A 71559-nucleotide genomic window follows, 5' to 3' on the forward strand; every position below is an offset into this window, starting at 1 on the left:
GCTTCTTGCTTCGTATCTGTCAATGAAGCCTGAGCTGGCCCAAGGGACAATATAAATAAACCTTCTGCAGGGACTTTGAGACCTTTCAGTGTCGAGATGGTTCTTCTTGGTTGTAGAGTGGAAACGGCTAATCTCTGCAAATGAAATGGCTTGGGGCCCAGAGTTTAGCTTTTTTATTATTATATTTTAATAATAAGCCACACTTCCAGGAGACTTATGTCACAGGTTGAGACTTATGCCCTATCCTGGTGGGTTGTGTTTGGCTTCCTGACCACAGATTGTGTTCAGAATGCCCATGTATGCTAAAAGACTTAGAAGTGCAGGAGTGTTCACACACCAGGTAGTTGGGAATGTGCAGAGCAAGAGAGACAACAGTGGACACTAAGTAACTTGAACTCCAAGATCTCAAGTGTCAAAACCTCGAAGGGTTTCCGGTGGTCCTAGTGAAGTTCTTGATGTAATTTCATGAGGCAAAACTCATATCTTAAGAATCAAAATGGCCCTAAAGTCCAGCAAGAACACACAGCTCTTTCACTTAAGCCAGAGGTCTGCTGGCAGGATTTGATACAAAGACCCTTTGGTTGGACACCAGCTCACATCAACAGGGGCCAGGCTAGGAGTGCAGATTCTAGAGTTGGATTATTGGGGCAGGCACTACCCCAGGGGAGCAGTTGTCCACCGAGGCCTGGCTGCATTAGGGAAACCCTGAGGCGTATGCCCCACTTTCTCCTGGTGTCCGTGGTCAGGAGGCAATGGCTGTTGGCCATGGCTTCTTCCCCTCATTGCTTCTCCACTGCCCTTTCATTGCCTCCTGCCCTCCAATCCTTATCTTATGGTTTGTTCCTGAAGGAAATCAAACTAACGCTTTCTTTTCTGACTACATAGTCAGGCCCCAAGCTAGGCACAAGATATCAGGAGGGGAAGAATACCATTTCTAAGGTCAGCCCTAGGGCTTCAGGCAGCCGGAGACCTCGGCTCCAGTTTCCAGGCAGATGCAATAAAGCATGTGGCCTCTGGTGGCTGGGCTGTGACCTTTGTGTTTTGCAGGTTCCCATGTTCTGGGCTGATCTCATTCCTCCAGTGTGAATCCCAGCATCTGTACCCCTGTTAGGATGAATAAGATGAGCTTGGTTCTGGAAAGAGTATGTGGGTTCCAGTTCTGGTTCTGCCACCATGTGGCTTTAGGCAAATTACCATCCTCCCCTGGGTTTTAATCTACCCGTCTAACAAACAAGGGGATTGGGTTGGATGACCTGTCACTTCCCACCCACACTCCACATTTATATTTGTTGAATAAGCGAAGGCAGGACTAGTTCCTGGGGAGGTATTAGCTGGGTTAAGTTCCTCTCAGTGATTTGGTCTCCATGGAGAAAGTACTGTCGGGTACATGTTTCCTGGTCTCAACCACACAGGTGAGGACATCTGACATCCCCCTTCCACCTGGAGCTTCACCTGAGAGTTCACCTGAGAATCTCAACTTCCAAGTTAACCTTTCATTTTGCCTGTTTTAACCATCCTAGCTCAAAGCCTGGCTTCTGACCATGGCAGTGACCTCTGCTCAGCCCAAGCAGGAACTTCTCACCAGCAAATGAAGACATTTCCCTAAAGATGGAAAGTAAAGTAGGATGTGAAATAAGACAATCACCCATGAAAATCTGACATTTCTAAAGAGAAATGCTTGTGGCTGGAGAAGACCAGGCCAGCCACGTGCTCACTCATAATGGTGTGGAGACCCTGTGGCCTCTTACACTGGGGATCAGCAAACCTTTTCTGCAAAAGGTCAGATGTTCAATATTTCAGCCTGGGAACCATGAGGTCTCCATTGCAGCTAGTCAGCTTTGCCCCTCTGGGATGGAAGCAGCCACAGACCAGGGACGACAAGGGTCGAGGTGGGTGAGGCACTCATCTTGGATGCAGAATTTAAGGGTGCCCCATAATCTCAGTAATCAAGATAAATATTTTAATGCAGTATTTTTAAATTAAAAAAATTACTGCCCAAAATCCATGAACAACAAAATATCAAAATTTTAAATAAAGACAGGCTCACATAACATGTGAAGGAATGAATGTAGCCATGTTCCCGTTAAGCTCTTTGTCTTGGAGAATAGTTTGCTGACTCCTCTGATGTGCACAGACTCTCCTGGGATCGTCTTAAGAGAAGTGTTAAGCCTAATATTGGTGGTGTATAGATGCAATTGTGACATATTTCCTTGGGGGACGGGGTTTCCACCCTCCTCATTCGTTTTCCGTCCTCTTTGGTGCTATTTGCTGTGTGGGTCTCCCAGTTCCCTTTGCCCCACCCCCCACTTCCTACATTCTGGTAGCCTAAGTCTAAAATTGAGCCTCAAGCTTTCTCCCATAGAAACTTCAACCAGGCCTCTGCCCTTGCTCTGAGCCTTTTTTTTTTTTTAACACTAGACATTTTTAAAATGCTTAATGTGTTAAATGTGCTAATAACAATAATTATCAGTTTCTGAGTGTCTGTTTTATGGTAGGCACATACTTTATTCCTTATAAATAATTTCCTCAAAAGCCTTTTATCATATAGAGAAGACACCATCATTTCCCCATATTTGAGAAGGACAGCCTAATGCTTATGCAGGTAAAATAATTTGCCCAAATTCACTAGCTAATAAGTGACAGTCATGATTTGGACCCCAAACTACGTTCTTTCCATTATGCTGATTTAAACCTGGAATTCAAAATATCAAAAATACTTGCTATTTATCCTTCATATAGATGTTTTCTCACTGTAATTATATATTGAAGAAATGTTGCACTGTTATAATTCAACTGATTTCCACTAGATAGCCTAGGTCCACTTTGCACTATCCTATGGATACAAGGTGAGATTTTATTCTTTTTAAGCATTACCTTCTGCTAGAGTAGATAACACTGCCTACGCAGCATTTCTAAAGAATGAAATCCAGCCAAATCAATGCCATTGTTCCCACAGCTCCATTCATTCACACTGCAGCCATTTAAATTCAGCTCAGGGCGCACCTACTCCGATAAAACATTTTTACATCTTCCCCTCCACTGCACACCGTGTAATGGAACAGGTGTCCAGCGGAGTAGATTGTGTTTTCCAGCATTTGGTGACTATAGCCATCATCATGCTGGAAAATGTAGTTAGTTAGGTAGCAAGTGTTTGTTCTGTCTCTCTCTTCCGCATTAAAATAAGAATTCTTTAAAAGGAAGGATTGCGTCTTATTCATCTTTAGGCATCTGGAGTTAGGTGCAAAATGATTTCTTGGTTGAATAAATGAATGATGAAACAAATAAATGCAGGACCCAGGGCAAACATCATCATTTTACAGTTTGGCACTTCTACGTATGGCGGGAAATTTCATAATGTTACAAATGTATGACGGTAAATGCTTGGGTTTTATAGTGATACTGGGTTCAGTTTTTCTCTTTACACTTCACTGGCTAAAAAAACGATTTCCTCTTTTGAGTCCTCATTTTTTCTCCTTGGCATATTCTTTCCTTTGATTCTCATCACAAGTTCAAAGTTCTCTAAAATTTCTTGCTTTGTTAAGGTGTTTAATATAGAAATAGATTTTCAGAACTGTTTAAAGTGATATTACCATTTGTTTTGTTTTATCTGAAATGTCTGAACTTTTCTTCCTTTTATCAGGATGAGCTTAAGACTGAGGTCCTTCTTGTACTTTTGGAGACTTTTCCTGGAAGTTTCCATGTTTGAAAAATGAACATTCCGGAAGTAGATCCTGGGCCTCTATCTTTACTCTTCTCCACTAGCAGATAGTTACAGTGGTCTCCCTTTATCCAAGGGGGGATGCCTTTAAAGATGCCCCAGTGGATACCTGAAACTATGGATAGTATCCAGCCCTGTTTATAAGCACTGGATACATTGACAGTTGATTTGATAACTGAGATGACAACTAAGTGACTAATGAGTGGGTAGTATATACAGAGTGGATACATGGGACAAAGGAACGATTCCTGTCCCAGGCAGGACTTCATGAAATGTCATCATGGCGTGAAATGTTAAACTAGTGAATTATTTCTGGAATTTTTTATGTAATATTTTCAGACTGCAGTCGACTGTGGGTAACTCAGAAATTGAAACAGTGGATAAAGTGGGAATACTCTCAGTTGATGCTTTGAAGAGGATTTGAACAAACTGTTCTTGGCTCAGATACATTTCAATAGGAGTGTTTTAACCAAAAGGCCTTTCAGGGAAGTTACAAAGAACAAAACCAAAATTCTTTAACTCTATTGTCTATACATATTAATAATGAATGAAGTTAGAGCAAATGTTTTGACATAAGTATTATAGAGGGAGCAACTTCAGATGGGTGGTATCTTAGGCACCTGTGAGGTGTGGCTCAGGCAGGTGTTTCTGGGCAGCTGGTTCTCTCACATCTTATGGTTTTTGCACCTTTTATGCCTAGAGGAAAGGACCAGCCCTCATCAGAAGGTTTGGCATTGACTCCAAGATGTGCCTAGAAACCCACAGCATGGATGCCATGCATCACCATAGGGTTCTGAAATCACTTCCTGGTTACCAGTTTGTGTAGATTCTCCTCTCCCAGATCCCGCATCTTCAACCCTTCAAAAGACGGAACTTCATGATGCAGGGAGAAGTTAGCTAGCCCCAAGTGAATCAATCACTGTCAAAGACCAGGCAGATAAGACATAAATGAATGTAATCACACATGATGAATCTGTGTTCCAGTAAAACTTTATTTGGCCCATTCTGATCAAGTTCAATAATGTTTAACAGATTTTCTTAAAATATGAGTAGTTATAACAATTCCTCTGTAATAATAATTATATATGAACTCCTGGTCAAGGTCAGCAGCTTATTCCTTTTCCCAAAAAGTAAAGCCGCCCTCTGAGAACAAAATGGCACATGAGGAGAGGTGTACATTTTCTTTTCTTAAAAGAAAAAAAAAAAAGCAAAACCTAAATACTTCATATTTACATTTTTTCCATTTAAAAACTCATCAAACTCATCAGTGTGATTAATTTTATTTTTAAATATAATTTTCTAATGTGTTGCAAGTTTTAATTCACAAATCATAGTTTGCTGATTAGATTTAAGGTGCTGTGAAGGGAGGGGGAACACAGTCCAGGCCCAACACTGGGGGATCCTCTCCCTACAGACTGACTAGTCTTCCTGTAGGTATCTTTGGGGTATTGTGGGGAAGGGAAGAGATGGACACCAGTGGTAGAAATGGTAGAGTATTCCAGGGACCGGACTGGGGTAACTGTCCCCACCACATGCTTCTGTAGAGGGCCTGTGTGGTCCATCTTAGGCTAAGAGGAGGTATGAGGGCATGGCAGTGTTGAGTCCCTTTCTTTATTGTGGGGTCTCCATCCATGCTGATACATACCCCTGAGGGCCCTTGAAGTTGGCACCCTTCCTTATACATCTTCGTACCTTTCTGGGCTCCTTGCTCCAAGGTTGCTAGCCCTCCAGTGCACTTCTTCAGGGCTTTCTCTTAGCCAAAGCTAAATGGATGATCACAATCAAGACAATGTTAATGAAGGATGACAGGTCCCATGTGAACCTTCCATCCTAAACCCTCTGATCTATGGCAGGCACCTCACTGCTTTCCTCCAAAGGAGCAATTTGTGCCAAGAACATTTGGTCCCGAGGTAGGCTGGAGAGGGGCTGTGTGTATGTGGGCAGGGGTGGTGGGGGACTGTGGGGTGGATTGGAGGGATTCTTGGAATTGCTTTCTTCAAACTCACCCGTGTACGACATCCATTGGGGAATGAGGGCTGTGTCTTTGCGCATGTCAGGAAAGTGCATAGGGCTGCTGGAGGAGGCAGATGCACAGGCCTGGGAGAGTGACTGAGTCAGGCCTCAAACTGCTCTAATCTGAAACAAAGATTTCAGACCATGCAGGGAGGAGGCAAATGCAGCAGGGTGGCAGATGAGAACATTTAACTACTTGGAGAGCCAGAAAAAAAAAAAAAAATGCTTGGCGACTAGGAGAAAGAACTAGTTCCATTTCAAATTTCAGTATACAAGAAACAATGTTCTGAAAGAAAGAACATTGCATGGGTCAGATGGTGATGGACTGGGAAGAAACATCTTGGACTAAGTTTTCTTACCAAAAAGTCAGAGTGATCCCAGAAGAGGAAGACATGATATTGTGGACAGACACTGACCTGGGGGCCAGGAGACTGGGATTCAAGGCTCACCCTAAGACTGAGGAGGCCTGTGGTCCTAAGCAAGTAATTTTGCTTCTCTGGGCCTAAGTGTTGTCCTCAGTTATTGGTTGAGGCTAGGTGGACCAGATGGCTTCAAAACTAAGTCTGCAAGCTGCCTCTGCACCCTACCACCCATGTAGGGACTGCAGACTCCTGTCTAAGAGGTGCTTCTTCCCTGCCTCCACCACTTCTAAAACCAGGCCTCCCTCTCAGCCAGGCTCCTGATCAACCCTCTCCCAGAGGTTAAAGGCTAGTTATTAAGGCAGTTTAAGAAATAGACATTCCTCTCGCTCCTCGGATCCTTCATGTGTTCTGCTGACTCCAAGGCAGCAGAGAGGGGCGGAAAGGGTGGCAGAGGTGCCAGGGAGGTGGCCTCCTGCCATGCCGGCTTCTCTGGGGTGGCCTCCCTCTCCAGTGGCTGAGGCCTAGATCTTCCGCTCTGGCCTCACCACCTTTCTTTGGAGAAGGCCTCGGTCTGCACAAGGTCTCCTGGGTGCTCAGAGATGCATGCGCCGTTGAGATCGCCCAATTTATTGTCAGGCAGATCCTCGGGCTTGGTGCAGAGCTTCAGGGCGCGGGAGATAAACACGTCCAGGTCAAACTGAGGGCTGGCGCCCCGGTCTACCGGGGTCTGGCTCTCCGGGGGAGTGGAGGACAGGCGGCGCTCTGGTCCGTCTGGGGGCGGGCTGGCGCGATCCAGGCCGCCCTGCGTGCTCTTGACCCACTGCGCGATCTCCAGGAAGAGGCTGGCGGGCTCGTCCTCGTGTGCCACCGCGTCCGCTGCCACCCCGGCCATAGGGGGCGCGCCGGCTGCTTGCTTCCAGTGTGACAGGTCCAGGATGAGCTTGGGCTCCGAGTAGTGGTGCGGCTTGTTGTCGCGCCACAGCAGCTTGTCCAGGTAGGACGGCGACCCCACCTTGTAGTCGCAGGAACGCCCGTAGTCCGTCTCGAAGGCGCGCTCCATGGACGAGTGAGACTGCTCCAGGAAGCGCTCGGAACTGCTCTGGGAGTCCTTGCGCGGGTCCACCTGCACGTCCTCTGCCAGCGGCGCCGACCCAGCGCGCGGGTCGCGCTGCACCTCGCTGGAGTCCTGGCGTCGATCGGGCCGCCACTCCAGATCTGAGGACAGACTCACCGGGTACCTGCAAGGGTGCACACAAAGCGGTGATGGGACACCCAGGCGGGATGGCTTCCGGGAGGGAACCTAATCCCTGCCTGCCATTTGCAAGCCTGCTTTCCATCCGCTCCGCCCCCAGACCCTCCTGCCGGGCCCTCGCATCCCCCTGGTGGGAAGGTGGTGGCGCAGGTACAGAAGGGTCTAGAAGGGCTCAGCTAGGGGGAATGGTTGTTCAACTTAACCTTGAATTCATTCACAGCCCTACCAATATTCTTGAGCTCCCACTATAGATGCTGTTTCTGAATATGGCTTATTTAATGATATTATCCATTTCCATCCACTTACTGGCTCCAGACATTACTGGATACTGCTGTAAACAAATCAAATCCCTGTCCTCATGGAACTTTCTAATGGATCCTCCTAAATAATGACCCTCACACTTTTTTCTTTTTTATTAGAGCTTTATGGTTATACATGCATGGAAATCAATTTCAGTTCATGATCCCTCCCCTTTTCTCTCCCCTCCTCCCCTCTCCCATTCTCCTTCCTCTACTTGACTCCCACTGGCTTGTTTATTAATTTCTATTTGGTTGGTTCTTTATATTATCCTATCCTTCCCTCCCTGTTTCCCTTCTTTTACTCTAGCTTCTGCCTATGAGAGAAAACATTTGACCTTTGAGTTTCTGAGTATGGATTTCACTTAGAATGATGTTATCCATTTCCATCCACTTACTGGCTAATACCATAATTTTATTTTATTTTTTAATGGCAATCTTCAAACTTTAATATGCATACAAATCACCTGGGGATCTTATTTAAATGTAGGCTTTGGTTCAACGGCTCCAAGGTGGGGCCTGGGATTCTGCATTTCTGACAGGCGTCCTCTTGTTGCTGCTGCTGCTGCTTCTTAGATCACACTTTGAATAGCAAGGACTTAATGAGTCCTTGCTCACATCAGAATCAAATAGGGGAATTAATACGGTATCAGGCCTGCCTCATTGATCCAGTAGCTCTAGGGTGGGTGGGTCCTGCTTCAGCAAGTTTGTAAAACTTTCTGAAATTTTACAGGGGTGTCCAAGACATAGGGCTGAGAGCCCCTGGCATTGTGGATCTGGATGGGGGCCTTGCAGCTCGTGCATTGACTAGAGCAGATGTGACCTACGGAAAGATCACCACACTATCAGGAGAGGCCAAAATGGTCCTTAGAATTCTGCCCTCTGCCAACTGTGCTGCAGCCATGGAATGGCCGAGAGCAAACCAAGGGCAGACGTGCAAGCAGACAGGTGTCAGCTCTCCCTCCTTTGGTCAGGTGCTCTGTACAGAGCCAGGGTGGGGTGAGGGGAGTCAGGAAGCACCCAGGAGGCAGCAGCCCCTGGCCAGCTGCTTCCTGAGCAGTTTATCTTGGTACTCACAAAGGACAATTAGATAAGCCAAGGACAAGAAGGGTGAATGTGTGAAGGGGCAGGCCAGGCAGCCGCAGTTCACGGAGAGTGGTTAGAGAGGCGTGGGAAGGACTTACTACTGCTCTCCTCCCCCTGACACATAGGGCAGTAATCACTCCTAGATCTTGGAACTGCCTCCTCCCTTGAGTGGTCTCGGAATTACAGAGATCTCTAGAAGGAAGAGCATACGAAGACCCGGCCTTTGGCTGCTACACACCAAGTACCAAACATCCATTATCTCTAGTCTTCACAGCAACCCTTCAGACTTAGTGTCACCGCTGCTTTACAGGAGAGGAAACTAGCAAGCCAAGAGGTGAAGCAGTGCTCACAGGAGCAGGCCTGGAGCAAGGCACTTGTCACAACCTTTGCCATCCTTTTCCTTCATGCAAGTGTGATGGGGAAGTTTGGGAGCATAGGTGTACCCAGTTTAGTGTTGGTCAGATGATGGACAGTGGCCTAGGATCCCTGCTACAGTTTTCTCTGACTTTGGCCCTGGCCATAGCCACCTTACAAGTAGCATGAGTCTTTACAAGCCACTGTTTATGCCCTCAAATTCTGTGGAGTGGAGGGGAGGGGCTGCAGGGAACATAGTCCAGGGCAGGCCCAGCTTGGGGGTGGCAGATGAGAGAACCTTCATTAATCTCTATTTTCTGGCAACACTTGAAAACAACAATTGACAACAACAACAAACCAGCAGACCTGTCCCAGAATAGCAGCATTGGCCTGGCCCTCCCTCTGTGCCTCCTTATTCTGAAACCCATCATCTGTCAAATGACTAAAAAGGAGGAATTGCTCATCTGTCACTTATATAACTAGCTGTCACATTCCCATGGCAGCGGGACTCCCAGTTAGGTCCCCTCGGAACCCGAGCTGTTGAGCCTCCACTGCTGTTTCTAAACTGAGCAGCTATGGGCCCCGCCTCCTGGAGTGAGCAGATGGCAAAGCCCGAGCGTGTGGCTGTCTGATCTAAGAACGTCAGAACAGGGAAGGATCTATGAGATCATTATGTGCCCAGGCAGAAATTGTTTAGAAATGTTATCTTCTACCCAACCCTGATTCATTGGTAGTGGCTTCAGGGGATACTTGTGAAGGATCCTGAGGCCAAGCCCAGTTTAGTAGGAAAGAGTTCTATGATTGCTTTGCAGTACACTGACAGGGAGGCAGACTGGGGAGGCCCCACACATATGACTTGTGTGACAGAACACCAGTCCCAACCTCTCTGAGCTGAGGCTTCCTTACGGGCAATGCAGCCTCCTTTAATGGCACTCTCAGGGGGTGTAGATGACAGAAAACATGAGCAATGTCTGCAGTTGTAAATTCTGAGTTGTCTTGTGTACTTCTTGTACTTCTTCGTGTACTTCTTTTACTGTTCCCTTTGGCTTCTCAAGGGTGAACTCCCAGCCTGCAAGGAGTGAGATCCTCCAGCGAGTACTCACTCAGGGTCCACTGTGCATACTGAACCCACATTCAGTAGACTCAGGGTGCTAAGGAGCTCAGGGTGGCCGTGTTGCACAAAAGCATCCCCGGACCTACACAGGCAGCACACCTCTGGTCATTAACTAGGAGTGTCTGGGGACAAGAGAAAGGCAGGCGGTGGGCCGGGGGAAGCACACGATGGGCCAGAGACAGGGGAAAAGGTCATAGAGGATGAGAGACAAAATGGAAATAAGAGGACAGGGGAACATGGCTCTAGACAACAGGGCAAGAAGCCTCCGGAACCCACCTGTCCCAGTTGGAGAGCTGACTCTGATTGGCAGCCATCAGCACGATGTCATCAATCTCATCCTCAATGCGGAAGGGGTGTTGGGAGATGGGTTCGTCCTCAGGACAGGAGTACGGGCTCATGTAAGGGTGCTGCAGCCCCATCTCAGCCGTTAGGCGATCCATGGGGTTAAAGGTCAGGATCTTCTCTAGAAAGTCGATGGCTGTGGGGAGCAAAGCAGGACACAAAAGTCACACATTGCCCCTGCCAAGCTGAGAAGGAGACCCCTCAGCATGCGACTTTGTATATGAATGAAGAGAACCAGAGTGATGAGGTGGCTAGCCTGTCCTGCACTGGCTTCTCAGAGCCAGGGATGGGGGCCTGGCAGTTGCTCTGTGGGGGATTCCAGGAAGCACAGGTTGGGGCCGTGGGAGAGCATCCAGGATAAGGTATGCTGCTGAGCAGTCACTCCTGGGTCACCAGGGGCTCAGTGCCACTGGGATTCACCTGGAGAGAGTGTGGGACACACCTCACAAGTGGCCCTTGAGGGGCAGGGAAACTGGGGTAGTCACACCCACCCCTTCCGGGCTGAGGGCTGCTGGGGGGAGGGCGGAGGTGCTGCAGGGGGTGGGGAGCCTTAGCAAGAAAGGGGAATGTGCCGGGCACGGTGGCACACGCCTGTAATCCCAGTGGCTCGGGAGGCTGATGCAGGAGGATCACAAGTTCAAAGCCGTCTTCAGCAAAGTGAGGTGCTAAGCAATTCAGTGAGACCCTGTCTCTAAATAAAATACAAAATAAGGATAGGGATGTGGCTCAGTGGTTGAGTGTCCCTGAGTGCAATCCCCAGCACCCCCCCCCCCCGGTCCCCCTAAAAAAGAAGAATGTGGAGGGGAAGGAGGGCCAGGGCCTCCTCTAAGGCCAGGGCTCTTTGCACCATATTTGGCCCCTGGAAGTTTGAGGAACAAAGGTAGGTAGGTGGCTTGATTGATGTTCAAAATATTGAACAACCAGGCTGCAGCTCCCCTCTGGGCCAGGCAGTGACCCTTCAGTGGCTGATCAAGGGGAGTTCTAGGCTGTGGGAACCTATCAACAGGACACTCAGAGGCCTTGGGTAGTGGTTGTTTGCCAACCGGTATGACAGTGTGGCCAGAGTGCCCCAGCCCACGGGGTGTCAGGGTGCAGTCCTGCACATAGGCACAGCTGTCATGCTGAGAGGGGCAGTGGCCACTCTGTCCTGTGAGCTCTGCCCTGGTCATCTCAGGGCAAGGCCTGTCTTAGAGGTTTGTAGTCCTCCTCAGTGCTGGAGTCTCTGCAGGATCAGCTGAAACCATGACTTGGCCACTCCTGTTCTGAGGGGAAAATGGAGCTGAGCTCAAAGCCTGAGCTGTCAGTCCCTCCAAGGGATCCAGGGTGGGCTTCAGCCCGTTCCATTAACCTGCCCTCATGCCTGCCCTGGATCTCTTTGCAGAAAAGGTCATCAATGAATACATTCAGAAGGTGACTAGCCTCCCAGGAGGACAGAGAGTCACTGTGCACTCATTGGCAGAGAGATGAGGTAAGCAGCAGTAACTGATCGCTTCCTGGTACTAGAGGGGGCTTCTGGGTCTGGGGCTGCAGATCTGGAATAGGATCCACCTAATACATTCTTAGGACTGGAAGGGTTAGGCAGGGCAGGGCCCAGCAGCAGGGCTGGGCAAGTCTTTCCCTCCTTGGGCCTCTGGCCCCTCTCTTGGGGCCCTGGACCTTTTGACAAGACAATAGAGAATTCAAGCTCTTAACACTGGTAGCAGCATTGCCATTGTCATCCTCACTGAGAAAGACAAGTGAACCCTGGAGCTGGAAAGTGCTGGCCCCCAAGGCTGCTCTACTCTCTGGGATGAAATTCTTCTCTTCCCTCTCCCTGACAGCTCATCTTCCAGTTGCTGCCCAGACACTTCTGGAAATCCCAAGATAGTAGAAAACTCTTCCTTCCATTGGACCTGAATCTGTCCCCTTTAACTTTCAGCCCTGGGCCCAGCTCTGCCTTCACTGGTCCCCCTGAACAAGCAAGTTCTGCTTGCCTTTCCCAGCCCCTCCTGCAGTGAGCGATGGCAGCAGGGCCTGGGCCAAGGGGGTGTGGCAACAGTGATGTACCCCACTTTAAGCCTGACCCTCCTGCAGAAGTCTTGGCTTTGGCTGCAGGTGGCCACCCAGGGAAACCTGGTATGCCATGTACTGACAGCTTGGTCCTTGGCAAAGCCAAGCTGAAATTAACCTCCCCCAATGTTTTTAAGGCATTTCTTATATAATGAAGCTTGCGTACAATCTGTCACCTTCCTCTGGCCCAGTTATTCCAAGCTAGGCTCCTCAGACTACGTATTCTGGAAGGATTTCTAGGAGCACCTCTAGAGGTTGAGAGGCAAGATCGTAGGACCCTGAGCCTCTCCCCCTGCCTCATCCAGAGCACCCTTTTTACCTGTTCTGTATGCCAACTGTCTTTATCAGTTTTGTCCCTTTTGGTATATTTACTTGTTTTAATTAGAGCTCAAAATTGGGCACCCTTGGTTTGGCCTTGGGCCTGTCTCTTTTATCCTGCATCTGTCATTGATGGCCTTTTGGGCAGCTGAGGGATCCTGTCACCTAGACGGAGACCTGTGAGTCTCTGAGAGTACAGCCAGGTTGATCTTTGGCTTCGTCCCAGTTCTGTGGGGCCTCAAATGTGCAGCACAGGGAGCAATTTGCCCAAAGCCACACAGTCAGTCACTTGAGAACTGAGGACTGAACCTGGGTCTGGCCCTCCTGTTCTCTTCACCACAATCTGCCTTCCATGGGAAAAAGGTAAGGGGGACACAGGAAGAGAGGCAAGAAGGCAAACAAGAATGATGAGAGGGAACAGGAAGCAAAATCAGGGTGGAACACGGAGGCCACTAATAAATGCCCCAAGGCAGCTAGGGCTGAGCTCCAGGGGTGGTAGCCCACGACCTGGAAGAACAGGACGCGCAGCTCTTGTCTGAAATGCTTGGAGCAGTAGAGCTTCAGACTGCAGATTTGTTCCGATTTTAGAATATCTGCATAGAAGTTACCAGTTGAAAATCCCTAATTTGAAAATCAGAAATCAGAAATGCTCCACAATCTGAAACTTTTGGGGCACCAACACGATGGATTTTGGGTTTTCAGACTAGGGATTCTCAACCCGTATTGAAGGCCAATGCCCACTGCCAAGGGAACCTTGACCCCATACCCAGGACTGTACTCTGCTCTCTGGGAGACCCGTCTACACCCAGCCCTCAGGGTGAAGCCAGTACTCTGCCCCTTGGGGTGCGGGCCTGGGGTCAGGTGCAGGTACCTTCACTGTTCACTTCGGGGAGTAACTTGCGCAGGGGCCGCTTCACCTCCCAGGTGCTGTTGACAAAGGCGGGCATCACCCTGAGCAGCTCCTCCTTGTCTTCTTCCCGGATCACAGGGATGGTCTCCAGGATGAGCTGCATCTGCTCCAGCTCGTGAGCCCCTGGGGAGGCAAACACCAGATGGTTAGACGTGGCTGCATGTGTAGAAGCCCCGCAGAGGCTCTGGCTGGCCTGGGAGGGAGAACACAGGGCTGTGGGATGGCACTGGGCTGGGCGTTAGGGCACCTGGGTTCTTGTTTTCACGTTGCCACTAACTTCCTCTGTGACTGTTGCAGGTTGTTTGCCATCTTGGTTTTGTTAATATAGAAAGAATTGGTTGAATTTGGTAGTCCCCCAGGCCCCAGCCAGTCCCCTGTGATTCTGTGCCTGGAGCGGCCAGTCTGATGTACACTGAGCTGGCCAGTGCTAATGATGACAGCAGCCTGGCCCTGGCTTCTCAAGTGTTCCTCCTCTTGCACACTTCCTACCAGGCTGGGGAAGGAAACAGTATTAATGTAGTTTCTGATTAGGAGGATTCCACCCAGAAAATACTCAAGAGGAAGAACATCAGGAACAGTCGACTGAGTTTGGAATGCTCCATGAGCGCACCATCTCTGCTCCTTGGGCACAGGGAGGCCAACGAGTTACTCCGGTTCTGTGGGAGCAGTGAGGCAGGACAGGATGGAACCAAGTGTTCATTCTTAAGTGTGTGTCGAGTGCTTTGTCCTGTGGCCATGCTGGAATGAGCAAGAGAGTTCTGGTCCATCAGGAGCTTCAGTCTGTGTGTCTCAGCAACTCAGCTCATCTTCCAGGCGACCACTGAGGGCATCTGTGCTCCATTGCTGGTGCTGGTCAGGGCTGTCTCCCTGCTGTCCTCTTCTGACCCTAGACTGTTCTCACTTCCATTTTTTCTTTTTTAGCCCGAGTGGCCTTTCCACTCAGCTCTGCTGGATTCAGTCCTCAGTCTTGCCTCTCCTTTCTCAAGAAGCCTCGTTGACCAGCACCTATAGAGGGCCTCCCCTGCCCACAGGTTACTATGGAAATCCCCATCTTCCGGAAGCTGGTGGTCTACAGTAGGGATTTTCTCATGTCCCTCAGGATGCCCTGTGTGGTACTAAGCACGTTCAAATACTGTGGCTGCATGCTGAGCAATTGTCTGCAGCCTCAGGGTCCACCCCAAGGGGCCCTTTGGCCTCTCCCTGAAATGGGCTCATTCTTGGAAGGCCAGTTCAGGGACACTGGGAGGCCTTTATGGGTCCCTTTTTCAAATGAACACTCCAGACTACTTGCCAAGGGACCACAAGGTCAAGCTGCAGACAGAGGATCCTGGTTCTTGCTCATAGAACCCAACCTGCTCCTCTGTGACACACAGACCAGGGATTGCAGCCTGGTGCTTGGGGTCACTTGTTCAACAACATGGTGAGAGGGTAGAGAAGTAGCCCCTCAGTTGTCTGTTCCTGCCAGGGATCAATGGTGTCATGTTGGAGGCAGCCAGTGGAGTCCAGTAAGCTGCACGATGGGCAGAAAGCAGGGGCTTTGGTGGCAGATGCCCAGAGGCAGACCCGGCCCTCACCTTCTCTGATTTCCTTCCTTTGTGGAATGAGGAGGAGTCCCCACACATGGACTGACCAATCTGACAGCATGGAGGCTCCCACTTGGAGTGGGTGTTTAATCAATCTCGGCTTCCCTTGCCTCCTGGGAGCTGGGGGACAGGGACCGTCTCTGGGAGAAGCTGATGAAATAAGTCCATGTGGAGGTTTATGTCCTAATCATCCTGGGTGAACCTCTCTTGGATGGTGCCCTCTTGCTGCATCCTTATATGATAGAAGGCAGAGGGACATCTCTGGGGTCCCTTTTAGAAAGGCACTAATCCCATTCATGAGGGCTTTGCCTCCCTAAAGTCCCACCTCTTAATGCCACCACATCACGGCGGGAGATTAAGACAGGATTTCCACATAGGATATTAGGGGGACTCACACATTCAGACCACAGTAAAATGGTTTCTCAACTGCCAAGGTTCTGTGCTCAAGAGGCTAATTTTACTCTTTACAGTGTTGCCTGGAATTATAATAGGGTGCCTCCAAGAAGTGCCATAAAAGCCTAAGAAGTCGTTGCAGCAGAAAGGGAGCATGTTTTGGGATAAGCAAGTGTTTGCACTCAGTTTCCCTTTTTAATGAAAGACATTAGAAGAGCAGCAGATGGCAGTTAGCAACTTACCAGCAAAGAGCATTCTCCCCGTGAGCATCTCGGCCAGGATGCAGCCGGCCGCCCACATGTCGATGGCTTTTGTGTAGTTGTTGGGGGACAGGAGCAGTCGTGGAGAGCGGTACCACTTCGTCACCAACCCCTCTGACAGATAACCCTGAAAGACAGAGTCCCCCTTGTTGGGAGCCATTCTCACACGTGATCGGGTGCCTCCCGTTGAGGGTCTGAGGCACTTTGGCATAAGTCGAAGTTTTTCCCGGCCCTGTCCTGATGAGAGAGCCCATCCGTGTGGGGGTGTGCCTGACCACTGACCCTGGGGACCCAATCGCTGACCCTGACCTTGGAGTGCAGCCCCCCCTCAACCTTCATTGGATGGAATTCTCCCCTGAATCTCTGGTTCCCTAATAAAAGGCTACTCCCCGGCGTGCTCGCTCTCTCTCTCCTGCTAGCCCTGAGTAATCCTTGCTGCCCTGCTGGGCGGCTAGAGGAGCGAACCAGAGAGGGGAGCCGTCTCGGACCTAGCAATAGAATTAAGGTAATTGAGTCTTGTGTTTTTATTTCGATCTCGTCTAACTAACTTTATGCCTAGAACCTCATTAATGAAACCACTGCGCAGGCCGCGTGGTAGACCCCCTTCCATTGACCAGCTGTTTGCAGATGTCCTCCCATGCCCCTTCCGTTTGCCCTCCCATGGAAACAGGGTCCTTTTGGGGATCCCCTTCATTCTTGCTCCTTTCCTATTGATCTTGAAGAAATATTCGCGAACAGAAGTCCAGTTAGAGTGGCTGGGCCTGCTTTGTGGGGCTCCAAGGCTTGAGTTTGGGAATCTTATGAGGCCATATGGTTCTCCTGTGTGGAAAGGGATCCAGGTTATCACTATTTTGGAAGGAATGATTTCCCACCCTACTTGATGTAATTAAGCACAATACGTCTGCCCACATCTAGTAAGAAGATGGATAAATAGGAGTCATTCCCAAGTTCATTACTGTCATCAACAGAGTAATGATGAAACACTGAAATTTCATTTACCCAGAGGCTAAATCTCAGAAATAGTCACATATTTGAAATTGAGCAGTAGCTTTGGTGCTGATGTTTATAATTAATGCTGCCCAAAACCCAGACACCAGGCCCTCTGAGAATGGAACGGCCATCTTCGTAATGGGTATAGGTAAATGGTATATGGAAACAGCCTAAGGGACGGAGTGGTCACAGCTCTGTTGGCCCAGGGGAATCTGGGGATCCTACAAAGTATCTGTTAGGAACAGATTTCTTTGCTGTTATGGCCAATGCCTAGTGATTTGTGCTGTGGGATGGAGTCTCTTCCTATTGCATATGGTGATGACATAGATGGATTGGCATAGATACGAAAATATGCCCAGGCAATTTAGGAATTGTTTCCTATGCTGGTATGCTTGGTGCATTGGTGCACACCTGTCATCCCGGTGACTCAGAGGCTGAGGCAGGAGGATCTCAAGTTTGAGATCAGCTTCTGCAACTTAATGAGACCTTGACTCAAAATAAAAAATAAAAAGGGCTGAGGATATAGTTTAGTGGTAGAGTGTCCCTGGGTCAATTCCCAGTATTGTCTACCGCCCCCCCCCCCCCAAAAAAAAAAGAAATTGTTTTCTATGTAATTTAGCAAGTTGACCCAACAGTGAAGTGTGAGAACATCCACTTGGATCCTCTGGAACAATCTCCCTGATGGAAGAACAGAGAACTCAGACCATGTGGGAGCGAAAGTTAGGACTGATGGGATCTAACGGGAGAGGCTAGGGACAGTCACGTCACTTGCTGTTTTAGTTCCCTGTTTGGCACCAGAATTTTCCTTTTTACTGATGTAAAAAGTATCAGAGACTCAGGTTAAAGCTGATGAAATCAGGAAGCCCAAGCACCCAGGACCTTTTGTTTTTTTTGATCAGAAATCTCTTCATTTGTTGATCAAAGGTTTATTAAATTCTAAAACCTGCTGAGGGCCCCAAATTATATTGGCTGTCCCCCCACCGTACGGCCTGTGTTTCTGCAGAGCAGGTCCTCAAACTGGCTGAAGGAAGGAGGCAAGCAGAAGAGTCTTGTGATATTAATACACACACACACACACACACACACACACACACATTTTGTTTGTTTGTTTGTTTGTTTTGTTTGGTCCACAGCTCCCTCCCAAGGCAGACTCAGAAACTTGAATTTCTCTCCCCCAAAGTGAGTCATAAAAACACTAATCTACCCCACCTTTCTGCCTTTAGCTGGCCATGAGGAAATTCCTAGAGGGCACTGGAGGGCACCCAGAGAGGAACTCTTATGAGGCCGTAGAGCATGGGAACTCTGTACCCTTTCCCATTCTGCCCTGTGAATCTCTTCATCTGTATTCTCTGTGATGTCCTTTATAATACACCTGTAAATAGATTTCCCTGAGTCCTGTAAGCCTTAAGCAGATTAATCAAACCCAAGGAAGTGTTCCTGGGAACCTGAATTGGTTGCTAGCTGGTCAGAAGGTCCAGAGCCCACAGCTTGCTATACCGGTGTCTAAAGTGGGGACAGTCTGGTGGGACTAGCCTTCATCCTGTGGGATCCAATACTCTCCAGGCAGAGAGTGTCAGAATTGAATTGAATTGGAGGCTGCCGAGCAGGTGGCCTCTACGGAATCCATTGCTTGTTCCTTCCCTCCCCACATCTTTTGGGGTCACAGAAGTGATGGGTGTTGGGAGCAGATAACAGGGGGGACGGGGTGGGAACTGGGTCTTATTCTCTACCCTCAGCGCCCCCTAGCCCTGGCCTCCATCACCCTACAGTCTTTCTCCTCCAGGAAGGTCCTCAGATTCCTCACCCTCCCTGGTTGGCTGACACACTCAGGCCCGAGTCCTCTCCCTGCCCTGTTACTGTTTCTTTACGTCTCTGCAGCAAGTCTGCCCCTTCCCAGGAGCACCAGAGGATGTGCCCTTCATGGGCAGCAGCACCATCTTGCTCTACAGCAGCGTCCACCTGGCCCAGCTCGTGCCTGCCCCTGAGGAACAGCGAAGGAACACTGTTGAATCCCTGAAGGAAAGGCGGAGTGAGCCAGCTGCGGCTCCATGGTCGGACCCCCTTCCCCATGTGGCATCTTCTGCAAGAACCACTGGTCCTGTCTTTGACATATTTGACTTTATGGACATGGAGTTCCAATTGCCACCTTCAAAGGTTAGTGGAGAGTTCACGTAGGCTGATAGCTCCTCGAGGTTTGTCTTATTTATTTCAGAACAGGCTCGCTGATGTCATTATTATAGGAGTTTATTTTTTTTAAAGCCAGGTCTAATCTGCGTGGAGGTAGAATTTGACCTATTAGGGCACAGTTCTGAGTATTGATGAAAGCAAAGAATCATGTCACTGGCATCACAAACGTGACATGTCATAAGTCCATCCCCTCAAACAACTCCCTCATATCCCCTCTGGACACCCCTGCCCCAGGCTCTAGCAACCACTGTTTCTGTCCCCCTACCCCACCCGACCTGGGTTTTACTTGGCATGGAATGTCATATAAATGGAACCACAGTAGGTAGCCTTTTGAGTCTGAACCACTTCCCTTAGCATAATGCATGTGAGACTCACCCCGATTGGGTGTACAGTAGTTTGTTAGGAATTTAAGTGTGATTCTAAGAATTACAGAGACCAGCCAAACTGTCTGTACCATTTCTTCACTTTGGGATGGGTGAGTTGTAAATAAATAATGGCTTGATTTCATTTTACAGTCAGAGGGTGAGATTTTCAGGGGCACACTAAAGAAAAGAGGATCCAGAGGGGAAGTGGCTTAAAGGGGGTTTTCTCTGACAGGTCAATGAACAGTCTTTTATGGAATGGAATGTTCTGGAATTAATCTGTCTCTCTCTCTGCAGAGTCCAGGGCTGGAGAAAAGAGGGGACACAGGGCTTCCTTCTGAAATACCCTCCCTGAAATATGTTCATATGACAAGCCTGCCCTTGGGCCAGAATCATGGACCAGGCTGTGGTACCAGCTAGGGACGTTCCTCCCTGGCTCTTCCTGACTTTTGAATGAAAGCCAAGCTTGCTGTTTCCCTAAGGCTACCTGTCCCTTAAGCTCTTCACCAAACACAAAGGGATCTTTCTTTTAAAATGAAGAGGCTGAATATTTTATTTGGTTCTTATTTTACTGCAAAGCGGTTTCTTCATTGTGTAAAAATAGCACCAGCGAATGCAGCATATTGTACAATTAAGATAGTATTGTTCTTCATCTGACGCTGTACAACCAACACGTTCCTCCATTCCTAAGTATTTCTAATCCGAAGATCATTAAGTATTTTGAACCAAATCTAGGAATGGATTTGAGCAAGTTGCAAAATTATATAAGGATAACAGGGTTATCTTTGAATCGCATGATTTTTAAAGGGAGTTTTGATTATGGATCATTTCATGAATTCTGAATACCAGAGTTTAGAGTTTGCTCTAAAACTCATAAGGTGTTTTTTTTTAAAGGTATATATTTTGTTTATCTGAAATTGTTAGGAAGGGAAGAATTTTCTTCCAGGAGCAGTGTTGAGAGTAGTTTCTTTCCCATTGATATTCCTGAAAACAGTTCCTAAAACCCTTCTGTCCCCCACTAACTTCAGACAGCTATGCTGGAATAGGTGATTTCACACCAGTTTATTTAGGCACCTGCTTACAGTAGGCTTACAGATTTTATGTATTTTTTAATGTATTTCTCATATTCTGCACTTACTAGGCATCTAGTTCTGAAAGGTTACTCAGTACCATCGTTATCAGCTAGCAAGCTGATAAAGGGGTTTGTTGACAGCCCTGGATTTTCTGCAAGTGCTTCATTAATTTCTGTTATTTCTTGTGATGAAGGAACACAGAGTTCCCTGGCAGCTTGTACACTTTCCAAAGCACCAAACTCATCTTGCATTTTCAATTTTGTCCCAACTAACGGTAACCACAATAAATAACATCTCCCAAATCTTCCTGGGCAAAACTGCTGGTCCCTCTGTTCTGAGGCCATTTTCTGTTGCTGTTCGTTCACGTTTCTGTGTGAATGTGACCAAGGACAGAGCGGGTCTGGGGTGCAATGCTGGGACAGTGCCTGCCTTCGGCCAGGGCCACACTCCTAGAACTCCACGCCACTCTCCACAGGGGCATTGCCAAGGTGCTTTACTGAGGTGTTTCAGGAGCACAGGGCAGAGGAGAACTTGGGAAGTTACAATGTCTTCTGCTGAGCTCTGAAACATGAGAAGCCTTGGAAAGGTGAGATGGGAGCCATAAGAGGCTCCATTTCTGGGTCTGAGGGGTGGTTACAGGGAGCAGGGAGTCCTGCCTGCAATTGAGATGATCAGAGGGGTCTCAGTGAGTGTTGCTTTGGGGCCCACGACACAAGACTGGTGATCAGAATTGAAAAGAGGAGTTCCAGTTGAGTGAATGGGGTAAAAGAATTTTCTTTCTTTTTTTTTTTTTTTTTTTGGTTATAATTGGACACAATACCTTCATTTTATTTATATGTGGTGCTGAGGACCCGAACCCAGGGCTTCGCTCATTCTAGGCAAGCACTCTACCGCTAAGCCACAACCCCAGCCCAGTGAAAGAATTTTCTAGGGAGGAAAACAATACCCAGGTGATAAACTGAATTTTATCATCAGGGCTCATGAATCTGGAAGGGAGGGAAATGCCCCCATGGCCTCTCTGCCCTGCCTGCAGCTCCATCTGGGTGGTGAGGAATTCGTCCTCAGGGATCACAGGTGGTCTTCCCGGGCAGGGCATGCTCATGGCCCCTGGCCAGGGAGAGGTGGTGGGCACATGCAGGATGCACACGTGGGCACTGTCTAAATGTGGGTGTTGCAGGCCAGCTGGGGCGGGTCATGGAGTGAAGCTACAAGGATCACTGCTGTGCAAAGACAGAGCCCCCACTCCTGTCATTCATTCTCCCTCACGGCCACTTGGCGTGCAAGAGGCCAGGCTGGAGTGGCTCTTTCCAATGGTCTCTTTCCTTCTGCTACCTTGTCACTTTGTGTTCTTTGTTGAGAAGAACTCTGGAGGCACTACTGCAGTGGCGGCGGCGGGGGTGGTAGTGGTGGGCAGTTGTATATAGTTTCTTTTCTAGATCTTTCCACGGGGGCCTTTGGGCCTTCTGCAGCTGTTGTTCCTACCAGGCCATTTTGCTGTCCTTGTTGAATGGTGCAGAACCCACGGGATGCTTTGCCTTTGAAAGCTTCAAAGGTGTTTGGGAAATAACCTAGCAACAGCTGCTTGTGCAGAGCATAATTAGGGAGCCCCAACAGTTCTAGAGAGAAGGTATAATTAAAGCTCTGAGCACTCCCCTTGCAGAGGGTGCAGGGAACCAGCACTCAGTCCCAGTCGTCTGTGAGGGTGTTCGGAACAGCCTGGATCCAAGTCACTCCAGCAGGATGGGCCCCAGTGCTGCCCCAGTGAGTCTGCACTGGGCAGGTGGATACCACCCTTGCCTGCCCCTCCACGTCCCCTTCATCCCTGGGCCTGCTGTCTTATGTCTGAGAGCTGGAGCTGGGAGAGATGGCATGATTCAATAACTTTCTATTCCACCTTTTAGTGACATGTGCCTCCTAATCCCTTGCAGGTACAATGAATATAATAAATGGGACAACATTATCCCCGAATAAAGCCTCAGCCAACTGTGGTTCAGTGTGGGGGTAGATGTGGGACAAGTCAGGGAGGGTTATTTCTCTCCTCCTTTTAAGTCAATATTTAGGGTGGCTCCTGTTTCCAGGCTAGGATGTGGAGCATGGGAGGAATCTAACAGACTGATCTTCCCAACCGGAAGTCTCTGGAATGTGTCCTTAGAGTCTGACATATGTCAGTCCCTGTGTGGAGGATACAGAGATGGTTAACATCATCCCTGTCTTCAAAGAACATGTCATGTGATTAGAGAGAGGACTCATTGATATGAAAAGTGATCTCAGGACAGGAAGTAGCCATGCTCGGCATTTAGGTGGAACCTATTCTGTGCCCAGCCCTGTGTTAGCATTTTACAAGGAATTCATTCAGGAATTCTTTCATCCACCTTTGGACTTGGCTCTTTCCAGAGTGGGGAAACAACTTATCCCAGACCCAATAGCAGGGAAGTAGTGGAGGGTGCCCATGCACACTGTGGGACCTCCCCACTGTGACACACCAGGACAGCCCTCCTCTCGTAGTGCAAATGTCCAGAGGAGCTCCCTGGAGGAGGTCTGAGCTGGTCTTGAGGGATGGGGACCTCTGAGATGTGTGTGTGTGTGTGTGTGTGTGTGTGTGTGTGTGTTTGTGGGGGGCAATGAGGTGGTGACAGGAGCCAGTGTGCATAAAGTGGGATAGGGGTGAGAAGACCTAGAATATGCACAGGGGACAGAGAGACATCTAGATTCAGGGACAGATGGGAGATAGGGGGAGAAGGACCTTTGTTCTGAAAGTCAATGGTCCCCAAGGTTCTCCTTTGTTTGAATCCAGGGAAGTGCTTGTGAACTTGTAGATTTCACAAAACTACTGACTTCTTGCCTTCTGATCTCGAATGAGCTCCCAGGAAAAGCTTCTACCTCTTCCCAGTTTGAGAACCCCAGCTGGAACAAAGGGTGCTGTGGAGGAGGAAGACAATGGGGGAGGAGGGATGGCAGTGGGGATGGGAGCCCTGTGCTGGGGTCCCTGCTGTTCTTCCTATAGGAGGGGCAGTGTTGGGGGGCTGTAGGCTCTGTAGTCCTCCAGCACACCCAGCTGGGAGAGACGGCGAGGCAGGCTGGAAGCAGGGAAGTCGCTATCTGGAGAGAAGGGGATTGGTGGGTGCTGGAAGGCCTCGGGAGGCCCAGAGCACATGCTTCCTTGGAAGGGATTGAAGTGCCTAGTGTCCCCCCACTGCCCCCCATCATCTAGGAGAAACTAGGTCAAGCCTCAAAGAAACCAGACCATGGAGAAGCAGAACTTTTGTCCTTGTAGGGGAAAGAGGCTGTCACATGGATACTGTGGTTCTTGCAGGGTCGGAGTCTCCAGAAGACCTCGTGGTGAACATGCAGCAGGAAGCATAGGTGAGACCTGAAGGAATGGGGGGACCCAGTAGGTGTCATCTGGAGAACATGGCAGCTGGTGAGAGAGCTTCATGACAAACCTTCAGACGTTTGTCATTGGGAAGAGCCAGTTAATCTTGTCTCTGGGGTTGTGGAGAGGGCAAGAGCCAAGGTGTATGACAGAAATCTATGATGTGATAATGTCACTTATATCTAGGGCTGCCCGGGGGGACTGGGCTCTCGAGGAGGGCAGAGGGTCCAATACAGAACTGACAGATTCATGGAGACACATGTCAATATTGTGCTCCTGATGGATGTCCTAAAGTTGGCTTCTCATACAAGATCACCCAGGGATCTTGATTGGTTAAACACAGATTCCATTTCTGTTGCACGAGGTGATGCTGGTGCTGTCTTTTGGGGGGCCACTTAGCCAGTCCCTAGATGATCTTCCATATGCTGACCTGCCTAAGAACTTATGACTCGCCTTGCTTACAGATTTCTTTAAGCCCAGCAACAGAATGACATTCAATAGAGGTCAATTCTTTGTGTTCCAGATGCTCATCAAAAGATCACTTAGAAAAACAATACCCTGCCACAGGCAAATATGGCCTTCTTCTCCATAGTCTGCTCCCTGTGAAGGTATAAATCTTATTTGTGCCGATACTTATATTAGGCATGTTACAAATCCTTTAAAAAAAGATTTGCCAAATAGCCTTTATTATTGCTGACTTCAGACTCCTTCTATTTAACCCATTTCCATGAAAACACACAGCAGGAAATCTCTCCAACGGAAGGAGGAAACACACAATCTTTAAAGCTCAGTTCATAAACCATAATCATTGGTAAGTCATCTGGCACATTCTATTTATGAAGTTTATAGACACGGGGAAGAAACAGTTTCGTAAAATCAGCTGATTGGAGTTTGCATGAACATCTAAGATGCCCTCAATGTTGATCTGCAGGCTCAGTAGTAAACCATTTGCCTGGCATGCCCGAGACCCCTGGATTTGATCCCCTGCATTGATAAATAAATAAACTAAATAAATAAACTAATACATGGTCTGAATATTGATCAGCTAACCCTCTTTCTCAGACTCCCTCTTCTGGACTCTGCTTCGGGGAATCCTGTCCATTGGAATTCATCATCTCTTCTCAGGTTTCCATGGAAATAAAATGAAAAACTTAGTGAAATTTCTTTAGGCTGGCAACCCTTGTTGGACAGACTTTTCAGACCATATGTGGTCACTTTACTTTTTAAAAAATTGCTTTTTAAAAAATTTATTTTTAATTGTGGTTAAAAAATGCATACCATAAATTTAACATCTTAACGATTTTTTTAATGTACTGTTCAGTGGTATTGAGTACATTCATAATGTTGTACAATTATCACCACCATTCATCTCCAGAACGCTTTTCATCTTGCAAAATTGAAACTCTGTACCCATTAAACAATTCCCTATTTTCCTTTCCCTTTGTCCCTGTCAACCCCTATTCTATTTCCCAACTCTATGAGTTTGACGGGACTGGTCTTCCTAATAAGGGGAATCACACGGGATTGGTCCTGTTTCTGGCTTGTTTCACTTGGCGTAATGTTCTTCCCCTTACTCTTCAACAGCAGGACAGAGGGGCCAATGGAGATGGCCTTCTTTTAAAAAGCACTTTGTCACAATGCAGTTGTATTCTAATTCAACTAGAATTTCTTGTCACAGATATGAGCTGTAGATCTTATCATCATGGGGTCCAAACACGGACTCTGAATGCTATTTCAGTTCGAAGACATGATAAAATGTTTTGTTTATCCAGAGAGGTACCAGGGACGGCATCCCTACCACCACCATCCTCACCAGTATCTGTGGCTGGGCTGATTAGAGACGTGGGTGGGGGGAATGCTTGGTCCAGCTGCTTCAGCCTCAGTGTCTGCACCTGTTGTGCTGCCGAGGCCTCTCCTCTGCGGGGTGTTAGCATTCTAGATGGCTGCATCATTATCAATGGCAATCTTTTGTTTTGTTTTGTTTTAGACAGGGTCTCTGTTGGCCAGGCTGCCCTCACACACCATCCTCCAGCCACACTCAGCCACTTGAGTAGCTGGAATCAAAGGCGTGTGCCATTGTACCAGTCTTCAGCAGCAATCTTTAAGTGAGGAGCCCTGCTGGGCCACAGTGATTAATTTTTAATGGATCTGTCTGTGAGCAAATGGCTCCTTTTAGAAAGATGCATTAACTGCCAGACCATAAAAAGACATTTGTCTTGCTGACTTTCAAGGGGAAATCTGGTGGCACTCTGTGGCAGTGTGTCTCAGATCTGCTACAGGTTAAAAGCACCTGAGGAACTTAAAAAAATCCTGATATTCAGGCCACTCATCACACCAATTATATCAGAAGCTCAGAGTGGTACCCAGGCATTCATAATTATTAAAATTCCCAGGTGATTCCAAGGTGTAGACAAATTTGAGGACCAGAATCTTAAGAGTTCTATAGTTCACCTACTTTGAAAGGGTAAGTGGTATTTTCATGGTTTCCCAATTAATGCAATTCTCCACTATTTCTAGCTCCACCTAACACAAAATGACTCCTTGAATTGCTGCTGAGGTCTGATCTGGTGGAAGTAAGAATCTATTGGAAAAGGACTAATCAAACAATGACTAATATTTACTGAGAACTTGTGATGTGCTAGGCACTGTGCCAAGCGCTACTTTCTCATTAGTGCCTTCAATTATCAAAATGACCTGTGAAAAGGCATAGAGAGATGAGTCACCTGACCAAGGTTAAATTAGCTAATAATTGGCAGAGCTGAGATTTGATCCCAGCAGCGAAAAAAACAAAGTCCCTATAATCATGGAGCACACGACTTAGTAGGAAAGACAGCTGAACAAACAAATGTATGTGTCCAGTGGAGATAAATGTGAAGAATAAAAATAAAGCAGAGTAAGGATATAGGGAGAGATGGGGCAGGTGGTTCAGGAAGGCCTCTATCATCAGAGGACATCTGAGTAGAAACAGAGCAAATCAAGGGAGGAAACCCATGGCCTCCTGGGGAAGGGCACCGGAGAAGGTGAGCTCTGAGCTGCCAACCTCCCCTTTCTGTCTTCCACCCCTGCACCCAAAGAAGGGCAGTACTCTCACTTCCCCTGCCACCTAGCAAACCTTTCTCTCCCATCCCTCATGAGCATGCAGAGATACATCATTGAGAACATCCCAGAGGAGAGAGTGAAGCAGTACAGGTGGAGTGTCCTTTATGCACAGGGATTTTGCCGGCAGTAGATCAGCTCACCTCATGAGAACCCTGTTCGAGATTTGTATTTACTTTTAATTTCTATTTGGGGAAATTATTTCAGATTCATTCCATCTGACTGACAAAGCTGATGATAGAGTTGACAACTCTATGATAGGTGCTCACTTAAATGTTGAATGAATGGGATAAAAGACTTAATCTAAAGGATAATTGCTATGTCCACAATTGTGCGCTTGAATTTATCATTTAATGATAAGTCCATGTTAGTAACTGAATACTAGTCAAGTGGAAAATTGTTTTTTATTTTTTTTTAACATTTAACTGCCATGTTAAAAAACCATAGGGCAAAGTCAGTCTCTATTCAAGACCAGCTCTCTGAAATCTAAGGGTTCCCCCAGGTGTGAGTATGGGCTTGGATTTCTATGTCACAGGATAGTGATGCTACAGGATAGTAACTGAGCCCTCTCATCTGCTAATTTTGTCCTTGAGGTCAGACTTAGGGCTGCCACTTCACCTCCCCAAACGCAGGAAATATCAGTTCAAAAGCACTTCTGAGTAATGTGTGTAATGGTGAGTATCTGGCAGGTGCTGGCCACGAGCTGGGTACTACCCTCAGCTCTGTCTTCTTTCAATTGATCATCAAGACAGTTGCACGAGGTGGGCAGTATTACATCCCTGCTCTGCAGAGGAGGAAGCTGAGGCAGGGAGCTTGATGGCACAGGAGGGACATCACAAAGTCCCTCATCAGACAGGTCCCTGCATGCCTCTCCTGCTGCAGCCTCCTGCTGTCTGCTCAGCTCCTCACAGCTGCTCTTACGTCATCCCTCCCAGATGTTGGAATCTTCCTTCAGAGCATGTGCAGAAAAACATGAGGTTCAGGAACTTCCCTGAACTGCCCCTTGCCTGAGTTCTGGATTGAGACACAATCTTCCCTGAGGATAGCTCAGATGCAGTCAGTGGACTAAGAGAAGTACAAAGAGATACGTCATCATCTGGCTTTCTTTTATGGACGCAGGATCAGGGGAACTTAGGTCTGTGGAGTATGACAGATCTTAGAGCCCTGGGGTGGCTTAATTATACAGAGGCTGTGGGAGGGGACTGCCATGGGCCCCAGAGAACATACCTGAAATGTGTTAGAGGTGCTTCTTTCATGGGCTGCAGAGGAAGGACAGGGTCTAGGGGAGGATGAGGCTCCCATTGCAGGGAGAGCCCTGAGCAGTGATCAGTATGTTGGTAGTAAGTAGCTGCTTGAACCATGTGGTCCAAGGAGGCAGGGAGGCCCTGCCTGCCCAGGACTTGGCTACCTGGCGAATCTCACTACAGATCACTGTTTTTAGTTAAGGCAGCATTTCCTGAATGGGTTCACATCCTAACAATACTAAGAGGTATTAGGGGAGATAAGGGTGTATGTCCAAACACCCTTGGGACAAGCTGGCAACCACCAACATATTTATGAAGTCTTAGGATCTCTTAGATGGGGCTTAGCATGTGACATTCATCAAACCTCTTTGACCACATATCCCATTTTTTGGAGGTACATCTTAGGAACCAATTACTTTCAGGGAGGCTATGGGAAACTCCAAGCAAGCCTGTTCACATGTCAATATGGTGGCTGGGAGAGGAACATTGACTATCTTCTATTAGCAAGACTTAACACTATGATGCCTGGTACCTGCTGAAGGTGGCTCTATGTGAATGGGAGACACACACTGCAAGTGAGTCGGGTAGTCACTGTATGAAGAAAGAGAAAGTGGGTCAGGATGGATCCGTGTTTGCGGGGGGATCTCTTAAAAAATAATGAATTATAAACATAGGGTTAGGTATGAAAGTGAATAATTATTTTGAATCAGAAAAATAATGCAAGAAAATTACAAATTACAAAAAGGTGGCAAATACTATAACCATAATTCATAAAAATAATATTTTTGCTAATTATCTCCTTGGTAGCAAATATGAACATTATGCATGATTTTTAATCTTCTCTTCTCTGACAATTTTGCAATATAACATTCTACAGAGAGAATTTTTAAGATAACAGGGCTTGAGAGATAATTGAAAAGATAACAGTGTTCTCTCTAATATAGTTAATATTTTAGGTGGTTGAGAGTTTAGAAATTTCTCTCATGTTCAAAACTAGTTATGTTAAAATCTTATGCATTCACAGGATTATGATCACATTTGGGAAGAATCCTATTACATATCCCTTTGTAGATGAGCTGAAAGATTTGGGGGCCTTTCCAGTTTTCATATGTGGTGACTAAACTTCTGAGTTGATGACACACAACCAGGTTTTTGATGATGTCCTAACATGCTCTGAGTTGTAGGATGGGCCCTGTTTCTCTGTGCCATGACCTCTCTAAGGTGACTCAGTGGGCCAGAGGAGGACTCCTAGAAGTTACTCTTACCCCAGGACTGCTGGCAAGAGAGGTAACTGCAAATCATGAAAACACATCCCACTAGTGTCGAACTAAATGCTCAACCTCCCCTTGGTCAGATTCCCCCCCAAAATGCCTGGCCATGTGATCATCACCAGACATAAGGAAGCATGGTGGAGGGAAGGTCAGACTGTCAACAGACCACTTTATAACATATTGTGCTCAAAATAACTTTTTTTGTGAATATTATAAAAATACATGATCGTGTGTTATAGTTTGGATCTGGAATGCTCCACTCATATGTTGAAGGCTTGGTTCCCAAAGCAGTGATGTTCACAGGTGAGACTCTTGGGAAATAATTGGATCCTGAGGGCTCTGATTTCATCAGCTGGTTAATGCATTGATGAGTTCATAACTGATGACATTACTGGGGAGTGGTGGAAATGTTAGGAAGTTGGTCACTGGGGGTATGACCTAGAAGGATGTATCTTATCCCTGGCCCCTCCTCTCTCTCTCTGCTTTCTGCCATGAGGTAAGAAGCTTTCCTCTACCACACTCTTCCACCATGATGTTTCTGCCTCACCACCGGCCTAAAAGCAATGGAGCCAGCTGACCAGGGACTGAAACCATGAGCCAGAATAAATCTTTCCTTCTTCAATTTGTTTTTCCCAGGTATTTTGATACAAAAGCAAAAAATCTGACTAACACATCGTATGCCTTGGGCAGAGTTGTGTAAGTGAGAGGCTTGAGGTTAAGCTTCATGAGATCTGTGATAAATCTAGCCCTGAATAGGAACAAAAAGGGTGAGAGAAGAGGATAATGATCAAGGAGAACAGGAAAGCCTCTTGTTAGAACTTCCAAACTAGGAAGCAAAGCAGGGAACCTTTCTTGAAGTCTCTGATGGGAGAGCCCTTGTCCTCACAGGCTGAGGCCAATTATACAGAGTGGTCATCCTGGAGAACTTGTGGGAAGGCCCTGGGTACTCTCCAGGAGAGGGATTGTGGACAGAAATGAAATTGATTTTTGTATATTGCTCTTATATTCAGCAACATTGCTAAATAAAGTCTTTAATTAAATCACTAATTTCTCTGTAGGTTGAGGTTTCTCTAGACACTGCTATCATCTGTGGACAATAATAGCTTTGCCTCATTTCCCTTGCCTGGCCCACTAATGCAGTATTCATGGGCAGACAAACTCCTGTCCTATGGCATCCACATGCTACCCTGGCAGATCAGGTATTCTGATTCCTATTTTACAGATTAGCAAAGTAAGGTTTTGAAAAGATACATGACCCAGCTAAGTGTTAAATCTGGTTCCTGGGTCCTGTTTTGAACAGTGATGTGTACTCCATACTCTCAATTCTCAAACTCGAGCATGTGTCAGAACTACCTGGAGGATGTATTAAACCTCAGAGGGCTGGCTCCCTCCCAGAGCTTCTGACTCAGCAAGGCTCAGATGGGGCCAGAGAAATGCATGTCTTGCAAGTTCCCAAGTGCTCCTGCTGCTGGTTTGGGATCCCACTTTGAGAGCCCCTCTGCTCTACAGAATGAAATGTCTGAGCCTTCCTGCTTTCATTCAGCCTACTTTCCTTCTCTGTTCAGAGCTCAAGTGCCACACCTCTCCTCCATGCATACGCAAGGAGCCCCAGCCCAGGAAGACTTCTTTATATCCTTGAGACCTCGACCCCACAGCCTTCAGCTAGCGTTGGTGTTGGTTGCTGTCACCATCTGCCTATGTATATAATTGCCTTCATTAAACAGGCTCTTGCTTACAATCCAAGTAAACAAGCTGCTAAAAAGGGGCTGTCTCTGCACCTGACTTCTCAGGCTGTGTTATGGGCATCACACCAGCTGATGCTTTGCCCCTCACCCAGACCAGAGGAGGTTCTCTGGATTCCCTGCTGGGTGAATGCTGCCCAGGCTCGTCCCCTCAGATCTGTGGGTTCTGCTGCCTTGTCACTTCCATGTTTCCAAGGAAGCCCATGTGGTTTGCTCCAACCCCTATGATTTGAACCACAGGATTCAAGTTCACAGCTTGTTTCATACTGTTTTCTGTGCCTTAGGTGTCGGAGCCTTAGCCACTCAGCTCAGTGGGTCCATGGGGCAGATGAAGCTCTTTAGGGGCTCTTAGGACTGATACTGGAATGGTGTACCTTTCTGTATGCAACTCAAATAGATAAATAAAAATAAAACCAACACAAATCATAAGTGTTTGGAAGTTCAATGTAGATCCAATTCCCCCCCCCCCACAAACAATTACTACTTTGATTTTTCTTTTACAGCAAAAAAATCAAAATTCTTTACAAATCCGTCTTGGGTGTTCCTGCTCTCTGAGGATCTGACTCTTGGGTGCTCTAGCACAGGGTTGCCCTCATATACTGTATGGTAAACATTTTGGGGTTTGTTTTCTTTGGCAGGACAACACGACTCTCATCTTACCTAGTGCATCCTGCATTCCTCTGTCAGAGATTCTTCTGAGGCTGCACATCTGTATTGAGAACATCAACTTTAGACCTGGTTCAAATCCTGCACCAGTAACTAACTTATGGGTGGCTTAAAGAAACTTACTGAACCTGAGGCTCTTCATGGGCACAATGGAGACAATACCTGTGGCATAGGATTGCTGTCAGGATGAAACAGAAAACATACAGGAAGCCCTCAGCTGTGCACGGCTGCTACCCTGTCTTCCCTTTCTTAGTCTCCCTTCTGTTACAGTGACCCAGCTAAGTGCTAAAGAGATCTCGTGGTTCCACTTTGCTTGTTATATTATGTCCCACTCCTCATTTCTCAGGTTCTTTCCAACCTGCCCCTCCATTCTCTGCAGCCTCTTCTTCCCAGGTACCGTCTCCATGCCTGGGATGTCACCACCTTTGTCCTTGGCTCTCATCTAGAATACCCTTCCTCTTTCCCCATCCCTTCTTATCTAGATCTTGAAGGCTCCCTTCAAAGCCACGAAGGTCCTCAGGGTGTCCTCCAGCTCCAAATGACCTCTTACTTACAGGAAAAATGGGGCTAGAAAGGTTGGAAGGAAAAGACCCCGTCTGTGTCACTCATTCCACACTAGCTGTCTAAGCCACCTCGTCTGACTCGCTAAGATGTTAATCTAGGCTTGTTTTTCTAGTTAACTTACCTGCTCCCATCAGGCTTGGAGCAACAGAAATAATAATAAGCACTGCTACTTAGCGAATGCTTACTATTTGGTATATTGGATTCTCAGAGTGGCCAGGTGAAGAAGTAAAAGTATAATTTTCCCCTTAGGATGCTCAGCACAGATGTTTCATCTTGGGTTAAGCTGGATGATGACAGTAGCGGCATGTTATTGCCTAGCATTAGGATGCCACTTTATTCTTTCATTGGTTCCTGACAAGGGTGGCGAAGGTGCAGATATAAGGAGCAGAGCAAGAGGCTGGCCAAGAGTGAGCAGGGCCAGATCTTCCTGGATGAATTAGTGGCCACCTAGATGAACATCACCAAAGGCCTCTCTGTCCAAGTCCCTCTTCCTAGGGTCCTGATAGTCCCACATTAAGAATATATTACAGGGCTGGGGTTACAGCTCAGTGGTAGAGCACTTGCCTAGCATGTGTGAGGCACTGGGTTCGATTCTCAGCACCACATATAAATAAAACCCAAATTATAGGTCTATCGACAACTAAAAATAAAATTTAAAAAGTGACACCTGTCATTCATTTGATAAGTATTGATTGTTCAGAGTTGGAGAGGTTCATCCACGAGCCTCCTCAAAGAGCTGAACATGGGGCTGTGTTGGATGGAGAATTACAAATGTGAAATAAGTGTGCTCTGTGGTGGAGTGTCCTTTGGGAGTTTGCCCATTGTCCCTCAGCAGGACTTTGAGGAAATAGTGCTTCCGCTGGGCTACTTTTGAGGTGAGGAGGAGGGACATATTTGTCCCATCAGACAGGGATTATAAAGGGTGCCAGTGGCTCTGGGTGGCCTGAGGACCCTGTTTGCATGGTAGAAAATGGAGGCCGAGGGCCTGCCTGGGGTGGTCCTCTGAGAACTGACTCCAGCAAGGCACAGTTAGGGAAGTCATTTGAATGATGGAATTTTCCAGACAGCAGGTTTGTCCCCATCTGCTCACAGCCCACAACTTTCTTTGGGTTTAATCCTGTTAGAAAGAAATGCTCCCAAAATAGTAAGGGCAGCGGGACCTTCCTGATTTCCTCCATCCAGGTCTCTTGTAGATGAACTCTGAGCACTTCTCAATGAATCAGAGGCGGGAAGCCACAGCCTTGCTCACAGGCCACCTCTGCATCCTATGCAGCTCCTGCCCCTGGGCAGAGACACCTGTGTTCAGAGGAACACAGCTTGAAACATCTGTGGGGCGAGGAGACAAGCTCAAATCCATCACTCCTAGTTTTAGAAGCTCAAATCCATCACTCCTAGTTTTATAAGCCTGGGAAGGCCTTGTAAGAGGCTCTAGGCCTTAGTCTCCTCATTTTCAAGATGGGAGACAATAATACACCCACTTCCTGTATCAAAGGCTTGTTATGGGTCTGATGATACTCAAACACGTGAAAATCAAAGGCAAGGCAAGTTTGGAAAGTTCTACCCGCCCAGGGGTTCAGCATTCACACATCCACTCAACTGACTTCTTGAAATACCGCAAATGTAGCTGACCATCCTTCCAGGGGGTAAAGATTTGGAACATCAGTTCTCAGAAGCTGCTCTAAAGAGCCTGAGAGCCGTGACTGTGAATTCTTTCATCTGCTTTTATATTTTTTCTGTCTCCTTACTTGTCAGACAATTAGCTGTCACTTCTCGCTGCTTGAAGTGTGCCTGTCTGGTCCCTAGTTGGTTGTCTCCACTCCACTGTGGATTTGACAACCAGATAATGAAGTTTGTTACAAGCATGTGTAAAGCAAAGATACACGGGCTCGGGGACAATGTATTCCCTTCGTGCGTGCGGTGTGCGCCATCCATGTAGCTGCCTCTTGCCTGTGGTTCAGATGGATGAGGCTGCCAAACAGGGGAGCTGCTGTCCCCACCTGTGAGTTCAAAACTCAACAGCACTTGGGAGTGATCAGCTGTCCTTACCCAGTACTCTCCCATAGGGACACTGGATCAAAGAAGAGGCCAGTGCACGGGGAAAGGAAAGATGGTAGAATGAGATGGACATCATTACCCTAGGTACAGGTCTGACTGCCCAAATGGTGTGACTCTACTTCATGTACAACCAGGGAAATGACAAGTTGGGCTCCATTTGTGTACAATGAATCGAAATGCATTCTGCTGTCATGTATAATAGTTAGAACAAATTAAAAAATAAAGAAGAGGTCAATAGAAACAGATGTCTTGTCCCAAGTCCTCCAAGCCCAGCTTCTAGCCTACTTTGGTCCTTCAGTTTTCTTTCCTCCAAATAAGAATTGGAAAAAACTCCTGTTTGCTGAGGGTCCCCTCCCTGCTGGGCTCTGTGCTGAACTCTGCATTCTCTGTCTCATTCAGTCTTTAGAATAACCCTAAAAAAATGATGCTGTCATATCCCTTTTATTGATAAGAAAACTGTTTAGAGAGGGTGCACAACCTGCCCAAGGTCCCACAATTCTTTAGGAACAGAACCAGGGCTGGTAGAAAGAGGGCTGGTACCCTTCCTTGTAAGGGGATAAATCGATGAGGATGGCGGGAGCTCAAGGTTAAGAGGATAATTCTATACTATGATGAGCCCACTGTACTGACTCCCCACATGTTTTCTTTGCCCAAAAGCAATGGCCTGCAGCCCTGCCTACCCTGAGGAACGGGAAATGTCACGTTGCTCAACACACTGAGGCAGGGGGCTGATGATGGGGGATGAGAAGATGAGGGCTGGTTATCAAAGAAAAGGAAAAGCGTTGCTAACAGCTAACACCTCCAGGATCCAGATGGCACTTTCGGACACAAGGAACACAAGGGACATTCCTGTGCTCCTGCTCCTTCCTGCCCTTAGGCAAGAAATTTTTTAAAAGGGAAGAAAAGAGGAGTTGGGGGGTTCTGAGGCCTATAAAAGAGCAAAACACACCCATTCCTTCTCTCCGGAGAAGTCTGCTGCTCCGTCTCTCTTAAATAAAACTTGCTCTCTCTCCGCTTGCCTGCCTTGGCGTTTTGCGGGTGTTTAATCTTCCACACCAGGGGAACAGGGCCCCGTTCCTGATCTCCAACACCGGTATCATCCTCTCTGCTACTCTCTAGCGTGATTTCTCCTGGGCTTTCAACGGTGAATCCTACTCAATCCTGGCAGTCAAAATTCTCTGCTACAAAGGATGCAATGGCCTGCAATGGAGGTGACAAGTGTGTCATCTTGTTCATGGAGAAGAAGGGCAGATTTCTTCCAGAGGAGTGGAGGGGGCCCACTAGGAGTGGATGAACCTCAGCAAGGAGGCTCAGGGTGAGAAGGCCTCACCTCAGCTTCAGGGAGAGGACAGTCAGGTGGTGCGATTCCTGGAGAAATAACCAAAAGGTTGCTTGAAAAATACTACCTCCACCTGCTGGCTGACATCTGAAGAGTCCTTTCTTTGAGATCTAACTTTCCCTTCCCCAATCAAAAGTAAAACCTAGATGTTAACATCTCTGTGAGGCTCTGGGATCAAATTCATACTAAAGTGCAAATGGCTGACACTAGTTTCCTTTTAATGGTCTCTAGAGGGTTTTGAGAGAAGATATCTTGAGATAAAGCATGAAAATGATTGATTCCTATTTTGCAAAGGAATTATCTGGGCCAAGGGTGTTTTCTATATATGCCCTGGCTGGAGGGTGGTTGGTTCTTGAAAGTGGCCTCTACCTGAATGCCACGTGAGTACTTCAGTGACCGTGTGTGTGTAAAGAGCTCTGTATGTACCCAGCCAGGTGCTTATGCAGAATATGCCTGTGATTGAAGTTGGCTGGCTTGGGCCCACATGATCCTCTTCCCATCAACAAATGCCAACTTTCAACTGACCTCAGCTCTTTTCTTTCTACATCTGGTGAGGCCAGACCCTTGCTCCCTCCCATGCCACTTTGTCCCAGGAGATTCATTTTACTGTCTTGCAGGGCAGGTTTCTATTTAAATTTGAGTTTTTAAATGACAAAGTGGTTTAAGCTCATTTTTAAAGATTCCATCATTAAAGAAGGAAGTTTTAGAGTGAATGTCATTCCTCAATTCTCAAGATTCCAACTCCATTCCTTAAGGGGCATCAAAACTGAGTGATTCCTGGGTTTTCTTCCTTCTCTCCACGTGCACACACACACACACACTCTCTCTCTCTCTCTCAAGGAAATGATCTTACTTCATTTTACCTTACCCTACTTTTACACTTCATTCATTACAGGTGACTTTTCATATAAGAAGAGCTTTTGTAACGGTTGCACATGGTATAGAATCCTTTTGTTGTTTAAAATCTCTGTCCGAAGCTCTTTACGTTTTTGTTCTATATGGGTTGTTCTCAATAGGAGTCTGGCTCTTCTCAGACATTTCCACCTATGTTAACTCACTGTGTTGAACTGTTAGTAGCAAGATGCTCTTCTGAGAAGATGATCAGTAGAGTTTGCATATAAACGCACACCTGGACCTAAAAGAGTAGGTGTGGGAGGGGGTTAGAGGGGTTTAGAAATGCAAAAGCTCAACTTGAAAGTGTCACTGTAGAAAAGGGGGTACAGCTGCCACTTTCCTTATCTGCAGAGCCAAGGTCAGAGATCTGGCCAGGAGGGTCACATCCCTGACCTCATATAGACAAGGCAGTAGAGGCGAGCCCTCAGGGAGTCTAGGTTAGGTGAAGGAGAAAAGGCCAGGTGCCCTTCCCTTTTCCCATCCTGCACACCTGTACTATCCAGATGGGAACCTGGAGCCCTAATTAGGGGCCTCAAGGATCCCATTCTGATAAGGAGGACCAGATTCCAGGGTCCGTGGTATTAATTCCTAAAACACCGTTTACAATAAGAACTTGGACTAACTTAGTCTTCTTAAGGTGTTACAAATTACTGTGAGATGTTACTTGCTGAGTAGTTTTATGTCAAATAAATTTGGATAACTCTAAAGTAAGCAAGTTCATTCATCATAGGACTTATCAGAGCCTTTATTCAGACTCTCATGTATTGAGAGTCTACAAAAATGAGAACCTCCTTTTAAACACAGAGACCCTTGAGAGAAAACTCAGGAAATTTGTGCAGTTCCAACAACCACTAGGTACATATCCAAGAGAAACAAAAACACAGGTCACACAAATACTTGCCTATAGATGTGCACAGCAGAATTATTCACAATAGTCAAAAAGTAGAAATAATCCAAATATCCATCAACTGATGAGGGGATTGAGCAAAGCATGCATTCACACAATGGAATATTACTTGGCCATAGAAAGGAATGAAGTGCTGACACGAGCTACAACATGGATGGTTGTTAAAACCATGATGCTAAATCAAAGAAGCCAGTCCCCAAAGGGCTAATATTACATGATTCAATCTATATGAAATGTTCCAAATGGGTACATCCAGAGAAAAAGAAGACAGGTAGTTGCTTAGGGCTGGGCTGGGGGAGGGTAGAGGTAAATAGGGGTGATTGTTAGTAGGTATGGTCTTTCTTTTTGGGGTGGAGAAAATGTCCTAAATTGATTGTGGTAATGGTACATGACTGTTAATGCACTAGAAGCCATGGAACTGTACAGTTTTAGCGAGTGAACGGTCAGGCGTGTGGTCGATATCTCACTTAAGTTGTTTTACATGTACATATGTGCTTAGCCATCCTCATCTGGGTTTTGGGGAAAGACCAGTGGCAGAGTTTAAGGTAGAGCATTGGTGAGGGTACTCAGGTCCCCCTGATCTTGTTCCTTGGTATCACTGCTCAGAATCAGTGGCCTCTGACCAATTTGCTCCCCTCTCCTCCGATCAGTCCAAGTAAAGCTGAAGGAACCCACACACTTTCTTGGATGGCCTTGGATGCAAATAGGTAACTGGCAGGTTTCAGGAATCTCACTTCATGCAGCAGACAAGACAGTCGGGCCACACTGGGTAGAGGAAAACCTAGATCCTTTCAAGGGTACAAGCTTAAGGGGAACTGCAGGAAGTCTGTTTGCAAACTGAGAGGCAGTTTAGTAAAGCGAACAAACATCCCTTATTGAGGGATCCCATAAGTACAAAGTCGGGTAGATTTGGTTTGCTTAATTGAGAGCCACATCTGAGAGGAAAATCCACTGTTCAAAAAGGAAGCAGAGAATCACAAGAATATAATGTGGACCAAGTTTCAGGGAGTAATGTGTGCTGTTCTGGCTGAGGGCTAAGCAGAACAGACTTTTCGTTTCAAACCCTGTTCCGGAAACAGCTGTAAAACGTCCTGTTCAATGTCCTGACTTGGTGCATAGCACCCGGGGAACAGAATTTAATTTTCAATGATCGAATGACTTCCTTAGCTTCCAGGTCTTTCCGAATTTGAGTTTATTATGGTGCAAGACCACAGGTGGAAGTGTGGAAACACAGAATTACATTTTGCAGCTTGGACTACAGAATGTTCTGACTAGAAACTAATTTGGAGTTAAAACCCCAAGAGTAACAGAATTCCTGACGAGACTTGTTTTGCTGTCCTCTGCTTTTCTCTGCAAAGTCAGATCCAGGCTGTGCCACCACGTCACCTGCCTCTCCTCCGCCTCCCGCTCTTGTCTTCTCTTCCCACTTGTGTCTTTCTGTTTCCTCTTCTGAGCCTCCTTTTCTGGAGGCCTCTCTGCTAAGGGGTGATTTCTGAGTTCTCACCTGGCTGTCACAGGTGCAGGTCTGAAAGCCGTGCTGCTCTACTTAGAGTCCCCATTCATTGCTATTTTGCTTTCTTTTTTTTTATTGTTTGTTCAAAACATTACAAAGCTCTTGACATATCATATTTCATACATTAGAATCAAGTGGGTTATGAACTCCCATTTTTACCCCAAATACAGATTGCAGAATCGCATTGTTAGGAAAGGTAGCAGAATACAACAGTTACTAATATGGCAGTATGTAAAAATGTGGATGTGTAACTGATGCTATTTTGCTTTCTGCTGATGTCACTGTCTTATTGAGAAACCTGACCTGCTGGCATCCTCAGGGGAATCACATGAAGGTGGCAGACCAATTCACTGAGACCCCAGCATGCGTCACCCTCCAAACACAATCTGAAGGTGTGAAGTAAACAGAACCGCCTCTTTTTTTTTTTTTTCAAAGAGAGAGTGGGGGAGAGAGAGAGAGAGAGAGAGATAATTTTTTTTTTAATATTTATTTTTTAGTTCTCGGCGGACACAACATCTTTGTTGGTATGTGGTGCTGAGGATCGAACCCGGGCCGCACGCATGCCAGGCGAGCGCGCTACCGCTTGAGCCACATCCCCAGAACCGCCTCCCTTGAGAAGGTGGGGGAGGCAGGGAGACGAAGGCTGCTGGGATCTGGCAGGGCCTGGCATATGCAGTTTGAAGTCTTGGTCCCCAGGAGGATGGCTGGGCAGGGAGTCCTTGCTTGGCCTGGAAGGCACCATCTGGCCAGCTCCCTGAGGTCACAGCGTCTCCTGAGCATGCCCACAGCCTCACATCTCTAAGGGGGCTCTTTTCTGTTGGCTGATGTTCCCAGGGCTACGTGAGGGATGAAGACCTCTATTCTCTTTCACCCAAGAGTGAGTGAGGAAGCTAAAGCCTCACAGAACTGGATGGCTTGCTCAAAGTCACATGGGTAACTAGGGTAACTAGGGCGCAGGCCTGGAACCCAGGTCACTGACACCAGCCTGCTGGTCCTTCTGGCCAGTGGTCTTAAGTCCTAACACTGCTTCTGGGCCCTCAGAGGGCAGATGGGGAAACCAAGGCATAGAGTGGGGGTATTTGCTCTTAGCTGCTTGCTGAGTTGGAAACAGAAAAGACTAGAAATCAGACTGTCTGAACCTCAGGCCAGGGTTTGTTCCCAAACGAGGACTGTGTGTTTCTGGTCCTCCATGAGTGCTGCGAGCAAAGAGACTCAGACAAGGAAACAAGAAGATAAGAAGAGAGGCAGGTGAGAAAATCCTGCTCCGCTGCTGCCCCACCAGCCCCCACACACTGCCGCCCCCCTGGCTCCTCCAGGGCTGCCTGGAACCGCCTCCTCATCCCCTGAGCATCCATCCCACTCAGGTTCCTCCCAGGGCCTTCCCACTCCTGGCTTCCAGGAGCCCCATGGTGTCACCCGGGCCTGCCTTCTCTTGTCTTCACTATGGGAGCTACCCAACCTCCTCCTCTCCCTCAGGGGACATTGTCTCTGCCCTCCGAGGGCCCTGGCCACTGCTCTGAAGACCCAAGTATGAGACCAAAGATAAAGAAGAGACTTCTGAAGACAGAGTCCTCCCAAGGGAGTGAAGGGGAGTCAAAATTGTCCTTGGTTGCAAGAATAGAGGCCACTCAAAGAAACTTAAGCCCCCAAAGGACACCACCTGGGGTATTTAATGGAGATTAGGGGAAGGGCTACAGTCAAGCCCCAAAGCACTGAAAACATCAACTGGACAGCTCTCCAGCAGCAGGGCTCCGAGCCTCCTCACCCTTGGCTTCGCCTCTCTCCTCAGCCCCTTCCATCTGTTCAGCACAGTGTGGCCTTCTCTGCTCAACAGGTCTCTGTGGTGTAACTCTTCTGTTCACAGACAAGAGGGAACACTAGGTGTGGGCCTCTCCCTGCTGGGCAGGGAGCTTGGATGGTGATGTCTAAAGGGGACATCCAGGGAGAAAGAGCTGACCCCTCCTGTGGTGGGCTCCTGCTCCAGGCAGCCTCGAGTCCAGCTGCATTGCCAGTTCTCCTGCACTTGGATGGGAGAAAACTCAGGGAGCTGCGTGCGCAAACCCTGGCGCTGTTAACCACCTACCATCTGTGCAAGCTCCCACCTAGATACTAACTCCACCACGGCAGGATCTTGCCGAGGGTCTTGTATTTCAACCTGTATTTCCCAGTAGCCACCCTTAGCTGGCACTCAAGCATTTGGTGATTGAATATCTTTATTTTAAAACAACTTTATTGGGGTATAACTAAAAAAAAATCTGCACATATTTAATGCATATGATTTTGAAAAGTTTTGAGACATATACACATCTGTGAAAACATCACCTATTAAAATAATGAATCTATCCATCACCCCCAAAGTTGCCTCATGTCTCTGTAATCCTGCCTCACCCCTAGGCAAACACTAATTTGTTTTCTGTTACTATAAATCAGTTTGTATACTAAAACTTACTGTATTTACTCTATTTATTTATTTCTGTCTTCTTTCACTCAGCATCATTATCTTGAGATTCAATCACATTGCTGAGTGGTTCACTCCCCCGTATTGTAGTAATTCTGTTGTCTGGATGCACTAGTTTGTTCATGTGAATGTTGATGGACATTTAGATAGCTTATAGGCTTTGAGAAAGAAAGCTTCTGTGAACATTTGTGTACAAATATTTGTATGGCTATCTGCTTGCCTACATAGAAATAAAATGTTTGGATCATATAGCAGAGGTAAGTTTAACTTCTAAAGAAGTTGTTGCTAGACCATTTTCCAAAACGGTAATAACATTGATCTTCAAATATTAGAACAAACTTGGCATTCCAAACTTGCATATTGGTTAGTATGTATTATCTTTTTTGTATATTGTTGAATTTAATTTGCTAAAATTTTGTTCAGCATTTTTGCATCTATGTTAATGAGAGATATTGATTGATTTCTTTCTTATATTGTTTTTTTTTTTTTTTTTTTTTTTGTGCATGTGGGTTTTGTTATTCCAGGGATGGTTAGAATGAGTTAAGAGTTACTCCCTTTAATTTTTGGAAAGAACTTGTAGAACTGGTTTTATTTCTCTTTAAATATGTGATAGAATTTACCTATAAAATAGGTCTGGAGTATTTTTTTCTTTTGAGAAAGAGTTTATACTATATACATTATTTCTTTATTAGATATAAGTATATTCAGACAACCTGTTTCTTAAAAATTTTTTTAGATTCAATTTGTATGAAATAAAATTTGCTACTTTAGAGTATTTTGTTTAGTGGTTTTGGTATATTCTCAAGAATGTGCAACTATTATTACTAATTCCAGAACATTTTCATCAACCCCAAAAGGAATCTTATTCACATTAGTAGGCATGCCCCATTTTCTTCTGTTCCCCAGCCCTGGGCACCACTACTTTATTTTCTGTCTCCATGAATTTTCTTATTCTGAACATTTTAGATAAACAGGATAACACAATACATGACCTTTTGTGTTTGCCTTCTTTCACTTTGTATAATGGTTTCAAGATTCATCAATGTTATATCATGCATAAGTGCTTCATTGCTTTTTATGTACTGACTCTCTAAAACAATCTTGAAAAAGAACAAAGTTGGAGGATTCATACACTCTGATTCCAAAACCTGCTTCAAAACTGCAGTGATGGAGATTGTGTAATATGGACGTAAGAGGGACACACAGGCCAAAGGAATACAATGGAGAATCCAGAAATAATCCTGACCTTTATAGTTAATTGGTATGTTTAAAGATTCCAAGAAACTGAAAAGAGGAAAAAGTAAGTGTTTCCAATAAATGAGGCTGGGACAATTAGATATCCACCTGCAAGAGAATAAAGTTGGGGGCTGGGGTTGTGGCTCAGTGGCAGAGCACTGACCTAGTGTGTGTGAGGCACTGGGTTTGATTCTCAGTACCACATATAAATAAAATAAATAAGTAAAGGTCCAGCAACAACTAAAAAAATAAAAAGAGAATGAAGCTGGACCCTAATCTCACACTATAGACAAAGGTCAACTAAAAGTGGATCAAAGACCTAAATGAAGAACTAAAACTATAAAACTAAGAAATCATAGGCATAAATCTTTATTACTTTGGATTAGGCAATGGTTTCTCAGATATGACGTCACAAACTAAAGTGACAAAAGAAAAAAATAAGCAAACTAGGTATCACAAAAATAAGCAAACTAGGTATCACGGAAATGAAAAAATTTGTGTTTCAAAGGACATGAGCCAGAAAGTGAAAAGCCAACCAATAGGATTTGAGCTGACTTGTTTTTTTTTTTTTTTTTTTGCAAATCATTCATCTGATAAGAAGCCTGTATTTAGGACGCATTTCTTTCTTTCTTTCTTTTTTTTTTTTTTTTTTGGTACTGGTGATTGAACCAAGGGGTGCATAATTGCATTCCCAGCCCCTTTTTTATATTTTATTTAGAGACAGGGACTCTGCTAAGTTGCTGAGGCTGGCTTTGAATTCGCAATCCTCCTACCTCAGTCTCCAGAGCCACTGGGATTATAGGTATGTGCCACTGCATCCGGCAGGAGCCTGCATTTAGGATACATAAAGAACCTTTCCAATTCAATAATAAAAAAATTAAAACGGGCAGGGTTCAGGTGGTGGCTCAGTGGTAGAGCGCTGGCCTAGCATGTGCAAGGCGCTGGGTTCGATCCTCAGCACCACATAAAAATAAATAAATAAAATAAGGGTATTTGTGCAACTACAACTAAAAAAAATATTAAAAACAAATTAAAATGGGCAAAGGATCTGAAGATATACAAAGAAGATATGCAAATGACTATGATAAGATGCTCAACATTATTTGCCATCAGGTGAACATAAACCAAAATCACAGTGAGCCAGGTATGGTGGCGCACGCCTGTAATCCCAGCAATTTGGGAGGCCAAGGTAGGAGGACCACAAGGTCCAGGCCAGCCTGGGCTACTTGGAGAGACCCTGTCTCAAAATAAAAAAAAATAAAATAAAAAGGGCTGGGGATGTAGCTCAGTGGTAGAGCATTCCTGGCTTCAATCCCCAATAAAAACATACACATGCACGCATGCATACACACACAGAGACACACAGCAAAACCAAAAAAACACCCATAATGAAATGCCACTCCACATTCACTACAATAAGTAGAATTTGAAACAAAAGAAATAGAAAAACAACAAGTGTTAGAATATAAAGAAAATGAACCTTCATACATTGTTGATGGGAACGCAAAATGGTGCAGCCACTTTGGAAAACAGTCAGGTAGCTCCTCAGACAGTACCTTAAGACCCAGTAATTCCACTTGTAGGCATATCCCAAGAGAAAGGAAAATATATGTCCACATAAAAGCTGTACAGGAATATTCACGGCAGCATTAGCCAAAGGGTAGAAACAATACCACATCCATAAGCAAAATGGAATGTGCATGCTGTGGAATATTATTTGGTAATAAAGGGAAACGAAGTACTTGCACCTGCTTCTGCCACGTGGATAATCTTGAGAACATCATGCAGAATGGAAGAAGCCAGCTAGAAGGGACTCTATGGTATATGAGTCTGTTTATAAAAACTACCCTGAATAGGAAAATCCATAAGAAAGATCAACGGTTACCAAGGGTTGGAGGGACAAGAGACTTTGGGAGGGAGGTGACAGGGGAGCCAGGTTACCTTTGGGGGTGAGGAAATGTTCTACAATTAATTCTGCGGATGGATGCACAACTCTAAATATAGTAAAAATCACTGAATTATACTCTTTCAATGCATGAGTTGTGGGGTATACTAATTATAGTATAGTCAGTAGAGTTGTTTTTAAAAATAGAGTTTAAAAGAAAATATGAAGCATTGTTCTACTAAAGGGAATACTCTTCTTGGTGGCCTCTGCCATCTGGCTGCCTGCTGGGGCAGGGAGCTCTGGGCCCCATGGTGGGAACCTACGTTGCTAACACAGCCAGTGCAGGAGCCCACAGGAGACTGTGCAGGGAACTACAGAGAGAAGGACGGCCCAGGACTCAGGCATGGCAATTTTCTGTCCTAGCTCCATCTCCGCTGAGTGAGGACCAGGAAGGTCAGGGAACTGCTCTGTGCTCCAAGTTCCTTCACGGGAAAGGCAGAGGCCAACACCCCCAGTCTGTGACTCTGCTCTCCTTTCCTCACAGAGGGCACTAGGAGAGCTCCCAAGTTCTGCAGCCCAGGGGGTCCATCGGCTGTTCTTCCTGGTCCCTGGAGCCCAGGTTCAGTCCCAGCTTAGCCGTGGGACCTTAGGTGTGCTCCCCAACATCAGGCTCAGGGGCTCCCTAGTCTTCATCTACGCAGGGAAGACAATCATTAACTTGACCTGCCTCCCAGAGGGTTGGTATGAGGATCTGCAGTTATCACCGGTGGGAAAGAACCCCCAGGGTGTAGTACTGTGAGTTCCAGAGTTCCAGGAACTAGTTCAGGGTCAAATGAAGATGCCCATCCCCAGCTACAGAAGCAGAGCTGCCCACACCCACACCAGCTTCAGACTCCTGCAGTGATTGCAAGTGGGTCGGGGTCAGAGTTGGGAGGGCAGCTGGTTCCCAGGGATGATTGCTCCTGCTTAGGGAGGTAGTCTGATCATGGATGAGTTTCTGGAAGGCATAGGACAGTGACCTAGGACACAGCTAGACAACAGGACATGCAGAAACAGACCTGTGACTCTGTTTTGGCTTTGGGCTCCTCTTAGCTCAGCTCAGGGGCTACTGAAAACCGCCTTTGTACCACAGGTTTCTTAGGACTGTGAAGCCAGGTGAGGCAGGAGACCTCAGTTCGCAGCTTCCTTACTGGGGATGTACTGTCACAGGTGGTAGGAGTGGAAGAGAAGCTGCCTTTGCTCTAAGCACTGACTCTTCACTTAGGCCTGCAAATGCCCAGGGAGTAACTAAAAGCAGGATAAAGTTTGGAATCTCCACCTTTCTTCTGTATCTGTCTTCAGATTCCTTCTCAGCTCTGCATGTGTGTTAATCATGTATGGAAGGCTCATCTAAAAACTAGTAGCATAAGGCCTATTTTCCTGACTGCCCCTAAACAAGACAAGACTTGTAGAGATGTTCGATGATCAAGATTGGGAGCATCCTGTTTCAGACCCACAGAGTGGTGCCTAGAAGTCTTTGGTCGCTGTCCTGCATCTTCCAGGAACTCATCCATGATCAGACTGCCTCCCTAAGTAGGAGCAATCATCCATGGGGACGGAATTGCCTCCTCCCACCACCACAGGTCTGATAGATAAACATCCTGAGCAATGCATGGAAATCACCCCTCAAGTGATAAAGACTTCTCCGGAGCCACCACACAGGACCAGCATTGGACTAATGATCAAACACACCACAGTTTGATCAGGACTACTAATGGATACAGACCTCTCTCCCTGCTCCCATTCTTCCTCTCTTTAAACCCAAAGCTCCTGTTAGTAGCTGTACCTGGAAGACAGGGCTGAGATGGTGGATCTCACTCTGCCTTCCCAATATGGCCATTTTGATTAAAGTTAAGATTTTCACTTTACCTTTTGTTTGTTGTTTTTGGCATGGGTAGGCCTCTGGCCTACAACTCTGATAACATTAATTGTGTATAGAAGATATTGCCAAAAAAAAAAAAAAATCTTCACACATACCCTAGAGTGCCCCAGGTGCCAGCAAATCTACTGGCTGCGTCTTCTGAGAACCAGAGGAGGGGACGGGCAAGGTGCAGGAGGGAGAGCAGGGAGTGGCTTGCTCTCTCTTGATGCCAAAACAAGGGGATCTGGTTAGGTGTGATGGAGAGGGCAAACATAATATCCTGGAAGAGGAGGAGGCAAGGATAAGAGTGTTGGGGAGGCTGTGGGACTAGAAGCTCCTCAGCAGCGGACTGTTGAGGGCAGGCCTCTGGGCTGCTGTTCCATGTGCCTGGTGTGGATGTCACTGGTAGACCTCTGCAGGCTCACCCCTAGGAGGGCGGGCCCTACTTTCTAGTCTTTGAAGGGGTGACGGGTACTCACAGCTGTTATCTATTCTGACTGGTCACTGCCAATGTCTATTCTGTGGTCCCCAAACTTTCCAAATATTAGAAATATAAATTTTTGGTACCAGGGATTGAACCCAGGGGTGCTTAATCACTGAGCCACATCCCCAGCCCTTTTTATATTTTATTTAGAGACAGCATCTTGCTTAGAGCCTCACTAAGTTGCTGAGGCTGGCTTTGAACTCATGATCCTCCTGCCTCAGTCTCCTGATCCACTGGAATTATAGGAGTGTGCCACTGTACCCAGCTAACTACTAGATATTTTGAATATCACACCTCATGTATAACCTCAGCACTAGAACCAGCCTTTGGCCAAATTGAAAAAAGTGTCAACATTTAAAGGGGTTCCCTATGCTTTTGAGTTAGCCACCCGCCCCCACCCCATTCGAACTCAGAGCCTTCTCATCAACTTATTCTGACAAGTTGGTTCAAATAATGGTTTTCCCACTGGCTCCCACTCTTCTTCACTCCTTTAACTTGTATCTTAAAATATAAATTGAAGCATAGCTGACCATCCCAATTTACTGTTTGTGGTGGAACTTCAGTTATTTGAGAACCTATTAAGAATCAAGGTATAAAATGGCTACTGTTTACTGAGGGCTCTCCAGATGCATGAAGCAGGCTGAGCATTGCACACATCATTTGATTTGTTCCACACAGACCCATGAAGAAGAGCCAGTTATTACGAGGGGACAGAGCCAGCCTGAGGCAGGTTGAGTAGCTTGCTTGGGGCCACAGGGCATCTGCCCACTCAACCTTGAGGTAGGGTTGTCACAGTGCATCCAGACCAGCCCACTAGAAAGTTCCCTTGGAGGCAGCTGCAGAGGTAGGGCTGCCACTCTGGTGTGGAGGTGAGCCTTGCATACATGACACGGAGGGCACCAAACACAGGATGCATGTGAGGCTGCGTACCTGTGTTTTGGGGCCAGATACCAGCATGCCTGACCCTCCTCTCTTGGTAACCAAATAACTCAGGTTCACTATTCTTTGTGCAAAGAACATGTTCTTGGTAAACTTACTCTTGGGGCAAACTTCCTCACACTCTTGCCTGTAAAGTTTACTGTGATGACACCATGCACAATTTGGAGAATTATAGAGAAACAAGAGAATGAAAAACTCCGTTCACTGTCCAACACTATTAATGTTTTAGAGTTTTTACTTCTAGTTTATTTCTTGTGTGTAGTTCTTTTCTTCTTATTTGAAGCTGTTATGATCGTATCATTTATACAATTCTGCATCTTGCTTTTTAAATCCATCATTATTACATAAAACTTTCCCCTGTTATTGCAAACGCTTCAAAAATACCACTGAAGACAGTTGTATAACATTCTATTCAATGGGCAAACTACAGTTTATTGAACCATGCCCTAACCTTCAACATGATTCTGAAAGTTTAGATTTTCATGTATCAGGTTTTCTCTAAGTAAGGGGGTAGTGTTTGCCAACCTCTGTGCTCTGCGTAACTAGGAATTAAGGTGTTACAGCTGGTCATGTGATTTGAATTTGGCTGTTTGAATCTTTAGGCTGAGTTTTAAAGTGTTTGAAGGTAGAATGAGAGGGTTCTGTAGACAGTGTCTCTGAATCTCCATAATGCATTTAGCTAAATCTCTTAGGACATCTTTGTGGACAATTAAAAAAACATGTAGACAACTACACAATTATGTAAATCCGTATCTGGCTGGAGAAAGAAACCCAGAGAATGCTAGCTTTTGGGTCAGTGTCACCCCGGGGGGAAGTGTCTAGTGGTTTTGAGGCTAGGCCTTTGGCCTAATCTCTTCACACATATTTTAATTAAGATAAGAGTAAAGTTCTGGAAGGCAGGCTTATAAATTATGAAGCTGTAAAGGGCAAGATTATGTGATGGAACAAAGATCCAAAAAGATCTCCTCTGGTTGGAAAATTTGTCTGATGCCAAGAAGATGAAATCTACCAGGGATACGAGTGAAGAAAATCCTGTAAGTTGGGCTCAAAACCCAGCTATATAAATGTAAAACAGAGAATATGGAATTAACAGAATTTAGTTGGCAACCAGCTTCACGTGAGCCCATCCACCGTGTGACCTGTTGCCCCACAATGATGGGAATGTCTGTGAGAGGGAGAGATCACATTCAGGGACAGGAAGCCAGAGCGAAAGGACCAGGAAGGCTTGCTTTTTTATAACGACCTCACAAAAACTGACCAGAGTCTTATGAGAACTACATCAATGTCTTGCAAAATCCGGGACTAATGACCTCCCACTAGGCCTCTCATCTTAAAGGTCCCACCACCTCTTAACTTCACACCAGGGCCAAGTCTCCAGGACATGAACCCTTGGGGGACACACCACATCTAAGCCATAGCCCTAGCAGACCTCAGGTGCAAAGGGAAGAGGAGCACATTATTCAACATTAAATCCCATTCAATCCCACTGAATAATATTCACTAAGCACGCCACAGGAGATGCAGAGATGAGTGAGCCATCAGTTCCTCCAAGGTGCTCGTAATCTGCTATCCAAAAATAATCCATTCCACAGAACATCACCATCATTAAATGTAAGGACTGAGTACCCCTGGTCACGACGGAGTACCTGGTACTGGATTTGTCCTCCAGTTGTAAGCAACTACAAGCCTGGACAAAACATATATAGCAGGTTTTTTCAGGACTGGACAACAGGCTCTGCAGATCCCCCAAAGAAAGGATGGAAACATGGGAGATGAGCTTTGTGAACCCTAGAGAGGAAGAGCGTCACAGGGTAGGGGTCCAGAAGTTTGGGCATGAGGGGTCCCCACAGATCTCTAACTGAAGACTGTGCTGCACACACACTTGACTCTGTCAAGGTCTAGCAAACAGCATCTACTTTGGAACTCAACAGAACAGGATAGGAGAGGCAGCAGAGTGTTGGGAGAGTGTTGGTGGAGTCCCTGCCCAGCCAGAGGGGCGACCTTGATAACACTGCAAGTGCTGAGATGAAACAGGAGCAAGACCAAGCCATTAGATGAAGGACCATGCTTTTAGGTAAGGATTACGTAGACCTGGCCTATAAAAGCCCTGATAGGACCAGGGAAAGTTACTAATAAATTAACTGCCTACCAGAAGAAAAATTGATATTCTTCAAAGAAAGAATATAATTTAGACTCCTTCCAGAGTATTAACTGCAGTGGCTGCAAACAATGAAAAACACTAAAAATGTGGAGGAGTAGAGAAACATGAACCAAATTTAAGGAAAAAAAAAAAAACAGTCAATAGAAAACAGATCCTGATGCATTCCAGAGGTTGGAATTAACAGAGTTTAGGCATTATCAGTATGTTTAAGAACTTAAAGAAAAATATGGTCTTAATGAATAAAAAGATAGGGAATCTAAACACACAAATTTTATATATATATATATATATATATATATATATATATATATAAACTCTAGAACAGAAAAGCATAATATCCAAAATAAAAAATTCACCAAATGGGTTTAGCAGCAAATTAGAGATGTCAGAAGAAAAGGTCAGTAGAGTTGAAGACAGAAACATAAAAATTGTCCATTCTGAATAAAGAAGAGAAAAAAGACTAGGAAATCTTTGCGTCAACACCATGCTTACTAATATACAAATAACCAGAATCCAGAAGGTAAAGAGAGAAGTGGGGCGAAAAATCAATTTATAGATTCAAGAAGTTCACTAAACCTCATACAGGATAAATAAAACTACATCTGGGCACATCACAGTCAAGCTGTTGAAAGTTAAAGATTAAGAGAAAATCCTGAAAGTGGCCAGAGGGGGTGGGGATATTTCATAGAGGGAAATAATGATATGAATAAAAACCAACTTCCCTTTTAAAACAATAGGGATAGAAAATAAAACAATGATTTTTTAAATACTGAAAGAATAAAAAGTCATACATTCATAATATTATATACAGTTTGGAAATAAACTTCAAAAATAAAAGTAAAATAAAGATACTTTCTAAATGACAAAGAATTTGTCTCAATAAGCTTATGGGAAATACCAGTTCTGCTTTAGCCTCCCTGCTTCTTGAAGTCTTTAGAGCTTCGTCATTTGCCATCGGAAGTGGCTCCTCTGATTGACAGGTGAGTTCCAGGTGGGTGAGTAGGCTGGTTTTGAGAGTAAGAAGTTGTCAGGAGGAACATTTAATCAGCTGCTCACCCCCAGGGGAAAACCAGACCTACAGGCACATTTGAAAGAGTGAGTTTTGATTTAAGGGACAGCCATAAGGCAGGCTGGAAAGCACAGGCACAGGCATACTAGATCTGTTGTCAAGAGTGAGGCCTGTGAACAGGCAATCAAGGGCCAGTTTCTGGGAAGCAGAGAACCTCCAGGACCCTCCTCAGGACTCTGGCTGGTGCATCATGGTTGTTTGGTGCCTGGGTCGTGCCAGTTGTTAAAGGTGTATAACATCACTCCTGGGGTTCAGTGGGTAGCTTCCCATGGTAGGGGCCTGTGTGCGGTGTTCTCCTGCTCCTGGGGCCTCTTCTTCAGGGGAAAGGGGGCTTAGAAAGCCAACAAAATGAGCTTTCTAACTCTTCCTGGGTGTTCAGGGACACTTGACTCTCCGGAACAACCTCTGTTCTAATCCTCTAGGCCATACCTCTCCCCTTCAAAAAGGGATATTTTATAGTCTTCTACATAAATCTCTTCAGCTCCACTGATTTGGAATAACATGTTTAGCGGCTTAAGAAGAAAGTGACCTTCTAGCTCACTGGTCCCTTGGCCAGGTGTCCTTCCATGAGCCTGTTTTCTCAGGGCTTCTGTGGGTGGCTGGGCCCCCATGGTGCCAGCACTGTGGACTCTGATCCTATTCCAGGGTCTGGACGAATCCTTCCCCTCCCTGAACCTTGGGGTTTGCCATCTGTCATGCGGAAGCCATCCAAGATATGAGCACATGGACAAGAGGGCCCTGGCACAGACCAGGGGGATGAGTTCTCTTCCTCTGAGGCTCAGTGTCAAGGGAATGTGTGCCTAAAAGGCCCTTTCTGTGCGTCTTCTCAGGAAGACAGGGAGGTGATCCTGGCCTCAGAAGTCTCCAAAGGCAGGTGAGTGGCCAGAGAGGGGGAAGTGAGGCCCATGAACAGGAGAGACCCACGTGGGAACTCTGCACCGTCCTTCTTTGCCTCCTGTGGGCCCTTGAATTGAACCAGGGCCTCAATAAACTACAGTGATTTACTGAGCCCTCAAACATTCAATCTTCCTGAGCTGTGAAACCAGTGTTTTTGTTTTAAAGTAACATCTTTGTGAAGTCATTGACACCAGGATGAAAAGTCTATGTTTTCCAAAATCACTGCTCATACCACCTGACTAGTCGTTAAAACCAAACCTGGGCAGAGCCCATACTCCTCTTGGTTTAGGTGCCTGGTTTGTTTAGCTCTCTGCCAGATCTGTGCCCTGGTGGAACAGGCTGTTTCCAAGGCGATGTGACAGGACCTGCAAAGCCATCCTGTGCTCTGAGCTGCACCTTCAGCCACGCTTCCTGGTGAAGGTGCCTGCCTCAACTTCCCCTCGCTAGCTGGGAGGAGCTGGTGTTGCCCACAGTGCCCCGGCAGCAACGAGCTCACGGGCAGCCTCTGCTGTCTGTCCACAGGCAGGCGGCCTGCTGCTTCAGAACACTGGGATCGCTGGGAGGCCTGGGGACACAGATGGCCTGTTCTGAGAAGGGACTCAGAATCTGCACCTCTAAGGAGTTCCCAAGAGAGCTGAGTCCGCAGCTCTGGACCACAATTTGAGAAGCCCCGAGCTAGATGAGCTTTAAGGAATCCTAATGAGAAATGGAGGTGACTGTGAATGAGGTCAGAAGACAGGGTTTGGGGCTCAAAGGCAGGCCAGCCCAGCAGCAAGCTCAGACTTACTCGAATGATTCACTGAAAATGCAAGCCTCCGGCTGACCAGATTCTGATGGACCCCTTTCCTCTTCTTTTCCTCCCTGGGTATTTTCCCCCTGCACCCCTGAGAGCAGGTCTGTTGGCAGCACAGCGAGGCTCTATGGCAGGATAAACAGTGGGCTTTCTCCAGGCCACAGGGATGAGTTCACACAGTCCGGGCCCTCTAACTGCTCTCTGAGGGTTTCCTGACATTTCTTAATCTGCACAGGGCTTAGTGAACTTTTAGTTTTTTTTTTTCTTTTGAGATCACCTACTTTCTAATAGGACCAATTTAAAGAAAAGCATGCTTTGATCATTCAGCTGTCTCTTCTTGATAGAAATGACAAGAACTCATCAGTAGGCCTGCTGAGGGGGGCAGAAAGGGTCGCAAACCAGGGCCTCATGACTCATCCCTGGGCCACGATGTCGAGAGTTGGGTCCACATCTCAGTGGAGGGTAAGCTGGCCTGCGTGTGTCTGCCTGGTGTCACCAGGCAAATAGTTCTGTTAGGGATTCTATCCTTTGAACGTCTGAAAGCAATCTGACCTCCACACTTTCATTTGACTCTAACAAGAATTCTAGGAGAGAAGAGGAATGGGAAGGACTATCCACATTTGGCAACTAGAACAACTGAGAAGTGAGGCTCCGTGTGCACGGCGTGACGTTGAGCAGGGCTACTTCCCCTGTTGGCTTCTTATCTGCAAAGCTCTGGTAGAAGACGATTCTTCCATCTACTCAATACAATCCACAAGATCAACAGGGAGCCATGCCACAGGCCCAGTGGTCAGACTTCATGGGGGGAAACCAAGATGATCAAGAGACAGCCCTCAAGAATCAAGTGACTCTCCATCTGGGAGAGAACAAATACAGTCACAAATACCTGTAAGATGGACTCAAGAACCATTAGGGTGGAAGATAGAGGCTTCAGCATGGGGAAAAGATATAGGGCAGTTCAGAGGAAGGCGAGATTACTTCCAACTCAGAACCAGGAAGACTTCATTAAGAAGAGTATGCAGGGACAGTCCCCACAACAGGACCTGAGAAGACCTCAGTTCTAGGAGTCATCTGCCATAGCCACCCGTGTAAACCCGAGAAAGTCATTTCTCTCCATTTCCCAACGGGCCCTTTGCCCTAAGTGCCTCATAGCATTATGAGGATTAAATGAGAACTGATTTAAATGAACATTGGATAAATAAAATCACCAACTACAAAGCCCTTTCATCATCCCTGGGGAAGAGGAGGGCAGGAAGTTAAAAGCAGAAAGCTTTTGAAGGAGAAGGGGTGGGGGCGGGTGGCACCTGCCAAACCCAGGGCGTGGGGAAGATCTGAGCTCCTCCTGGGTTAGTAACTGGTTCCAATTATTTTTTCTAACCTCCTACAGCTAATTTTCTTGAAGAGAGCCTGACAAGAGTTAAGTCAGAATATCTACATTCCTCTGCATCGGGAAAATGAAAGTCCCCGGGGGAAGTGGCAGTGAGAGGCAACAGTGCCAAGCACAACTCTTGTGGACAGTCACTGGAGTCTCGTCTGTCCCTGGCCCCAGCACTGGGCTTGCTGGATGCTCAGCAAACAGCCATGACATGAATGGATGTGCTCCTTTACTGCTTCCCAAGGACTTCTACACCCTGGTCCATTCTGATTCTCAACCACAGCCCCAGAGGGATAGACAGGGTGTGGACTGCTATCTCTGTCAAAGATAGGGCAACTGCAGTTCCAGATGGTCAGTGGCCATCCATGTTCAACCTCTCAAGGTCAGAAGGGAGCTCAGAGCCCTGACGCTCATACAGTGGTTCTTTCTCACACTGGGCCAACTCCTAAGAATTATTATATTACCACAGCAATCTTCACCACAATAAACCATCTTTCCTAACTTTACTTAAGGCTTTCTATGTGCCATTGTAAGCTCTTTCCCTGTAACACTACTAAATCAGCCTCTTGCATCATACTGTGATTCCCATATATACCGCTTATTCCAATGCAAAGTGATTTCTGTGAGTCCCAGGATTCTGTTTTTTTTTTTTTTTATCAAATAAAAACTGATTTGGTTGAACCTTTGGTTTGATTGTTTGGAAGGACCATGGAGAACTGTTCAGACATTAGGAAGACAAGAGAGGATACGTTTTTGTTATTGTCTTATGTTTGTTTTTACCGTGGACGTTCCTTCCTACAAAGTAGGTCTCAGCTGCCGGAGTTGGGGCAGGGGACACACTCAAGGTTAAGGTGGCAAAATTATTTGTGGCACCACTGACCCAGAGGCAGCTAGGTTGCTTTGGCTTCTGAAATCTGCGGGTGTCACAGGAAACCTGCCTTGCTGGTGATGCCCTCCCTCTGCGGCTGCTGCAGGCAGATTGGAGCCTTTCTATGTAGGGAAGAGAGCTCAGGAGTGGGCCTCAGAGGGACAGCTGCACGTTCAAGGTCAGAGCCACCTTCACTACTCATGACCCACCCCCATCCTTTGGCTGTTAACAGATTATGGAGCACTTGCTTCCTAAGGGGTGTTTTCAAGGTACAGGGCTGGGGGTGCAGCTCAGTATTAGGGTGCTCACCCAGCAAATGCAAGGCCCTGGATTCCATCTCCAGGACTGCAAATTTTTCTAAAAATGACAAATTTCAAGGTATAAAGGTTTCAGTAGGAGGCTGGAAACCAGCCTGTTCCTGCATGCTCTGTAGAGAGGTCCCTGGTGATATGCTCATCCCAAGGGGCTCACAGGTGCCCCAGAGTGGCAGGAACATGGGGTGGGGAAACAGATAAAATGTCAGAGAACCAGCAGCACCTGAAGAAAGAGTGGATCAGGGAGGCTCAGAAGGTTTGGGCCATGAGAACAAAGGTCAGTGTGACATGTGTCCCCACCCGTGTGGCCAGGCCAACTCCACTCCCTGCAGCTGGGGACCATTTAGTTATCCAATATGGGGGATATTAATAGAACCATCCTGACCCTCATGGCTTTCCTCTCCCACTGAGGGATGAGGGTGTCACAGAACTTGGGAGCCCTGGAATTAACTGGCTGATAATGTCTAATGAGCATTAGTTTATCACATTAGTTATTTGGGCCCCTGATCCACAGACGGAGAGAAAGGGACACAGAATCGGTCTGCTCTGATGAGAGAAGTATAAAGCTCATAGGATGGGAAGCCTCAGGGGGTGTCCTGAGCAGACATCAGGGAGATGAAGTGGTTATGGGGACAGCAGAGCTAAGAGGATGCTACAGACAAGTTCACCAACCACACGATTTCAAAGCCATAGAATTTGGAGCTAGAAGAAACTTTAGAATTTGTCTAGTCCCACCTTCTACTTGTATAGCCCAGAGTTACTGGTCATGGCCACGTGGCAGAGTTCAGATGAGGAGCAACCTCTCCACCAACAACTTTTCAGGCCTGGGAATCTTTCTAGAACCTTCCAGCCTCCCCTCCATACTGACCACCGTCAAGAATCTAAGGACACCCTATGGAACAATGTGCGCGTTTGAAGGGCCACAGGGAGCAGCCATTCAGCCAGACATACCTTGTGGGAATAATGCTGATCCACGATCCTCGCCAACCCGAAATCCCCTATCTTCAGCACGAGGTCCTCTGTGCTGATGAAGATGTTGGCGGGCTTCAGGTCCCTGTGCAGCACGTTGGCGGAGTGGATGTACTTGAGCCCGCGGAGGAGCTGGTACATGAACAGCTTGGCGTGCTCCTCGGTCAGCGTGCCCTGCTCCAGCAGGCGCGCCAGGTCGGTCTCCATGTACTCCTGGACGATGTAGGCCACGCTGAACTTGAACAGCTCGCCCTGAAGGTCAGTGCCCTTGGGTCCCAACACCTCGTACACCTTCACGATGTTGTCGTGGTCCAGGCGCCGGATGATCTTGATCTCCCGGAGAGCGTGCTTCATGCTGCGGGCATCGCTCAGGGCGATCTTCTTCACAGCCACCTTCCGGCAGGTGTGGCTGTCTGTGGCTGACAGCACGAGCCCGTTGACCCCAAAACCCAGGGGTTGTAAGTCAACAAAGCGCCCGCCCAGGTCATACCCGTAGACGCTGGCAATGCAGTCTCCTCTCTCGGCCATTGTTGGCTCAGTGGTCTGAAGCTGCCCGTGTGAGGAAGGGGCAGTCAGGAAAGGCCAAGTCCCAGCTGGTGGCCTCCCCAGCACCCCTCATTCTGCCAAGTCCCACAGCTGAGGGACGCTTTTGCTCCTGGTGAGGTCACTGCCACCAGCCGTCTGGAGGCAAGTGCCGTGCAGGTCCTTACTCACAGAGATGGACAGCAACGGGCTCAGGCTTCTTTCCTTGCTGGCTCTGGGAGGACTGTTCACCAACAGTTATGCTTCCCAAACCCTCCTTGATGCTTAGAGTGGCTCATGCTTTTTTCAAATCTAGCATCTTAGAAGGAAAATCTGGTTTGATTATCTGGAGGGAGGTGATGTTTTTCTGTCACCATGGATCTCAGTAAAATGTGCAGCAACTCTCCTCTTTGAATCCTTCTCTGTTACGAGCAGCAGTTTCTAGCTGATGTAGGGGAGTCATGAGCTGAGCTGCATTCCTTCACCTGAGGGTCCCAAGCTCAGCCTCCCTCTGTGTTCTGCGAAGTAGGAAGGGATCCCGTCAATGGGTTCTGGAGGCTTCTAGGGGCTTCCTTCTACTTCTGCCAGCTCCCCTTAGTTTCCCAAACCCAAAGTAGCCTGAGGAGTCCTGAGAAAAAAAAAGCTAGAGAAAGCCAAATGCCTCTGGTGAGCTCTACGCCAGTTTATACCTACGTCCCAAGTTCAAGGAGAGCTCAGCTGCCAGGCTGGATCCTCCGAAGACTTGGGTGGGCTGCATCCTCTTTTACTCACTCAGCCATGCCACCTTGACCAAGACGATTGTCCTGCATACAGAGGGGCTGCAGGAACGGGGCATCTTTCAGAGCGAATTGCCTTCCCTGTCAAAGAAACAAGGTTGGGTAAATTTCCACACTCCAGCTTCCAACACCTTCCCACTTGCGTCTTTTGTTAAGCAGCCCAAGTGTTATTTGATCTGTCCAGCCAGCTGAAACACTGCTTGCTCAGGGGATTCTGGCCTTGCACAGCTCAGCCGCTCCTCCTGCTGCGTGTACTGTGCTTCCCGGCAGAGAGGGAAGACGGGCTGATTTGATAAGACCATCAGATGGCATGCCTTTTATGTCAACACCTGCTCCCCCAAGGTTAGCACGCGCAGACCGTGGGCGGCAGTCATCCCTCCCGACCTTTGCGAAATTAATTTGTGACGCTCTCCAAACATATTCCTCAGTGCTAGTTAGGAAGTGGGAGAGTCAAAAGGAACCAGTTGCAGACCGCAAATAAAGGATTGAATCAATAATCTTGTTTTTCTACGTGGGTCCCTTTTCTTCCTTCTTTTGCAAATATCTGAATATTTTTAAGAGCGAATTGGGTGTGGACTGAGATATAATGACATTGGTTATTGCTCGCTTTCCATGTAGGTGGCAGAAGCTCACATACCAAATTACAAGGAAACTATACTCCCACCCACAAAAAGGAACTCAGCCCAGAAACTAGGGCACAGATTTCCCTGTGCTGTATCAGGTTGAAACCATGAGCTACATATTCTTTTAGATGACGGGAACCTAGCTCTTCAGTGATGGGTTAAATCCAAGCTTGACTGCCCCCCTCTGGTGGTCACTGACTCAAATTACAGGCATAGGAACTAAGTAGGGAGAAAAAAAAACAAAAAAACAAAAAGACAAAAACCCCTGCAAACCTAGCAATGTCAATTCAGGACTCCGAACAAAGGCAACATGGTAGGGTTCCAAGAGAGTGGCAGGTTTTCTAAGTTCATAAAGGCAATGGACACAGAAAGAACACTGTGTCCAGCTCCAAGGACTGAATGTGGCTGGACTGTTTCTTCTTCATTCTCATGGAACTGCAGTCCCTGCTCCCCACCCCCACCACGGGGATACTTCTCCCTCTGAACTCTGGGTAACTCTGCAAATGATAAACGAAGCCAAACAACTGTGAACTCAATTGAGGGGCCAAACTCAGGGACACAGATTACTAGAAATAGTAAATAATCAGAGCCTTCCCCCACCCAGGAGTTCTAAGGAAGGGAATTTGCCAAGAGTCTAGAACTTGGTGAGCCCTCCACAGATGCCACCGGTGATTGCTGTTGTCCAACATTCCCTTACATCTAATGAAGCGTCCTGACTCTTCTGATGCCTCAACTGGTCAGCCACTCTGCTCTGCAGTTTTTGTTGGGCAAAGCAGCAAAATAATCACAGACTTACAGAATTCCAGACTGGGAAGCAATCCTGGTGAACAAGTCCCATGTCCTTAACAGGGAATGGTACTGCCTTCCTTGGCTTATTTGAGTAGGAGTCACTACTGGCTTTCAGTGGGCAATATTTGTTGATCATCCTATTGAGCAACCCCATTAGTGAAAAACTGACATCTCCAAGTGCTAAGAACATCTCTTCCCAGAGACATCAATTCTGGTCCCACTTCTTACTTTGCAGGTGAGGACACTGAGACTCAGTGCGCCTCAGCCTGTGTTTCCAGCATAGAGAGGGCCAATAAACATGTGATTCACAGATTGACGTTCTCTCTTTTGAGGGTACCTAGCCATTGTGGGCTAGGACCGCCCACTGGGCCACAGTCTCCGACAATGCTAGTGAAGTCCTCCTGGCTACTTAACTCAGGGGAACCAGAGAGCCCCCTCCCCATCCCCTGTTCTACCCGTTTGATTCCTGCAACCCAAGCCAGAGAAGTAAGACTCAATTGCAGCTTCTACCATGTGCCTGGTCTGGTTCCCAAGGGCACAGCAAGGAGAGACAATTCCACATTTTGTTTTATGAGGAGAGACGCCTGAGCCCTCTTGCCTCCCGGCTCCCACTGGGTTGTAAACAGAGAAGGGACGGGGAACCCATGACATCACAAGCCAGCTGGAAGGAGGATTTGTTGGAGATTCGCTGCAATGCAGATAATCTGTGAATAATGAAGAGAGGCCCGGTGTATTTTTAAACTCTCCTTTTCCTCCCCTGTGTGGGAGGAACTGTCCTTCTGTGTGTATGTGTCTCTGCATGACCATGAGAATATGCTCTCCCAATATGCTGTCAGCTTGAGTGGGCAGAGAGCATGTCACCCTGGGCTCCATACAGCCCGCCACCCTCCTCCTTAGACTCCTGCCTGGCTTCGCTGCCTGTGCCTTCCCAGCTCCTGAAATGCTCTCCTGCTTCGCCCCCACTTGTTGAAATCCTACCCATGACTCAGAATCCAAATAAAGTCTCCCTTCCTCTCTGAAGTGTCCATCCCACTTCTCAGTGACATCTCCTCCTTTTCTCAGCCCCGGTGGTGCTCATGTCAATCCCGTATTTGACTTTTACTATATACTAACCTGGGCTGTTATTTAGCTTTTTATACCTGTTCATCTCCCAACTAAACGTTCGGCTTCACAAATCTAGTGCACAGAGTGGTGCACAGAGAACAACTGTGGATTAGAAAGGCCTGCGTACCACGTTTATTGATATCTCTTCTCAAACCTCTTCATTTTCTCTTTCCTTCTCCAATTCTTCCGTAATGCCTACTATACTGTAAACCCTTTGCCTTGCTCCACAGGAGAGACGATAGACAAACTATCTTGTCTCTAAGTCCCGTATTAGCGATTCACTTCTGGCATGGTATATACCTAGAGTCAGGGGCCATCAATCCCCACAGGAGCAGGCTTGCATCTGGATGTGCCCCCGGGGCAGGGGAGCCGGCTCAGCAGCTCTCGGGGCAATGCAGCTGCTCAGAGCAAGACCCAGTCATTCTCCTTTTGGAGGTGGTGGCTCAGAGCTGCCTTGAGTCACAGGTGTGATTTCAAACCCAAGCAGCTGGCATTCACGGTGGAGACAGAAAGGTCACCTGTTCAGCTATGATCGAAAGACACCAAGCAAGAGGAATGCAAGTGTCCCAAGCAAGGAATGCAAGGGATCCCAGGACTCCACGGCAAGCATCTGTATAAAACACAGGAATAGAAATTTCTACCCCCAGACTCCTAACGATGGAGCTTCAGCCCTCAACTGATTTCTCACTGATTTTAGCAACAGCTAATTTGATTAATTATTCTCTCACTCATCCAGCCTTTTAACATGTGGAGGCAAATCAGAGACAAGATGATGTGTGCCAACTGTCCCTTTCTGGAATTCCTGGGGTTCTGGTTTACAAATCAGCTTTGGAAAGTCTAAATTTAGACTCACCTCTCTGCCTGCTCAGATCCTCCCAAAGCTCCTGCTGTCAACTTTCAGCAGGAAATACGGTCCCCTGTGAGGTGCTGACATTTCACAGACTCTGCTTTCTTTCCTCTCCTGAACACCCAAAAACCAGCAGTAAATTCTCAGGCAGGGCTGATGTTTACAGTTGAATGGGCTGTGCACTGCATAATTCTAGGTGGCGCCATTCACATCACAGTTGGGTCTGACTGACTCCAAGGCTCATGATGCAAATCACTGCAGTCGATGTGAATGAAGTCCTCTGGACCAGGGATCGGTAAACTTTTTTATAAAGGGATTTTTTCCCTATAAACTAAATATTTTAATCTTTGTGGGACAGGTAGCCTTTGTTACAACTACTCAAAATTGCCTTTGTAACACAAAAGCAGTCATAGAGAATTCCTAAATTAATAGGCACAGATATGTTTCAATAAAACTTTATTTACAAATATAGGTGGTGGGCCAGATTTGGCATGGGGGCCTAGTTTGTCAATTCCTGCCCTAAGTTCTATGGGAACATCCTCTATTCTACAGGAACGAGGAGGAGCTGATGGCTCATGGGGAGAAAGATCTCCTATACGTTCACAAATGTGATCACACAATGATTCTTGTCTCGGAATCAGCAGTTCTTCCTTTGTTTTGTGGGTCCATACTGTGCTGTGTTGCCAAAAGTTGAACAGGAGAGGTCTTGACCTACTAAATACCAGTAGCGCTCCCTAGTCCCTGCGTCACGCGTTTTAAAAATCCTAGAGGGCACTGGCGCCTCTCAAACCCATCTCCATAGAAGAATCTAAACCAGTTGAAATAATGCAATTCCCCTTTGGTAGGGACCGGCTCAGGGGTGGCCATGTGATCCAGTTCTTGATAATATGCCTTAAGGGAAAGTCTGTTGGGCAGGAAGGGTTCAGGGAAAGCCTTCCTTCTCTGAAGAACAGAAAACCCTCCTTTCTGTCTGTGGATGCAGCTGTAAAGGAAGTGATGTTGGTGCCACAGCAGCCATGTTGAGACCATGTAGGGAAAGGCCTGGGGACCAAAGCCGGGACACCAGAGTTGACAGATGAGCAAGCGACCTGTTGACAACCCTGGGGAGCTGGTCCATGCCTGCAACTACCTACCTCCAGCTTTCTTGCCAAGAGAAATAGTCAGGTCTCTGTGAGTCGGCAGTGAGTGCAAATGCTCAATGAAACTAGTGATGCCACCCACCCTGGGCTGCATTTCCCTGACACCAGTTTCCTTGAGAACATGCCTGCGGGGAAGTCACCAAGAGAGAAACAGGAGGACCCTGTGTCTTTATCTCCCTGGGTGAAGGCTAAAGGAAAGCAGCAGAGAGCAGAAGGAAGATCAGATCCTGGGGGTGGGGTGGGGGGGTTCTTCTTGCGGAAGACTCGACTCTCTCAGGCTTTGTGCTGATTTTTCTTTCCAACATGACGTAACCAGCCAGGGAGAACAAAGACTTCCCAGGGCTCCCAACACAAAAATAGCAGGGAGAGAAATTCTGGCTGTCTCATTGGAGCTCCGGCCCCTACATGGGCAAAGCTGGGGAAGGGGAGCAGTCTGGTCCCCACCTGTGAAGTCTGGGAGCTGGTCATCACAGGGACAACACCGGCTGCCCAGGGGGACCAGCAGAGCCCACAGGCTGGGAATCCAGCTTCTGGTCCACGGGTTGAGAGGGCGCGGGAAGTGGGGTGCACGAGAGGGCTTCAGTCTTGCTGATCTGAAATGACATCTACCTTTGACCTTTGCAGATTCAAGGTGAAACTTCTCATTCCCTCTCTTGAAAGGCAGGAAACTTGGGAGAGCCGAAGATGGGCGTTTCTTTTAAAATCTAATTCAGAGCAGTTCTGACTGCAGCAGCTAATCAGGCTGGGCCCCGTGTGGGGCTGGCTTTGTGGGGCTGCTCTGAAGAGAGGCCTCCCAGAGGTCCAGCCTGCATCTTTAATCCTTAGCACTTGCTTCAGCACCTGCAGAGCAGAGCCCACAGGCCACTGTGAGCCCGCGTTGACATGCCACTGTGGGAAAGCAAAGGGTCCCTGCCCTGGAGGAGCTCAGCATTCGGACCTGATCTTTCCCGCCAAACTTTGGAGCCCCTCAGTAGGACCCTGACTCCCTACCTGCAGGGTGAGCCCATGGCAGGGACACTAAAGAGTCTTGTCTGTGGCCACAGGAGTCAGTATTATGTCCTATTTATTTATTAATTTATTTAAGGTGCTGAGTATTTAACTCAGTGAACTACATATCTTGCCCTTTTTATTTTAACACAGGGCCTTGCTAAGTTGTTGAGACTGGCCTCCAACTTGCAATCTTCTTGTCTCAGCCTCCCTGGCTGCTGGGGTTATAGGCATGCATCCTCACATCCAGTCCAGCACTGTGTTACTTTTAGACCAAAAATGGCAAATGTGTGTCATATGTACTACTGCCAGCCCATCTGTGCCTATGGCAGACATTGAGAACCATCACTCTCTCTATCCTGATGAGCCAGGAAAATCAGAATCCTTCTCCAACTGCACTCCCTAGAGAAGGCCGATGCTGGTCACCGGGGCTGGCTACATTCCTACCTTGACTCTGACCTCTGCTCTGTCGCTGCTGCTCTTTCCTTTTTTCTGGCACTGTGCCACCCTTGCTCCCCCTGCACACAGTCCGACTCAGACAGCACTGACCAGGGCCTACTAGGTGCCCACTTAGTCACGTGCATTTAAGGATGGCTGACCTGGTCCTTCACAGAAGCACGGTGAGGAGGTCACTGTTCCCACCCCATGAACACTCGCAGCACAGAGCCTGGTCACAGAGCTGCTCCAATCCCCTCCTCCTCTTCCTCTGCAAACAGTCAGAGTGACCGTTCAAGGTCACACACTATGAAGAGGCAGAGCCCGGTCCTGATCCAGGCTCGGTTCCAACACCAGTGCACCCTCTCAGGGAGGTGCCTCTTAGGGAGTGCTCCCAGCCTGGCCACCTGTGAGAGCTGACATTTGTTTCCTAGTTTTCCCAGTTCCTTAGAGAAGAACTTAGTTCACTTCAGGGAGTGACTTCCTTCCCGGGCGACTCCAGCCTCTGGACCCAGAGTCACACAAGATGTATTTCAGTCCATTGCAAATGACCTGCCCTCCCCTGCACCTTCACATATCTGTTCCTTTTGTCAAAAGCTTCCCCTCCTCTTTACCTAGCTGCTTCTTACCCACCCCTTAGGTCTTAGCTTAATGTCCCTTCCTCCTGGAAGCCTCCCCAGACTAGCTTACTTGTTTGGGCTGAGTTCCCCTGTCCCTCTCTTTTATAGCCTCCGTTGCTAGTGTTCCATGTTCCCAGAAACTTGGGACTCCTTTATCTTGTGCCTCATCTAATCCCAGTGCCTAATCCCTCATGGACTCACTAATAAATAATAACACCATGCACAAGGCCCTGGGTTCAATCGCCAGCACCACTAATAAATAAATAATCATCATAATAACAACGACAACTGAGCAGAGAAAACGCATCCTGAGCAGCCCCACGCTGCAGGCAACCATCCATTCAAATATGGAATACTTTTTTCCTCCCTACAAGGGAAGCCAAGAAACACAAGAATTTCACAACTCTTATCTGATTCAAATCCTGGATTCAATCCTTTAAGGTTCATAGAGTTCTCGACTTCCCACTGGGCACGCCGGACCATTATCCAGCGAATGTGTGCACCGGGTGATCTCCTGCTATTCCCAGGGAGGCTGATCACGTACGGAGGTTGTGCTCACAGACCAAAGAATCATTCCTAGAGCAGAAAAAAGCTTTGCCTCTCCCGGCGATGGCATCTCCCTGTTCACAAGCTGCAGAAGAGGTGCTCTGACAGCTTGAGTGACAGCAGCAATCCCTGGCCCACATGGGGCTGTCACAGCAGAGGAGAGCTGGAGGCAGGAGGCCTGGGTTTGCCCTGCTGCTGCTGTGAGCTCTCCAGCCAAGAGCTCATCTCTGTGAAGTGGGAATGGCCCCTTCCTCACCAGGACAAGGAAATGGGCTGCGGGTACGAATGCACCACCCAAAGTAGACACATAAGTTGGAGGTGACAGGACTACAGCTCAACTTTATCAACACTGACAACTTGCCTAGCAACAGCCACTGACCCTGGAGATCAGAAGGGTTCCCCTTTCTCAGGGCTCCCCTTTCTCGAGGGCATGGCTCGACACTCCAACAGGAAGTAGGCTTCTCACAGTGAGCAGTATTGACCCCCCAGTCACTGTGTGTGTGTGTGTGCTGAGCCTCATTTGGAGGGAAGTGACCAGGTTTTAGATGAGGCAGTCCCCAGGGGCAGAAGGACAAGAGGCAGGCACAGGCGGCTCTGCTGCTTGGGAGGGGAGTGGAGGCAGGAGCCTGGAGGGAACTTTGGGTTAATTACCTTGACCTTCTCTTCCAGAACATGCTGAGACATGTGACCTAGAACGTTGTGTCTAGGAAGAAATCCACCAAGAATCACCACCTGGTTAAGCAAGTCCATTCTGGCAATGCCACTTGCTCTGTTCTAACTCACGAACTCTGTCGCCACGTGTCCGGTGCCCCGGGCCTGCTGTCCTCTGGGAGCACCTCCTGCACTGGTAGGTTATTACCCAGAGTCAGAACCATGTGCCAGAGAAGCACATCCCGGGGCATGGCCTATTGGAAGGAGACCTGGGGCTCTGTGCTTGCATTCACCTTGGCTCCTTTGCTGGAGCAGGAGGGCTACCAGGGAACACCACTAGCCTCTTGGGAACAGTGCATCCCCTGAAAGCCTGGGAGGCATTCTACACACACACACACACACAGGCCTCTCCATCTGCATGGTCAAGGCCCCATGGGAAGTCATCAGACTCTACTGCATACGGAATAGGAGGAGGGAAGTGACCAGCTGTCAGATAAGAGAAAGCAAAAGAGCAAGCAGACCAGGGAGGTGGGCCAAGGCCTCAACCTACTGCAGGTTCTTAGGTAAAGGAAACCGAAAATCAGCTTAATGTGACACTGGGTTTCCTGCCCTGGGCATGTGCATTCTTAGCTGGTTTCGGTTTTGTTTGGAGAAAGGTGACTGTCCTGGTCCTCAGGTGTCTGATCAGTGCAGGTGAGTGCCCAGTAATCACACAGGAGCTGAGGCCCCCTCCACTGCCAAGTGAGGAAAGGGAGGCTGTCAGAAGGAAAGGACTCCTCCCCGGTCACTAGAATAGAGGGGGCCAGGTTCTGCAGAGGTACCTCTTTTTGGAGCAGGCTCATCAAGGCATTTTCTGGATCTCAGGATGACCTCCTGGATCCGTAAGTGAGGAAGGGGACCCTGAGTCCGTGGGCTAAGAGCTATGAATGGCAAGAACTGGCCAGTATAAAAGGGCCAGGGCAGTGAATCTCCTGAAATCATTGCATAATTCTTTGTTATCATGGAAAAGTCGCTACGGACAATATGGCATCAACTGCCACCATTCCAGACTGGAGAGCCTAGCTGGACCCCAGGACTGTTCCAGGAGGGGGTGGCAAACAGGACCTGCCCCAGTGGAGGAGGTGCAGGGCTGGTGTTCTGCACTGTACCTGGTCTCTGTGGGATCAAGCCAGGGTCTGCTGGGTCAGGCAAGTTCTGCTTCATTTTAGTCTGAGCAGAGCCAGGTGCAAAAGATGCCTCTGTCTGTTCAGGGGTAACCAAGGCAGTAAGGGGATCACAGCACGGGGACAGCCATGCTTACTTGTATCTGCAGGAAACCAGACCCTCGGAATCCCACAGATACGAGCCAGGGTGTGGACCCAGGGTGGAACAGAGAGCAAGGAGATCAGGGAAGGGGACTGAGGAGAGAAAAGGAGAGCTGGGAGGGGATGGCAGAGTAATGGGAAGAAAGCAAGCAGGAGAGGGGACCATGGGAAGCTTTACTCCATCCCAGAGGCAGCAGTCCACCTCTGTCACCAGCACTAGGCACATGCTGACCATCCTCACTGATAGTCTTCACTGCAAAAAATGCTGGAACCTCAACACAGCAGCAGCAGGACCCACACACCACAGCATGCCAGCCCAACAAACGCGATTCTCTGGGCAGCCGAAGACTGCACAGCTCCCCCAGGACAGGGAGTCCTGGGGTAGGAACCGGATTTTCCCTGCATGGTGTAGGCATTTAGCTGGGAGTCCAAGGCAGCAGCAGGCAGGTTGGAAATGCAGTAAACCATTGCTTTGTCTCTCCCTCTGTCTACACTCGCCAGATAAATGATGCTCAGGATTAAAGGAGTTCTCAAAAACCAGCACTGGCCAGGCTCCCTCTCCTTGTTATAACCTGGAGTTCTCTAGTGCCAGGAACAATAGAGGAGTCAGCCAGCAGGGCCACCCCCAGAAGTGTGTGCAGACCCTGCCTCCAAGCCCTCCTCATCCCCTCCTCATCTTTTCTGTTACCAATGCTATGGGGACAGGGCACCATGAGGCTCACAGGAGAAGGCAAAACCCTGGGCTTCCTGTGCTTCAGGGCCAGAGCTTTCCTAATGAGCAGGGAGCAGGGAGGCAAAGGCAGGAGAGGGGCAGGGGGCTGAGACCAGGTCAAGGCAACCTGCGGGGACCTGCCTCTCCCAGCACCTGTCACTTCTCACCTGAGTAAGATGAGTGACATGACTGCTCACCAGGTAAGGTTAGAGGGGACAGAACCCCCACCATCTAGGGGGAATCTTCTGGGTGGGAAGAGGGTTGCTTTTAGAACTAGGTCTTTTCTGTTACCAATGACAAAACAGTTTTCTTTCTGTAAGAACCGGTGGAAATCGTTCTTAGTTCTGAGTCTGTTTTTTTTACACTTAAATTGCAAATTAGAATCCTCAGTGGGGGCAGACATAGAGTCTGGGGGCAACTCTAGAGCCTAGCTGGGAAAGGCAGAGAGGAAGTCCAGCGCAGCCGGGTGTTGCTGGGAGAGTCGAGCCAGCCGGAACCTCAACAGGAGATGGGGACCCCGCGCCTGCCCCCTCCCTCTGTTGAGTTATGTAAGTTGAGCACTTCTTTGAAATAAAACAAAAGGCCAAATGGAACACGGATTTGAGTGAGCTCTCTACCCTGGGGATCATTCTGTTCTGACTTTGACATAAGGGATGGAAGAAAGGGATGGAGTCCTAGCTTCACCTCATGCCACCCCAGGCTCCTGGGGCCAAAATGCCCCTGCTCTGCTTTCCCCCCCCCCCCCCCGAGTTGTCAAAAAAAGGTGAATGAGTGTAAGTCTGTAAAATGTCTATTGACTTTCCAAGCTCTGGGCCAGTGCCCAGGACATCCACTTAGGCTGGACTTTCTCTTTCTACCTCCTTCCAAGGACTGGCCAGTACAAAGGGGCTGGGGCAGTGAATCTCCTGAAATCATTGCATAATTCTTTGGTATCATGGAAAAGTCGCTATGGACAATATGGCATCAACTGCCACCATTCCATACTGCAGAGCTGAGCTGGACGCCAGGACTGCCCCAGGAAGGGGTTGCAAATAGGACCTGTCCCAATGGAGGACGTGTAGGGCGTGTGTCCTGAACTGCTGTGACCCAAGAGAAAGGGTTAAGGGGAGGTAAAATGCTCTCCTGGAGGGATCACGCTGCTCCCCTTCCTTCATCCACACTATGTAGATTAAGTGGCAAACACTTCAACGTCTATCTCTTGCCCCAAGTGCCAGCAGGTACAAGAACCGTTCACCTTTGCTTCCCTGTAGCAAGAACACTGTAGGATCGGTGGCATCCCTGATTTGTCACATTCCTGGCTCCTGCAAGTCCATCTGCTGCGTATGATGCTGTCCTCTTTGAACTTGAGCGGCCTTACCCATGCTGTGTCCCAAAGTCACCCTCCCTGGGGAAATGACATCTTCTGAGTTAACTTTTCCTTCTAGCTCACAGCATACAAGGCACATGCCTGTGGAGGTCATGGTGGTTGGTTTACCCTTATGCCCACAGGCATGTACTGTTCCTGACACATAGTAGACACTCAGCAAAAAGTTGATGAATAAATGAAGACTCAGGGATGGGAATGACTTACAGTAGAAAATGTTTGGAAGAGGGGCTTAGGGAAGTGGTTCCCTCTGGAGGGTGTGACTTCCTGGGGGAACTGTGGTCAATTCTGTAGGACGAGAGCAGGAGGTCAAAGGGGATCAACATGAAGGAGCAAGCTGGGGGCAGTGGCATACACCTGCAATCCCAGTGCTTGGGAGGCTGAAGCAGGAGGATTGTGAGTTCAAAACCAGCCTCAGCAATGGTGAGGCACTAAGCAACTCAGTGAGACCCTGTCTCTAAGTAAAATACAAAATAGGGTGGGGATGTGGCTCAGTGGTTGAGCGCCCCTGAATTCAATCCTCGGTGACTCCCCCCCCCCAAAAAAGGGAGCATCAAAGGTGAGGGTGGGTTTACAGACTGCAGTGAAATAGCACCCAGGAACTGGGACAAAGGAGTGGCCAATGGTGAAGTCACACGGGAGCTGATCAGAGGGAGAAGGAGGGGAAGGCTGCAGAGGAATGTGCAAGAGAGTTCCAGAAAACAGAATGAGACCGCACTGAGGGGAGCGAATGGCTGCAAATCCCAGTTAACGGCACGCTCTCCTGGGCATCCTGCAGGGCAGGGCTTCAAACAACATGGAAGGAAGACGGCCCAAACCTGGAGAGACCTCAAATGAGCTCCCTGGCCCTCACTTCTGTTTCCGTCTCTGGCTTTCAGATCACCACACTGACAAACAGACAAACGCAGGGGGTTGTTCCCCAAGACTGAGTGCAAGCTGTCTCCCCAGCCTCGCTTCTCCACCTCCCTTCCTCAGGAGCAGCCACAGCGCAAGACATCAAGGAACTCGTGAAACTGAGCCACTTGAGTAAACCCTCCTTATGAATCGTTGTGCCTGACTCTTCTGGAAGGCTCAGCTGTGGTAGACACCTCTTTTACTGTTTGGTAGCTCCATGGATGGCAATAAAGTTAAGATAAAACACATTTGCAAAGCAACTTTCCACTGTTCTAAGCACTTGCCTGTAGCATTATTAAATATTCAATACTTTCATGTAATATTTATTAAGTATCACTATGTACCAGGCAGTGGGGGATCTAAGGGCAAATAAAACAGACACAGTCCTTGGCCCCATGGATCTTCTAGTCTGGGGGAGGAGGGACTGATAGAACACAAATAATGGTACAAAGAGTAGGTCTGGATGATCACAGTGGTGATAGATGTCTGATGGAAAAGTACAGTATGCTAAGGGACAAGGGGACAATTACTTTGGGGTGAAATGGCAGGTTCCTTTAAAAATTTAAAATTGAGAGCTGGGATTGGTAGAGAACTCGTCTGCATGTGTGAGACCCTGGATTTGATCCTCAGCACCACATAAAAATAAATAAATAAAATAAAGGTATTGTGTCCATCTCCAATTTAAAAAATATATATTTAAAAGAAAAATTTAAATTGAGACTTGAAGAGTGAGTTGAGACTATCCAAGAGGTGGATACCTTCTCAAGGTCAATGTCATGACCTTGAGAAGTCTGACACTGAGAGAATAGAGAGACGGCTATTGGGATGAATCCTGCTGGGCCACAGGTGGAAAACGAGGCCAGGGAGGAAGGTGAGGCCAGCTCAGAAGGACCCATTTCATTCCCCACTGAGATGGCCTGAGCAAGAATGTCACCCTCTTCTGTTCTGTGAAGAGAAAGAAGCTTCCTAGTCTCATGCATCTGGATGCCCTGGGGACAGTCCTTGCAGAAATCCATCCTCTGTGGTTTCACCTCCATCTTACAAATGTGGAAACTGAGCCACAAACTGGTTAAACAACTTGCCCAAGTCTACACAGCTGGAAAGAGGCAGAGCTGGGCTTCAAACCCCAGCAGTCAAACTCCAGATTCTATGCCCTTACCAGAAGGCTCTACAGCCCGAGGGAATTAAATGTCCCAAGAAGGGCTGTCCTGCCAATCAAACTATGGGGCTGATGGGACCCAATCACCATTTGCTTGCCATGTGCCGAAGTCGTCAACCAGGGACTGCTCCTTCTCCTCTGTTTTCTTTTGTGAGACAGGGATGGCAATCAGATTAAAAACCAAGGAAGACAACTGTGGCTCCCATTGCCAGTATCAAATGGCACAAAATCACATGCAGATTCTCACATGTCCATCTCTTTTCTGCTCTGCATAGCAAAATATTCTCTGCCAATTTGTAGAGCGTGTGGTGCTCTGCCAATTTCTAGGGCCATTTTGCACAGAATGCTGGCATTCATTGCTCATCTTTAGTTCCATAACTTTAAATGTCCAGCAGAAAACACCCTCAGCCTCTC

The 71559-nt window shown here is 47.4% G+C and overlaps 1 protein-coding gene across 1 annotated transcript; it reads right to left on the reverse strand.

Annotated features, from left to right (window-relative positions):
* Positions 1-6048: 6048 nt before the first annotated feature.
* Positions 6049-57823, reverse strand: Mapk4 (mitogen-activated protein kinase 4). The gene is made up of 5 exons (XM_026393784.2): positions 56657-57823; positions 16033-16177; positions 13776-13937; positions 10472-10673; positions 6049-7331 (listed from the first exon to the last, which is right to left on the reverse strand). Exons 1-5 carry the CDS (start codon positions 57200-57202, stop codon positions 6635-6637), a joined length of 1752 nt encoding a protein of 583 aa, XP_026249569.1. The 5' UTR covers positions 57203-57823; the 3' UTR covers positions 6049-6634.
* Between the last annotated feature and the right edge of the window lie 13736 nt (positions 57824-71559).

The sequence above is a fragment of the Urocitellus parryii genome, chromosome 13, assembly GCF_045843805.1.
Source record: "Urocitellus parryii isolate mUroPar1 chromosome 13, mUroPar1.hap1, whole genome shotgun sequence".
NCBI classification, from domain to species: domain Eukaryota; kingdom Metazoa; phylum Chordata; class Mammalia; order Rodentia; family Sciuridae; genus Urocitellus; species Urocitellus parryii.

Coding starts and splice junctions, on each gene's coding strand:
- Mapk4 (XM_026393784.2), bottom strand. CDS start 57,202: ATGGCCGAGAGAGGAGACTGCATTGCCAGCGTCTACGGGTATGACCTG. Junction 13,938..16,032: donor GGGGAGAATGCTCTTTGCTG/GTAAGTTGCTAA, acceptor TTGCCTCCCCAG/GGGCTCACGAGCTGGAGCAG. Junction 10,674..13,775: donor CCCCGAAGTGAACAGTGAAG/GTACCTGCACCT, acceptor TGCTCCCCACAG/CCATCGACTTTCTAGAGAAG.